Source organism: Hoplias malabaricus, chromosome 8 (genome assembly GCF_029633855.1).
Source record: "Hoplias malabaricus isolate fHopMal1 chromosome 8, fHopMal1.hap1, whole genome shotgun sequence".
In the NCBI taxonomy this organism is placed as follows: domain Eukaryota; kingdom Metazoa; phylum Chordata; class Actinopteri; order Characiformes; family Erythrinidae; genus Hoplias; species Hoplias malabaricus.
The window spans coordinates 15067326-15136724 of NC_089807.1; the positions used below are offsets into that span (position 1 = coordinate 15067326).

The 69399-nt window shown below is 38.5% G+C and overlaps 7 protein-coding genes across 11 annotated transcripts in view; 4 read left to right on the forward strand and 3 right to left on the reverse strand.

Moving 5' to 3' along the window:
* The window catches only part of hpse2 (heparanase 2), a 64426-nt gene extending 54414 nt beyond the window's left edge, over window positions 1-10012 (forward strand). The window contains exons 11-12 of the mRNA XM_066679818.1: window positions 1465-1611; window positions 8560-10012. Of these exons, the coding sequence (XP_066535915.1) occupies window positions 1465-1611; window positions 8560-8722 (310 nt within the window). The 3' untranslated portion in view covers window positions 8723-10012. The remainder of the gene's footprint in view (window positions 1-1464; window positions 1612-8559) is intronic.
* Window positions 10013-14549: 4537 nt separating this feature from the next.
* hps1 (HPS1 biogenesis of lysosomal organelles complex 3 subunit 1) lies at window positions 14550-24111 on the forward strand. 2 transcript variants are annotated; one of them, XM_066679243.1, is made up of 19 exons: window positions 14550-14579; window positions 14742-14837; window positions 15967-16083; window positions 16408-16542; window positions 17075-17217; window positions 17696-17804; window positions 18357-18517; window positions 18935-19037; window positions 19129-19198; window positions 19325-19380; window positions 19533-19700; window positions 20376-20555; window positions 20925-21001; window positions 21211-21342; window positions 21431-21495; window positions 21716-21861; window positions 22581-22694; window positions 22842-22924; window positions 23671-24111. In XM_066679243.1, the coding sequence occupies exons 3-19, from the start codon at window positions 15967-15969 to the stop codon at window positions 23831-23833; spliced, it is 2022 nt and encodes a 673-aa protein (XP_066535340.1). In that variant the 5' UTR covers window positions 14550-14579; window positions 14742-14837; the 3' UTR covers window positions 23834-24111. The 2 variants fall into 2 exon arrangements, with proteins under 2 accessions (XP_066535340.1, XP_066535341.1); XM_066679244.1 differs by lacking the exon at window positions 14550-14579 and having other exon boundaries at window positions 14644-14837.
* Window positions 24112-25326: 1215 nt separating this feature from the next.
* LOC136705593 (lactosylceramide alpha-2,3-sialyltransferase-like) lies at window positions 25327-27337 on the reverse strand. The gene is made up of 3 exons (XM_066679237.1): window positions 27305-27337; window positions 26592-26732; window positions 25327-26061 (listed from the first exon to the last, which is right to left on the reverse strand). Exons 1-3 carry the CDS (start codon window positions 27335-27337, stop codon window positions 25822-25824), a joined length of 414 nt encoding a protein of 137 aa, XP_066535334.1. The 3' UTR covers window positions 25327-25821.
* Window positions 27338-28048: 711 nt separating this feature from the next.
* Window positions 28049-37610, forward strand: LOC136705165 (BLOC-3 complex member HPS1-like). Of its 2 annotated transcripts, XM_066678458.1 has the most exons (19): window positions 28049-28078; window positions 28241-28336; window positions 29466-29582; window positions 29907-30041; window positions 30574-30716; window positions 31195-31303; window positions 31856-32016; window positions 32434-32536; window positions 32628-32697; window positions 32824-32879; window positions 33032-33199; window positions 33875-34054; window positions 34424-34500; window positions 34710-34841; window positions 34930-34994; window positions 35215-35360; window positions 36080-36193; window positions 36341-36423; window positions 37170-37610. In XM_066678458.1, the coding sequence occupies exons 3-19, from the start codon at window positions 29466-29468 to the stop codon at window positions 37330-37332; spliced, it is 2022 nt and encodes a 673-aa protein (XP_066534555.1). In that variant the 5' UTR covers window positions 28049-28078; window positions 28241-28336; the 3' UTR covers window positions 37333-37610. The 2 variants fall into 2 exon arrangements, with proteins under 2 accessions (XP_066534555.1, XP_066534556.1); XM_066678459.1 differs by lacking the exon at window positions 28049-28078 and having other exon boundaries at window positions 28133-28336.
* A 1215-nt stretch (window positions 37611-38825) lies between these two features.
* LOC136705166 (lactosylceramide alpha-2,3-sialyltransferase-like) lies at window positions 38826-45023 on the reverse strand. Its single transcript, XM_066678460.1, has 7 exons — window positions 44049-45023; window positions 43695-43876; window positions 43485-43605; window positions 40747-41078; window positions 40374-40560; window positions 40091-40231; window positions 38826-39560 (listed from the first exon to the last, which is right to left on the reverse strand). The coding sequence occupies exons 2-7, from the start codon at window positions 43826-43828 to the stop codon at window positions 39321-39323; spliced, it is 1155 nt and encodes a 384-aa protein (XP_066534557.1). The 5' UTR covers window positions 43829-43876; window positions 44049-45023; the 3' UTR covers window positions 38826-39320.
* Window positions 40821-50439, forward strand: ankrd2 (ankyrin repeat domain 2 (stretch responsive muscle)). Of its 2 annotated transcripts, none has more exons than XR_010804022.1 (11): window positions 40821-41094; window positions 43090-43386; window positions 45992-46085; window positions 46733-46840; window positions 47577-47723; window positions 48577-48681; window positions 48812-48910; window positions 49015-49113; window positions 49389-49504; window positions 49606-49704; window positions 49808-50439. XR_010804022.1 is itself a non-coding variant. In XM_066678461.1 (11 exons), the coding sequence occupies exons 3-11, from the start codon at window positions 46017-46019 to the stop codon at window positions 49904-49906; spliced, it is 924 nt and encodes a 307-aa protein (XP_066534558.1). In that variant the 5' UTR covers window positions 40821-41094; window positions 43090-43386; window positions 45992-46016; the 3' UTR covers window positions 49907-50439. The 2 variants fall into 2 exon arrangements, 1 of the variants encoding a protein (XP_066534558.1); XM_066678461.1 differs by having other exon boundaries at window positions 49389-49487.
* A 1650-nt stretch (window positions 50440-52089) lies between these two features.
* morn4 (MORN repeat containing 4) lies at window positions 52090-55912 on the reverse strand. 2 transcript variants are annotated; one of them, XM_066679915.1, is made up of 6 exons: window positions 55714-55912; window positions 55028-55106; window positions 53855-53969; window positions 53579-53688; window positions 53170-53331; window positions 52090-52932 (listed from the first exon to the last, which is right to left on the reverse strand). In XM_066679915.1, exons 2-5 carry the CDS (start codon window positions 55092-55094, stop codon window positions 53183-53185), a joined length of 441 nt encoding a protein of 146 aa, XP_066536012.1. In that variant the 5' UTR covers window positions 55095-55106; window positions 55714-55912; the 3' UTR covers window positions 52090-52932; window positions 53170-53182. The 2 variants fall into 2 exon arrangements, with proteins under 2 accessions (XP_066536012.1, XP_066536011.1); XM_066679914.1 differs by having other exon boundaries at window positions 52090-53331.
* Window positions 55913-69399: the final 13487 nt, after the last annotated feature.

The window sequence follows — 69399 nt, forward strand, 5'->3', positions numbered from 1 at the left end:
AATCTCTGTCTAAGTTACTAAACTCTGTTAAAACTGAGACACCACATACATATCACATGAGGATTGTTTTCATTTTGTTTCTTGGTCTTTTTCAAATTTGCTTTAGTTCCACAAGCTCTGTTCACTGTATGCCAAAGTGTAAAGACTCACATGGATGAGATGCCAGGATGGTTGTGCTCAGAGAGATTACTAACAGACCTGTCTGACAAAAGCCAAGCTCTGACCTGCTCACTTGCTCCTCTGCAACATGTGGTATTCACTACAGCTGTGTTGTTCTTGCTTTTACGTCCTTCTACTTATTGAATTTTTATGGAGTCAAATTGGGGTCGTTAATAGTTGTAAAAATAGTAAGATATTGTGAACAAAAATGCTTCTCTTTTATTACATTCCTTTTTCTAATTTACCCTCAGATTTTCTGTCTTTATTCACCTTTTTTTTTTGCTTTATGCTCCTGTATTTGTACTTGTTTTTCCCCCCTTTTTATATATAGGCAGGGCAAGAGTTTTAAGGCATGCCCTGAGAATAAGGCCTGTTATGAATTTGGTTGTGTATGTTTCATCAGTGGTTCATTTTAAATACCCTACATGGCCAAAAGTGTGTAGAGATTGGTTCATTCAACATTTCTTCTGTTAGAAAGTTTGCTTTTTTAACATTGTATTTCTCCACTTTCCCACAGTAAAATATCACATCATGATTGGCTATGAAAATGTTTTTATTATAGTGGATTTCACGTAAAATAAACACAAAATTTATTTCAAGTCTGCTTTTTTCATGCATTAGTTTGCAGCAAGTTATCTTTAGTTATTCAACACCTGCACTTACTACGCTAGTAGCTTCCCTCCTAAACAGGCTCCTGTAATAAAGCATGTAGACAGGCACATATTTTTTTATATAAACAACAGAGTGTTTTCAAAGTGTATATGTCATGATTGGGCTTTTACCCAGTGTGCACCCTGCAGATGAGAAGGTGTTCACAAATATTTGGTAATATAGTTTGTTTGAGATGAACTGCTGATGACATTAAGCATGCATGACATGCCTTCTTCCCAGGGCATTTTACTCCTGTTAACCTGCCCCCTGTCAAAACAAGGTCCAAAAATGCACAGGTCAATACAAAAGACACATAAGCACAGATGAATGGCTCATCAAGAGTATAAAAGAAGTATAAATGCAGGATGAATTTTATTATTTTAACAACTATTAAAAGCCCCAGTTTTGTCATGTTTGTCTTAGAACTGTGCCATAATTAATCTTTGTCTAATATTGTATCCCCAACATCTGATCTTAAGCATTATTTTTATAAGTGCTGCTCCAGCTCCCAATCACGTTTACTGTTCTATTTTGTGTCTATTGTTTTAGAAGTTTTAGTAGATGAATACTTGTTTGAATGAATACTTATTTAAAGATTCAGCATGCTTTTGGACCATTTCTCACCAATTTCTTTTTCCTTGCCATTTCCTATAGTCACAATTATGTCAGAGGATCTGTAACAATCTACATCATTAATCTGCATCGTTCAAGAAAGAAAATAAAGCTGGCTGGGACGTTACGTAATAAAACTGTCCACCAATACCTGTTACAACCTTTTGGAGCAGAAGGCCTTCACTCAAAGTAAGTGAATATTCTATATAAGAATATGGATTGTCTATATGTAAATGTTAAATATAAAAGTGCTATTTAGGAAGTAAATAGAGAACATGTGAAATTTGAAATGTATTGTGCTGTTCATCTTGTTGAGAAACTGAGTAATAATGCATGAAAATTACTTTTACCCACACCCAAGATCTTGTGTTGAATTAGCGTGTCATGAAACCATTATCAGCTATCTTCAATCTCTGCAGTTCAGCTCATTCACACATTATTGCCTGAGACTGTGACCAAAAGTTGGTTTCTCAGTTTACTGAAAAAATCTTTGAAGATCAGGATATTGCTGTTTTTTCCACAAAAAAGATTAACTTAGAGAGAGTTGAAATAATGTATGTCTCACGCTCTGTGGTCATTGAGAAGATCCCAGACATACAGAGCTCAGCTAATTGTTTTCTAACAAAATATCTAGCTTCTACACCAATGATGGTTCCCCTTTCACCAACACTGATCTAACAGACTAAATAGCATGAGGAAAATACTGGGAGAAAGACCTGGGTTACAACAACACAGTTAATCCCCTCAAATCAGTTAAATGGGCTATGAGGATTTTTCCATTTTGCACTCATATCATGATTTTATTAGAGATAACTTATCCAAGGAAGTCAAAGTAGAGCTGAGACAAACAAGCCTACGTACATGGTGTTCAGAATGAATAAACCTTTTTCTTTGAAATTCATCTCTGCAGTCTTGGATTTACGTTTGAAGCGGAAAAAAGTAAATCAGATACTGACAAAATAGTGTGATGGCAATGTTAAGGCATGGCCAAGTGTTTCTTTTTATTATGAATGCTGAGTAAATGGCTCAGTATTTGCCTATTCCTAAAACAATATGAATGGCTTGCTCTTAAAACATATTCTAGGAGATTGAGTGGTGCAAATGTTCAGGCAACACTGGAGCTCATTGCTGGTACTATCAGAAAACCAAGCATTGAAACATTGCCATCAAAATGGACCATAAAATGGGATTAGCATAATAACTGTCTCAGCTTATTGAAACTGAAAACAAACTGACTGTGCAGTGATAAGTAACTTCCCTTAGAAGCTGCTGGCAGCAGTTTGGCCAGTATTTAAATGTTGTTGATATTTTCTGTTTCATGTGGAATTCTGTGATCCTTTAGGTCATCCCTGCGTAAACCTAAGGCCTATTATCGAGATTTAAGTGCAAGCGTATGGTGTTATGGCACTGATTGGTTTAGAGTTAAAAGAAAAAAAAACACATTTTGCAGTGGTAACTGTGGCGAAATTATTTTTTCAACGGAGTCCAAATAATATTGTTTTCTGTTTATAAAAATATCTGGCAAAAAAAGCACTGAAACTGAACAACATATTTAAACCATATGCTGATGAAATCAAATAAACAAGTCACCATGTTGAGCCATATTTTGGCATATACATTTTATAGTGAAAGAGGGAGAAAATAGAAGATAGTATAGATTGTCCTGAAGACAGTTGTAGAAACCAATTGCCAATTATATTGAAGAATGCAATCATTCATATAGGGTTTCATGAAAACATTATCATTGCTGCTTTTGAAACATGTATTAGTATGTCAAATAATTATAATCAGTTTACCATAATACAGTGCCCTGTGTTCACCCCCTTGGCTTTTTACCTATTTTGTAACATTAGAACTGGTATTTAAATGTTTTTATTATTATTTTTTTATCTAAACTGTATGTGATGCATCTGCACAAAATGATCTTATTGGTGAAGTGAAATGAGGAAAATTGGTATGTGTATATGTATTCACCCCCTTTGCTCTGAAGCCCCTAAAAAGTTCTGGTGCAACCAATTGCCTTCAGAAGTCACATGCCTAGTAAAAATGTCCACCTGTGTGCAATCTAAGTGTCACATGATCTGTCAGTATATACACCTTTTCTGAAAGGCCCCAGAGGCTGCAACACCATTTAAGCAAGAGGCATCACTAACCAAACAACACCATTAAGACCATGGAGAAAGTTGTTGAGAATTACAATCCAGGGTTGGGTTATATAAAAAATTTCCAAATCTCCGATGATCCCCCAGAGCACCATCAAATTCATTATCATCAAATGGAAAGAACATGGTACTGCAACAAATCTGTCCGCCCACCAAAAAACTCAGACCGGGCAAGGAGGGCATTAATCAGAGAGGCAGCACAGGGACCAAAGGTAACCCTGAAGGATCTGCAGAGTTCTCACACAAAGACTGGAGTATCTGTTCATACGGCCACAATAAGCCATACACTCCATAGAGCTGAGCTTTATGGAAGAGTGGCCAGAAGAAAAGCCTTTATTTACAGACAAAAGTAGGAAGGCTCATTTTGAGTTTGCCAAAAGGCATGTGGGAGACTCCTCAAATGTATGGAGGAAGGTGCTCTGGTCAGATGAGACCAAAATGGAACTTTTTGGCCACTAAGGAAAACGCTGTGTCTGCCCCAAAACCAACACATCATATCACCTCAAGAACACCATCCCCACAGTGAAACATGGTGGTGGCAGCATCGGGCTGTGGGGATGTTTTTCAGCAGCAGGGACTGGGAAACTGGTCAGAGTCGAGGGGAAGGACGATGGTGCTATATACAGAGATATCCTTGAGCAAAATGGTCTGTCAGTGATTTGAGACTGGGATGGAGGTTCACCTTCCAACAGTATCAATAATATCGGGAAAGTACAGTACTTTATTAATTGCTTCACACTGCTCAGAATTTTCCATATAACATTTTAGAATGCTGTATAGAATTTTTATGGATTTCTTTTGGTATAAACATTGATATCTGCTCTTAATCTGGCTGTTTTAAACTGGCCCCTGTAGTCATTAGATTAATTAACCCAGTTCTCCCGCAACACATTTTTCTGTGCTGTAAGTAATGGCAAAATATCCAGGGTATTTCTCTTTTGAAATGCCCAGAGCTCCATATGGGCTGAATCAGTGCCTTCCAGACCAAATTGAGTGAGTAACATATACACGCAGCCTATAAAGTTACTCATGACACATTCCGGTGCTAAAATCCTCTGCAAAGCCTATGCTGGCAAATTAAATGTTCATTTTCCGGGGCTACACTTGAACACTCTCAGACTCCGCATACTGCTCTTACGGGTTTTCCTAGGTTAAAAGTTTCCCACAGTGTGATGAGGATCTTTTTCATTGTTGTAGTTTGTCCTTTTCCTCCAGTTAAAAATGTTACTTTTTTAATGTTCTTTGAGGTGTAGTTTGAGGAGGAAGCAGTATATTAAATGTTGGGAAAGCGCCTTTCTTTTGTCTAGAATCTGGAATGATGCTGTAGTCTCGTCCAAGTCAGCTGTCAAAACAAAACCATGTAGTAAACCAGGTGACTGTTCCAGAAACATGTAAGCAGAGAGGATTAAATTATAAGCATCACTTGGTGGAGTTTTTATGAGCAAAGCACTGTAGTTTAGCAGTAAATGTCTTACATGCTGGGAAAATCCTGGTCTCTATAATTTAGTTTTGTTTACATGCACACAATATGACTGTGTGTACATGTTTGTACATATTTGTTGTTGCTGTAAGCCACTCTTGCTTAATACATACGATCGGCCAGTTCACTACAGTGTTTAACCTGATGGCTTTCCTTGTTACCTGCTTGAAGTTTTATGAGACCTGTGGAGTGAGACCTGTTCTGTTTCTAATCAACGGGACTCCACTGCTCCTGGACATGCCATGCAATGGCTAATAGAGAGTAGGGTGCAGACTAAACCTCTGAAGAGTTATGAAACAAACAATTATGAGTTGGTTGCAGTGGTGCTGAGTTTATTACAGTCTTTTTGGAGGGTGTAGCCTCCTGTTGTTCATCCAACCTCTGCTGCCTAATGGCTTTATTGGAAAGAGTTATGTGGAACATGAGATGCCTATTTAGGAGTTCTGTTTTACTGAGCGACTTAAGGGAATCAAATGTCAACATCCCGCCATCCTCTCCTGAAAGAACTTGGCTAGAAATCTAGATTTAATGCTCGCTCATATATTGAAAGTACATCACATTTTGTCAGATTTATTGAATGTATGTGTTAACTAGTAAGGCTTTAGTGGCAGCATCTGGTCAGGCGGGAGAACACACATGACAAACGTGAAAGTTGAGCCAGGAAGTTAGATTTAAACATTTCCTTAAAAGGTCTGCCGTTGTGTCACACTTTCCTTTACACTCTGTTTTTGGATGTTTTGGTTGTCAGTGATAGCTGATGATTTCCGTACTTGTAGCTCTGTTTAATCTTTGTAGCACATTTGATTAGATAACACTATGGTACTTTAGGTAGGTGTGAGGGTGCGCAAAACATTTTTTACATTTTTTTTTAAATGTAAACAAATCAAGCTGCAAAAAAGAAATAAGTAAATCTTCGTTTTCACAACTGCTTATAAAAATCATACCACAATGGTGTGTGGAGTGGATTGTAACTAGCTAAAGGACTAATTGTTTCTGTTGCTTTGCTCTCAACTCACCTCCAGCCATGAATGTTGAAGGAGGAGAAATTATCGTTTCTTCACTCACCTCACTCAACTGTTTATTTTATTTTATTTTGTTTATTGACTTTTCTGTCCCAAGCTCACTTCTCTAACCTTTAAACCGAGTGCACCTTGCATGAAGTCAGCCTCTATTGCAATATTTCCTCACAAAGCAGCACAATACAGTACGAATAAGGTTAGCAAAAGTACACGAGCAGAAACCTAATGCGTATTGCCAGCACATTCTCTGATCAGATGACACTAAGATTAACCTGTTTGGATTAGATGAGATTTAGCTTGTTTGATGTGGACCTGGCCAAGGCTACTACAGTGGCTGCATAGTGCCAGCTGTGAAACATAGGTAAGGTTGCATAATTACAGGGTTGTATAATTTCCCCAGGTGTAGGGGAGATAATTCCAACTGTAAAGACACTTGCCATGAAAGAAATGTTCAGGAAAGAATGTCACCTGATCTGAAAAGTAGAGGAACCTAACTCCTCCAGCAAAGAGAGCTGAAAAGAACCATTTAGGAAGAATAGTAAAATCTCTCTTTAAATGTAGGTGCTGCACTAGTATCATCCATACAACAAGGCTTGTAGCTGTCTCAGAACAACAAGAAGGGGCATGTCAAATATAAGTTAACTGACTTTTGTCACCACATTATAGTTTAGAATTCAGAACAGTTCTGTTATTTAAAATTTGTATAATTATTTAATCATGTTTTTCTTTATATAATTCATTATCTGTAAGCACTTATCCAGTTCAGGGTCACGGTGAGTCCAGAGCCTACCTGGAATTATTGAGTGCAAGGCAGGAATACACCCTGGAGGGGGCGCCAGTCCTTCACAGGGCAACACACACACTTTTTGAGTCGCCAATCCACTTACCAACATGTGTTTTTTTGGACTGTGTGAGGAGCACCCGGAGGAAACCCACGCAGACACGGGGAGAACACACCAAACTCCTCACAGACAGTCACCCGGAGCAGGAATCGAACCCACAACCTCCAGGTCCCTGGAGCTGTGTGACTGTGACACTACCTGCTGCGCCACTGTGCTTTATATAAATGCTTATTTATTTTTGAAAGTTATTCATGATTTAACGATACTGAACAGTGTGCTGACTTTTGTTGTATACTGCGCACATGGCACTTGCAAATTCTTCCATTTTGAAGTTTTCTTTGAGGCTGGTTACAATAATCTGTCCAGTCCTGAGTTCAGAGAATGTAGAAATGTTCATCCACATACGTGTCTTCTTGTGCTTATGGTATGTGATCATAAATGTACACAGAACAGAGTACTGGTTTCATTTGCGGTCTAGGTGCCCTGTGGGCATTTGTCTTGTCAGGTATGTCTCCCTCACACACATGCCTACATCTGTAACCAGGAGCTGCTCCAACTCCAGCATATGGAACCATTAGGAGACTTTAATTTAATATACATCTTATCTTAAGGACATACAGACACAACCTTCTGTCGAGGCCTTTAGTGAAGTGCCATGTATTGCATGCTTCCATAGCTCTCATTCTCCATTTAACTCACATGTATAAATCCCTCTTATGGAAAGAGGTGATTTTGAAGACGATTGCTCCTTGGCGTGGCTTCTGAAGCTTGCTGTGTCACACTGCATCACCGCGTAGCCTGCAGCAGGATTCCAGGTGGAAATTCCAGGCCCATGGGCAACAGGCAGGCTCAGAAAGAATCTTGGTTTCCAGATCATTTCAATCTGTGTTATCACAGTGTGGAACGAGATGATCAAATCAGTCTCCTATTTGGCAACAGCACCTAGGAGATGGATTATGTCAAGGTTGTGGAAAATGAAGGTTTTGGTTCATACTGAACCATGCATGAAAAAGGAATGAATGCTTGAGGAGCTGGGTTTTGTCCTTGATTGTGTTACTAAGATATTGGTTAGCTCCATCTGGGCATAATTTTAATGAATTAAGATTGAAATAAATGCTGTTCTTTGTGCTGTTCAGTGGGAGTGATTGTGTATTCGATCTCTATTTAACAAAACTAACAAATTACAGAAACGTAACTATAGTCCGTCTCAAATCATTCATTTATTTGGGTTTATTATAGTTTTGTTTCTTTTCAGGCTGCAACATGCCACTTTGGCGCCACCCAGTGGATCAAAAAGCAACTTAGTTAGTTCAAAATATATTTATGACAGCAGCTCTTCATGCTGTACAGCCCTGTGGGACGCCAGATTGAAGTCCCTGATATGTCTGCTGTTTCTTTGAGAGATTCTAACACTATTATGATGTTATTTCATTGGAATTTTTACCATTTCATTTTTTTATTTAGCTGAAAGCTTTTCAACCCCCCCCCCCCCCCCGCTTTGTTTTCTAAAGCGGTAGAAATAATACAATAATACAAAAAATATTACGGTTAAAAGGCTATTTTATATATTACAACAATGTGTATTAGATCAGTGTGATGTGGTATTGACACATGCTTTTTATTGTGCTCTACAGGTTTGTGCAGTTGAATGGAGAGCCCTTGTCCATGGTAGACAGTGACATGTTCCCTGAACTGAAGCCACGAACGCTCAGAGCAGGGCGAACAATAGCTATGCCGCCTGTTTCCATTGGCTTCTATGTCATCAAGAACATAAATGCCTATGCCTGTCGAAGATAATACACACACTCTTACCTCAGACAATCAAACGCAATGCACCAGCCCACTGTGGCACTCCTAGTCACTCCCTGTGGTCTTGCATCCCTATGCAGAGATTCTGAAAGGATTGCCCTTCATGCAAGCAAGGGTTGCACTGAATGTACCTTTCAGCAGCTTTTTTTCTTTTCTTTTTTTTATTGCAAGACTAACTGTACAAGCAAAGCCTTGTTTTTTTCTCCAGGCTGTTTTTGCCTTGAAGTAATGCAAAGTTGCTATTTGTTGCTTTTATGTTGTTTTGGTGAATGTCAGGAGGCACCTTCTTTGATAAGTCCAGTGTTTTTGTGTAAATTGCATCGCAGTATCCAAACTCTGGCTTTCCTAAAGAACTCAAGATAAAATCCCTACTTCTGTGGCAATGCTAGCTAACACCAGGTGCGTTTTTAAACATTTTAAATTGTTAAATGTAGTCAACAGCAGAGTGTCCTTACACTTCATTCTCTAAGTTCCTTGTCTCCTCCTCCTCCTCCTCCTCCTCCTCAGTGATCTTGTAAGTAAAACTAAGCCAGTAGGAAAAAAGGAAGGCTTAGCTGTGGGCAAAAAGCCAGGTTCTCGATCCATTATCTCTGTACAGTAAATCAAAGCTCAACATCTAAATCCTTGTCATCATAACTTATAGACTTATATAAGCTAAAAAAATCTTCAACTTTTAACCCCTTGAAAGACAACAAAGGGAAGGAAAAAAGAACTTGTTAAAATGTTAAATTTCTGCTTCTACTTCATGGAACATCCCGACCTGCAGTGCAGTGATGTCACATTTTCCACTAGCCCACGAGCCAACATAGCTATGTATCATAGTGCGTGAAAACCTGCGGTGTACATATGAATGACTCAGAAATGAATCCCGAAAATGCCAGTGTGCACCACTATTGTCCAGTGTAATGTAATCAGTTGTTTTACCAATAACTTATTCTTTAAGCTCCAGGCTCGTTAAACTGACTCAGACAGAGCTATCAGTAACTAAACTCATGACAATGGAATATATTCTTTCCGTTTGTGTATCATTTAGTAATTTTGTAGCTTCCTGTCATGGCTCTATATTGCACGTGTTATTACACACACATGGTGCATTGCTTTTTGCCACAGCACTGTAAGCCTGTGTCCCTAATCTCAGGCTTATGAAAAGAACCTTTTATTAGAACTGTACCCAGCACTACCTTATAAAGTTTGTGTAGACAAATGTCCAGACAATCATTTGTGCTGCTAGACCTATGGTAAATATTAAGCTTGATTATAACAAATTATTTTGAACAGATTTGAGCATAATTGTTTATTATAGTTTTTTAGAAGTGTGCTTGTTTTCTTGTGCATATATTATTTATAAATATATATAAGTATATTTGTACATTTTTCTGTTCAAAGAAAACATTTGATGTTTTTGGTCAGTTAACTGTTTATCAGTGGATTATATGTTTCTTTTGTAGCATATGAGAGTGCCTTTAACCATGAATTGTAGAGACTCATTTTGCCAATGCAAATTATTAAAAAAAATAATAATAAAGTGCTTGTCTACATGTATAATACAAAATAATATACATTGTATGGTTTGGTTTACAATACCTACATGTTTTGTGGAAGATAAACACCTATGAAATGTGTCATAACTGAAGATGTCAAATGTTAGTCATGTGCTTTTTATTTGGTGACCTCCATTCTTTTCTATGGTGTGTACTCAGAGGATGCCACGTATGGCAAGATCAGCCAGAGCACAACCTGGTTCACTTTTTTTCTTTTCTGAGTGAGTTTGTTCAGGGTGAACATCTTTCCCATATGAATGTGTTTATTGATTATTGGAGTTGTTCATATTTTCTGATTTACTGGAGCATTATTTTATTACAAGATTTGATCTAATATTATTTTTGCCTAAAATACATATTTGCAATAAAATGAAGTTACAAAACTGTCTTTTGTTTCTGCTGGAATGTGCAGCACTGTTGCTTGTGGACTGTTTTTGTTCACCAGGTGTTGCTGAATCTCTGAGCTCACGTGTTTTTACTTATTTCTACAGAACCAAATGCACTCATCGGTCAAAGGGAAAAAAAAACGAACATTACTGTTGGTATTATCATTTATTACCCTATGAAATCATGTATACATCTGACCAGTTATGGCCTCAGAAGACCTAGCTTAACAGAAGCTAGTTTTGGATGTGCTGTGGTTCAGAGAGGCTAAATCAGAGCTGCACATGTTGAGGAGTGTAAGGTGAGAGGATGAAAGAACTGGGGGAGCCTAGTGATTTATATCTGGGCCTAAACACAAAAGAATGTCAGAAATAAACTGACAGAAAGAGGCAATGGAAAACCAGGACATGGAGCTTTATGTCCCATCAGGTTGGGGAAGAAGATCAACTGACGAGTCTTCAAAGGGCACCAGGCCGGGGCTTCGGCCTAGCACTGGAGAGATCACAAAGGGAACGAGGCAACTCGGCCAGAGTGAGGTTGCACAGCACACATCAGCAGATGTTCCTCTTCGCAGCAGCTGGAACCAGGCTTTGTTGTGGGATGGGAGAGCATTGTGTTGTCAGGACAGTGTTGTGAAGCAGCTAGTGATGGAAACCATTTGCAACCAAGCATAGCACAATTCCAAAGATGTCGGGAGTAATGGGAAATAGGAGAGAAGCCATGCCAAGCTCGATGTCTGTCTTCGCTAAATGGCACACAGAAAAGTTGAAGACGGCCTAGTTAAAGTTGTTTGATGGCAATGTCAGTCATAAGACCGTGGGGCCTTCTGCTGTCATTCCTCGTGGGTGAAGTCATCTCAACTCTTTTAGGTAGAGTTTTATTGTGAAAAGTAGTTCCAGTCCGACTCGCCATATTTCCCCTCCTTTTTTGCCCTGTCTCTGCTCCGTTTGAACACAGTCTTTAACATCATACACTATATTCCAAGCCCTGTACATAATGCAGATGGCTGAATTATTTACATAAATATCAGCATTCGCCTCTACTGTTAACCTCAAGAAACATGTCTCCATTACACATGTGGTTCATCTTAAATGAGTCAATGTGGTCCATTTATAAACACAGTCCTGGCTTGTTCACACTTGGGTTTGTTTGGTAAAGAGCCACAAGAACTGACATGACCCAGAAGCCCTTTGCGAGCATTTTTTACCGTTCAAAGATATTTATCTATTTAAACCATGCAGCCTACTTCAAGGAACAGACTTTTGAAAAGCTGAGTAAACACCAAGTTGAAAATGCAGCAGCATGAAAACATGCATTGTTTACTTTACAAAGTTCAAAATGAAAGGGGTAAGGGAAGGATGCGGCGCCGGAGTCAGAAGGCGTTTCTCACATAGAGTCATAGGAGGAAAAAATTAATTTCATTCCTCCATATGTGAACGAAAGCTAATGGATCACTCGTTTCTGAGGTATGGCTGTTGGTTGTATGTTATTTACAAGCTGACGGAACATTTCTTTGCAATCCATACAGTGGAGAGGCCACAGCAGAGTCTGCATACCTTTGCGTGACTATCCCCTGTTAGCCATGCCCACTGTAACCAAATCCAGCATGAAACTGTTTATATTTTTTGACCCATTTGGACTGTGCAGACCCACACAGCTCAAAGTAAAGATGGTGGTTTCTGTGTTGTTTATACTATGTATGCAGTAGTAAGCTTAAAAAAAGGACTTATGTGAAGGTTAGGAAAGTAGGGTAGGCCATGTTTGAACAGTGTTAAATTCTTACAGGTGTGAGGTGTTTTTTGTTTTTACGAAAAGGCATTAATATTTCTGCTGAAAATGTAACATTATGACAATTGCATTTACTTTTGGCTCACATATGAACATTTTCTGTGGTACAGAGTTTGGATCTAGTTAAGAGACAGTATCAAAAACCACATTAAGAGATGCATTTTTAATAAGATTATGTAGGCTACTATTTATTCATAATCAATTATTTATACGTTTGCATAAAATTGGTTGGGCAGCACAGAGGCGCAGCAGGTAGTGTCACACAGCTCCAGGGACCTGGAGGTTGTGAGTTCGAGTACCGCTCCGGGTGACTGTCTGTAAGGAGTGTGGTGTGTTCTCCCTGTGTCTGTGAGGGTTTCCTCCGGGTGACTGTCTGTGAGGAGTTGGTGTGTTCTCCCCGTGACCGCGTGGGTTTCCTCCGGGTGACTGTCTGTGAGGAGTTGGTGTGTTCTCCCTGTGTCCGCGTGGGTTTCCTCCGGGTGACTGTCTGTGAGGAGTTGGTGTGTTCTCCCTCTGTCCGCGTGGGTTTCCTCCGGGTGCTCCGGTTTCCTCCCAAGGTCCAAAAACACACGTTGGCAGGTGGATTGGCGACTCAAAAGTGCCCGTAGGTGTGAGTGAATGTGTGAATATGTGTTTGTGTGTGTCATCCTGTGAAGGTGTGTTCCTGCCTTTCACCCAGAGATTCTGGGTAGGCTCCAGACCCTGAATGAATGAATGAATGAATGAATGAATGAATGAATAAAATTGGTTGATCACGAATTCCAAAATGGATTATGATAAATGGGGCTATGGTAAATGCAATTTCAGTGACCCACATTCCAAATCCACAATTAAACCTTATGTACCTAAAGTTTTAATTTAGGCCATTTATCCCCTTTGGGTGGGGGTCCTGAGTCAGTTCCACTGCCACCAAACACACCACACCTCCCATCCCCAAGACTCCTCAGTGACTGAACAATATTTTTGGAAAAAAAACTACAGGCTTCAAATGTACAAAGCATGCCAGCTCCAAATGGCAAATTTCCAGTACCACATCTGGAAAAGAATTTGTGTGTGTGTGTGTGCGTGTGTGTGTGTGTGTGTGTGTGTGCGTGTGAGTGTGCATGTACACTGGATGGTAATACTGTATTTGCAAGGACAAAATTCATATCCTCTCCATAAAATTGGTCTTTATCCTAATCAGGATCATAGTGCGTTCGCAGCCTACTCAGAATCACTGGCAGGAACACAACCTGGGCAGGGTACCAGGACACTCCATAAAGTTCATTTCTTAGTTAGTTTATTTGTTTATATATTGTTTAGTTGTTCGGTCAATCATCTTTAAATATGATTTGCCAGGTCAAGTGTTCTCCACTGACATTCTTCACAATAATGAGGCTATTCAGGCCCATGAGGCAACACAAAATATCAGCACATTACATTAAACACAGATACACACTTTGGGTAGGGATTCTGAAATCCCTTCTAAGGTCAAAGTAAGGTCAAAGTATTGCAGAGCTGTATAAGTGGAATAAATGCAGTGGACAGTGTGTGTGTAGCGGAACTTGTGAGCGGGGGAGAAAGCAGTGTGTGCACCACTGCCCTCTGTATTATATTATTTTGTTTGTTTTTGTTTGTTTGATTTTTCAACATCAATCCGCCATCATTCTGTTTGCTGTCCCCGACTCTCCAGTATGTGACTAGGAATGAAGGCTCAACTACTGGAATCTGAAGTGTTTACTAATGACCACTAAAACGATTCTCAAGTGATTCTCGGTTTGTTTGGCTTTTTTTGTTTGTTGGTCGTTTATAAGTTATTATTTATTCATTTTAATACCTTCACTCTATAATAACACTATATCCGAACAGTTCATCCGGTTAAACTACAACATAAAACAAATGAATGAATACATACTACAATTAACTGTTATGTCTGTGATTTATCTGCGTGCTTCTTGATTTAATCAATGAAACAATGAATTCAGACAATGTATTATGGTTTGTACAGTATATAATAAATGTGTGTGTGTGTGTGTGTGTGTGTTATCAGGTCAGTGTAGAGTTGTGGATTCGTGTCATGCGCTCCTGATCTGTGGCGCATGATTTTCTCTCCTGACTTACATTCCGCCCATGACTCAGTCCGTGAGACCGAGGTGAAGAAGGTCTCTCTCTCTCTCTCTCTCTCACACACACACACACACACCCACAGTAACACGCACACGTGATTTCACCGCCGTACATTACGGAAGTGTGAGTGAACGTTCAAGAGTTTGTGTGTGTGAATGTATGTGTATGTGTATGTGTGTGAGAGAGAGAGAGAGAGAGAGAGAGTTAGAGAGAGAGAGAGAGAGTTTAGCTCTCGGCGAAGTGTTTTAAATTGCTATGAAGCTCGACGGGAGACAGCAGTAGGCGTAAGTAATTGTGTTTGTTGTTGTGTTTTTGTTTTTATTGTCACTGAGGTAAAGCTAGCTTCCCGCGGGCTCTCGTTTACCTCTTTGTGAAAACATTAAAACAATTCTACATTATATCTTACTCCCTTCATGTCCTCATTTTTACGAGTGTTCGCTGTTGCCATTCTGAGCAACGTTTCCGTAGACTCCATCTCAGGCGGGAACGGCTGCAGAAAACATCACCCGCGTTTCTGACCGGTCACTAAGACGGTAACACTACAACACTGTAGAGAAGTGTGTCGACACTTTATTGCGAAACGAACTGTACAAAGAGAGTGAGCCTCTCATTTTGCTGCAGTAGTAGCATGTACTCTTCTATGAAAGCTTTACACTAGACCAGTGGTTCCCCTTTTATTTATTTGTTTGTTTGTTTGCACTGACCCCCTTATGTAGATGAGCATACCCCAAACTCTGACACACATGTTCATGTCTTTCGCTTCCAGACTCTACTGGAATTTCTTTTAAACTTTGTAATAATATAATTTAGCAACTTCTTACTTTACAGTGGAATTACTACAAGCACCATTCCTTATGTATTTCGTGCCATGACACTTTGGGAATCACTGAACTTGACATTGGAACATTGCTGTGAGGATTTAATGCGCTCAGCCTCTAGACACATTAGTAAGATCAGGTAGTGATGTTGAATAATCAGTGGATGGTACTTCATTAGACATTACCCCTCTAGTTGACAGTTGGCACTGAACATGGTGACATGGGATTCCTGGAAGCCCTTGTCAGTTTCTTAATGGTCGACAAACCAAAGTTGCCAAAAGGCAACCAGAAGACAAGGATCTGACCTGCAGTCTGTACATGTGACCAGGACAGTGCCCCAGGGCTGTATATAGGGCTTTCTGTGGGGGTTATAAGTTATTTTCTGTGAGACAGTCACTGTAGCTTCTATCACATGCATTTATTCATTCATTCTGTAACCAGTCAGCAGCCTTTACCTTGAACTCTAAAGTGCTGTTACTTTGAGCTGACTAAGTACATCTTAAGCAGGAGTGATGAGGGCTTTCCTAATGACAGAGTGAGAACAAGCTTTTCAAGCTATTTTGCTGTTCTGTGTTTAATAAATTGTTGTTTTCAGATGAAGTGTCTTCTGGTGGCCACAGAAAGTGCTGAGGTCCTTTTCTACTGGACTGACCCTGAATTTGAGCACAATGTTCAAGAGCAGTATGGAGCATCTCAAGAGGATAGTGGAAGGGTGAGTGTCTTCAATTTTAATTTGTAAAAAATACATACTTAACATTTATGAAAGAGGAATGTTGTCACTGTCTTTACAAAACCATGTATTTTAATTTTCGTCCTCCCCCCTTTGAGCACATTCTGTTTGATTTCTCAGAATCTCAGTATAGATGGACCAATAGAAATGCTCCAAAATGAAGGAAGTTTCTTTACATTAACTTGCAATTAAAGTCTTTTTTGTTTTTGTCTTCTTTTGTAAAATTAACATTTTGGAGTTCCATGTTGTTTCTGTAGTTACAGATTTTAGGGCAGGAGTTTTATGATGGATTTAATTTTTTTTCAGCTGCCAGCATTCGAAGACAGCATTAATACACTGTTTGCACCAATCATCATCTCCTGTAGCACCATGGTGGACAGACTTGGGGACAGCTACACCTCTTTCAGCACAGAGAACAATCACACCTATGTGCTCCAGCAGGTAGGTCAGCCTTGTCCTGCAGTAATCTACTCCTGAATACAGTCATTTGACCATGACATGAATAATTACCTGAATTCCATTGTTATTTTGGCACTGGAGCAAATAGTTTAGCATTTATTCAGATCAGGGAAATAAGGTTCTGAGGAGAAGCGTCTGGGCGTCTGAACCCAAATGTGTGTCAGCCAAGTTGTGTGACCTTTGCACCCAATCAGTGCCAGAATGGGTACAATATGATTCTGTTTTTACAAAATGAATGGGATAGAGATATATACAGTGCAAACTTAACTATGAGTACAGATAATTAATTTCATTCATTCATTCACTGACTGTAGCCGCATACTGTAACCCCAGGTCAGGGTTGCAGTGGGTCCAGAGCATACCTGGAATCACTGGGTGCAAGGTGGGAACGCACCCTGGTTGGGCCACTAGTATATATATAAACACATTGTACAGACCATAGATATAAATGAATGCAGTTTAAAGGGGATTTAGTAAAGTGATGAACATGAAACATGTTATCTGTGTGCCGCAGTTTGAGGAGTGTCTGTACATTGCTGTGAACGGAGATGGAGATGAGAGTGAGGAGGATCTTAAGAGGAAGATCTACGTGATGAAGAAACTTACAGAGATTCTCTTTGGGATGGTGACTCTAAGCAGCTCCCTCTTAAGGAAAGAGTAAGCAGTACACCTTGGATTGCAATTTTTTACCAATGTTATAATGTTATAACCATATGGAAATTATTTTCAAGTCCAGTTGTTTTAGTCTGTGTAGTGCTACATGCTTATTTTCAAATTGGATATGCATAATATTATCTTACACAATGTGCTTTAAAACACAGTTAGGGGGCCCTATATGCCACTCAAAAACACCTGTAATTGTACAGTGAGAGATTCCAGTTATATACCGTCTCACTATGAATATTTGATGTTTTCCACATATTGTAGCTGTTGACATTTAAGTTTTTTCATTCAGATGAAACACACATGGACTACATGTGAACATTTGGTGAAACTTTCCTTTGATAAAAAGATGGTTTATGTGATAGATTTATGTGATGGTTTATGTGATAGACTTCCCTAGTACATGGAAAGTAATTATCAAATTCAGTTTACAATTTTTCTTTTTTTTTTTTCACATTTTTCTGTTTACCAGATTGCGCCCTCAAGACACAGAGCAGAGGAACCGGGTCTGGAAGAAACTACAGCGGCTCCTTGAAACATACAGTCGTTTACAAGAACAGGACCAAAGTTTTCTAGTGGAGGTAGACTATGAGGTGGACACTCGTATGCAAAAAAAAAAAAAAAATTCAAAGCTTAAAACATTTAGCATTTAATTAGTAAACAAATAACAATAATTAAGCAAATAGATAAAATAATCATTACGAGATTTTTTTTATTTTTTAAGGCAGTAATGATCCACACAGCATTAATTTCTATAAAAAATTTGCCATTGATTTTTTTTATTTGCCTGTTATATTTAATCAAAGGCCAGGTGTTGTTGTTGTTGTTAATCTGGACTCATATCAAGACAAAACATGAAGACTTGGCTTTACTATCAAGCCACTTAGTAGATTTGCAAACTGAGGATTGTCTTGTTGAAAAACAATGTCGTCTTTAAAAACACTTTTCAGTTGTATGCAGCAAGTCTTTCTGCAATGTTCTGTTCAAAATATTGCCTTTTCACATTTTGTGTAGGAGGGTGTTTTTAATGTTTGTGTTTACCAATTGCAGACATGTAATAACATTTAGTTTCGATAAAAAAAGTACAGTGGCACTTTTGATTGTAACTCTGCAGTGTGTTTGTGTTTCATTAGGCGGTGGAGAGGCTGATTCACCCCACTCTGTGTGAGCAGTGTATAGAGTTTCTGGAGCGGAAGCTGGTGCAGCAGATCAACAGCAGCGTGGAGAGAGCAGGGGAGGAGGTGCTGCATGCCTTTATACTTGTCCACACCAAATTACTGGCCTTCTACTCCAGGTACTGAATGGGCTTTGCTCTGTTGGTCAATCGGTATGTCAGTTGTAGGGATTTTTGTTGCTGTTATTGGGTTTATTATTATTACTATTATTATACTGTATATTTTAAATGTTTTTATTAATTTATTTATTTGACAGTGATGGAAAACAAATCTATTAAATGATAACTGGTCGGCATGGTTTGAGGCAACCATGGAAACTGGAAATCAGTGCTGACAATCCTTTGAGCTTCCATTTTTAAAAAGTCATGGGCCCACTGCAAACCTTAATAGCCATTATTGACTAAATATGCCGTAGTGAGAAAAGCACTATCAGTTATTTTTGATCGAGACACTACATTAAAGAAGGCCTGTCTTTTGAACACATGAGCATCAATGAGTGTTGAGTTTATTTTTTGTGGTGCACTGGTCCTTTGCAGCCGTAATGCCAGCACTTTGACCTCATCTGACCTGCTGGCCCTGATTATCTTGGTGCAGGACCTCTATCCCAGCAGCTTCGACCTTGATGATACTACCCCTGAGGTGGGTATCTGCCATTCATATCCAGCCTTGTTCAGATTTTGTGTCAAAATCCAACCTCCTAATCTGTGTTTGTGTGCGTTGGTGCATTTAGGAGTTGGAAAATACTTCAGCTCCTGATATTTTTTACACTCCTGAGCACTCACCTAGTGACCAAGATTCAGGTAAGTCACAAAATGCAACATTTTTTACTTTTTGTGTTTTTAAATGTAGTCTGGAAGTATATGTGCTGAATTTAAATAAATAAATAAATAAATTATAGAAAGTTCATAAAATGTCTGTGCTCCCAGGGCGCCTTAGCAACGACAGTCCTCCAGTTTTCCAGTTTGTGGATCCCGACATTCAGGTGAGGCAGCTCTTCACTCATATCCTTGAACAGTATTATTTCTACTGGCTTAATAAGCTATTTAGGTAACTGTTTGGACAGTAGTCAACTATTTACATGAATAATGAACATGATTCTCATCGTTCAAAGATCTTATCCTTGGTTTATTTTAGATGGCAGAGGACAGTCTGCAGACCCTTGAAATGCCTGCCCCTGACCCTCTAACCCCATCCAGAGTATTCCTGGAAGCCACACTTAAGGAGGGGTTTTATCCCATGATGCCTCATTCCATGTACTGTTTACCTCTGTGGCCTAGTATTACTCTGGTGCTGCTGACCAAGGTAATATGTCCTACCTACATCCAGACTTCAGAGAACAGTCACTGCTTTTTCAGCTCGTTTGCTTATCAAAGCATGGGCATGCTTTCAAGACAATGAGGCAGGCTCATTATTTAGGTCTGATGTTTAGTTGTATTTACAGTTTCTGTACTTATTTATTTTTTTATTAAAAATTTTTTTATATACGTCATAATCATTTCCATAGTGCGGTGAATGTGAAGCATTATTCTGTTGGATGTATTTATTTATGTGTTTAAATTAAATGTGTAGAAGCTATGTAGTTTTCAAAGCTTGCTGCAATTGTTGATATAAGGGAAACGTTTATTTCTGTGAATTGTTTTGGTTTGGATCAATGGCTGGTGGAAGTTTAAATAAAACGTTGGGCCACAAGATGGCACCACTTTACAGACATGTTATTTTTACATTTACACTAATGTTATTTATATTCTGGTCTTGTCTAAAGTATCGCATGACAGCTGTATACATTATAAAATGTGATTCCAATTTAACAATTGCATTTCATTTTGCAATTGAAAACATTTTGTAAAGGATTTATGGATGTGTTTGATATCTGTCAGCAGTCAGGTTTTGTTGGTTTACATGTTGGGTTTGTTTTCAGCGTTTAATTTTTGAAGATTTGGTCACATGCAGCACAGTGTTTATTATTTGTCTCTTCAGATCCCTCACAGCAATGTGGCCATGTCTGTGTATGCGTTTCTGGAGAACTTTACTAAACTGGAAAAAAGGCTGAGTGAAGGTTTGGAAGGAACAGCAGCCTCCAGGGGCCAACTGCAAATCCAGGACCTCAGGAACAAACTGGACAAGTTCATTAGAATGCTGCCCAGCATGGACATTCAGGTCAGGATGAAACGTGATCGTCTTCCAGTTGGTTCCAAGAGTCTGTCTTTATGTTTTTATTTAGTTATGTGTTTATTTTAATTGCAAGTAACTAGTGTATTTTAACTTATCTTTGTTTTACATGTTTTTAATTGGAAAGCAACATTCTGCAAAAAAAAAACAATAAAAAATTCACAAGTGGCCTCAGACTTCTGAATTACATTCTATTTTTATGTTTAATCTTGAGCATTTAGAGAGACGTTAGGTTTTTTAGACCTACATAGTGCACTTCTAAAATGTCTTGGGTAGGCTCACGGTAAGTGAAAAATGATAGTACTTTGTTCATAATGTTATGTTCTACTCTAATGGGTTCATTATTCTCATCTTCAGGCCTCTCATATTCACAATGTCTGGTCAGAGTTCAAGAACAAGGCGTTTACAAGATCAGGACCTGGAATCACTAGAGCGTGAGTGCTTTTTGTTATGGCGATCTAAATGCTGCAGGGAGATTTGAAGAAAAATAAATCAGAAGATCTCTGCTTATTACTGGATTTCAACACCCTGACATCCCTGACACTTTGCTCCTTATGGAAGAGAATATAACTGTAGTAAAACATGAACTTTGTGTGTGATCACTAAAGCAAGCTCTCAGCATGCTTTGTGGCTTTTGTTGCAGGTTGGTGCCCTTATGTCGAAGCATGAGAACTCAGTTGTGTGCTGTGTACCGGCAGTGTTTTGCAGCAGAGTGTATGGGCATTAACCAGCGACTAGCCCCTACTGTTCAAGAACGAGCGCTGAGCATGGTCCAGTAAGTCAGGGTTTATTTATTTATAAAAAATAAAATAAAATAGATAAATAGAGATAGAACTCATCTTGTGCATTTCCTTCTCTTCTAGAGAAAAGCTGATGGACTGGAAGGACTTTTTGTTGGTGAAGAGCAAGAGAAACATCACCATGGTGTCATATCCCTGATTCCAGCTTTCTTTTTTGTCTGTTAAAATTGTTTAAATATTTTCAAAACTTCTCTTTTTCATTACATTCTTCCATGTCATCTCTGTCTTTACTAGTTTCTCTTTACCTGACTTCTCACTGTGTTTCAGTTTTTAAACTATAGATTATAGTTCATTTCATTCATTTCATTTAAATTGGTTTTACTGGGTTATACTTTAACCATGCCCTCACTTACCTGGAGGAGTTCCCTGGTCTTGTGCATTTTCTTTATGTGGACCGTACGTCAGGACAAATGATTGCCCCATCTCTGAATGTGACTGACCGCACTGCTTCTGAACTTGGCAAAGGCCCTCTACCACACTTCATTAAAAACAAGGTTTGTCTTGAAATGTCCCATAAAATATACACACGTCATATATGTCTATGTAGTAACAGCCATAAATTTGGACACATCTGCTCATAGACACTTTTTGCTTAACACTCTCTGTGATGTATATCCTACAAGGTTCCACTTTAAAATAACACTACACATGTAAATGTTTATAAATTGTTTAAAATTGGTTTATTTCATGATTATTAATTAGGTTGTAAACACCTTAAACCTCATTAATATTCATTTGTGACACAGAGAGAAAAGAGACAACAGTTTTTTTTTTTTGTCTGAAACTGAAAGTGTCATATCTTACTGAAAATGTTAAGATAACCAATTCGCTAAGCTAGTCATTTCATATGTTAAGGTACACCACATTATCATCAATGTCTAAAAAGACATTCTATCAGTAGTAATTCATTCAACTTGGTGTTTAAATGGTTAATCTTATTAACAGACATTTGATTAAGCTGACAGCCTTAATGTTGACTTATGTCCAGATGGATGTGGGTTAATTTTTGGCGAAAACATGCTACTGTTAACCTTTATATCTGAGTTTTGTGATTATTCATGATTTTCAGTGTGTTTACAACCTATTGAATAACCATTAACAAACAGAGTGAAAGCCATTCATTAACCTTTATAAGTGTAGTGTAATTCTCTCTTTATCTATTGCTTTTAGTCCTAACGATGAACCGTTATCAACAGAGTTTTTGTTCTAACAGGTATGGAGTTTTGTTGCAACAACAAGACGGTACTTGCAGAAAGGTTACACCACTGTGACTCTTCGAGATGGAGACTACTATTTCTGCTACTTTCTGTGGTTTGAGAATGAGACGGTATGTGTGGTCTTCATCATATTCATCATGTTTCAGGGGCTGCAGCGCAACCATAATTTCCAGAAGCATGTGAATATTTCTCTACTGATTACTACCATTCATCATCCCACAGTGCAGATGTATGCAATGTCTTCTTTACTTTGGCAGGGTTACAAGCTGGAAGTGGTTGATATACCATGCCTTCCTGATGACTTGGGTCCTCTAGGAATGCTCTCTTGGGATTATTACAGGTAGCTGGTTATATGAAAGAATGTAGACCTAATTATGTTTTCTTAAATATGTTTCATTTTCTATTATTGTAATTTAGCGCCTTCTCTAACGGGAACATACATTTTGTCAGCAGTTTGAACTGTACAATTTCTTTAATAACGTGGTGTATAATATTGGCAGAAAACAAAATGTATAATATGAAAAGTGCCATAACTAGTTTTTAAAAATGATTTGATTTATTCACATTTCATTCACCTTTTTTTAACTCAGGGTACACCGTGGGTGTCTGAAATGGCTCCCTATATATGTTTTAGGGCACCTATTTAATGTGTTGCCATTTTTCTGTGTCCAAATCCTAAAATCAAAATCTAGTGTAAATTTGGGGGCACTGCGCTCTCTCACAATGCACTCATAATTTATAGTCAACATCGTAGTTCCCTACATCAACTGAATGTAAACCAGGATGCATTTTGAGCTTCTTTGTTAGTAAGCAGTGTAGAGTGGAAGTGTCTAAGGTCACTTGTGTTTCTAGTGAACTAAATAACATCTCACTCTATAGCATAATGCTAATGAGGGAGTTGGGAGCTGTTTCTGTCACCGTCACATGCTTGTTGCTTTTTTAGAGGTGATGGAGTTTTAAAGCTGTTATAATTTACGCAGATTATGATTTTGTTTGGAGAGCTGAGATTTTTCTGCTTATTTAACTGGACCGGCCCTCCCATCAAGTTTAATCGAAGCCTAGCATCTATTCTCTTTTGTCCCATAGGAAGTTGCTACGCTTCTACAGTAAGAATCATCAGAATGAGGTGGTGAAGTGCTATGAACTACTGACCGTGCACCTGGGAGTGATCCCCACCGAGTACATCCTGCAACACTGCAGCCAGCTGGCCCGGAAGCTGTGGGAGCCATCCCGCATTCCGCTCTTATGAGCCCCTTTGTGTGCTTCCTCTGCACCAGACCCTGTGCCTTCCCCTTAGCAGCTTCCCTCATCAGCACTGGGAGCATGTTGAGGCCATCTTTACACCACAGCTGCTGGAAAGCTATGCACTGAAAGACTCTTAGCACTCTCCTGAGTCATTCCTAACTGTTATCTCACCTGTGCTGAGTAGGGCATACATTTATCAAATGATGGCCTTTAGTTTTACACTGACACAAAAGGCAAATTATAACCCCTGGCAAAAATGATGGAATCGCCACTCTCAAAGAATTAATACTGAGCATTTTTCTACCTCCTAGCAAATATAGCATTCTCAAATGATTGAATCACACTGTTTGAAATAATGGCCTGTTTTTTCCAATTTAGGTCGAGGAAAAAAAGTTGGAGATGCTCAAAAAAAAGAGAGACCCAAAAGAAAACAAAAACACTAAGTATTTTGTTGCTTCTCTTCAGGCTTGTGTTCTTTGAGGCAAGTTTCATATTACAGCTATATCCTACATCAAACCAGCTCCAACTTTCTCAAATAGCATTTGACTTCTCAATATGAAGCCTTTTCTTGTACCAATTTCCAACCTAAATTTAAATTAGACCCATTGAACATATCAACTTACTGATATGATTTTCCTAAAGAACAATTTCAATTCTTTTTGCCCTGTTCCAGGACATCATGCTGAGAAACAAGATTCAGGATTCATCACTGAATATCACTTTCATCCAATCATCGCCTCTCAGTTATTATCATTGCACAGTAACCTTGTTTTCTTCTGGTTGTGTTACTGCTAGTGTTTGTTTGACTTGTCTACCTGTAAATCCTGTTTCATTTGGATGATTTCTTACAACTTTCACAACTATTGACTCTTGATTGAAAAATTGACTGTTACCTTTTTTGCTTTAAATTTTTGTTTTTTACTGAGACTTTGTGGTCTTCCTTTTTCTACCTATAGGCGATCCTTTTATAATCCTCCCATTTTGTTTACACTTGCACTAAATTTCTTGAATGACTTTAAAAATGATGTCCTCTCTTAATGGGGCCATGGTTTCCTTGAATTAACCAAGTGCAACAATTGTCAATTTTTGTTACAACTGTAGTTTGATATCATTTTCTAAAAGCAAATTACAAGGCGATTTCGTAATTCTTCCTCTTCTAAATCTGGAGAACAATGTGCCATTTACAACTTGTTTAAGGTCTGTTTCATGAGGGAAGAATGTTCAGCTATTAATCCAAACTTTTGCCCCATTTTGTGTTGTCCAGTAAAAAAACTGGATCTACATGCAGCTACTCCATTGTTTTTGCCAGAGGTAATACAAGGGACTCAAAGGTCCCACCTCCCATGTCAGTAATCTTTCGGAATACACTGAAGCCGCCTTTACTCTGTTACTGAACAGAAATAGCTGTATATTTAAAGAAAGTCTCACCATGTTACTGTGTTGTTCCTCAGTGTTTTATTAAAAACACACTCATAAGAACATTTTATAAATCTCACTGAATACACCTATAAATAATAGTCTCATCTCTAACGTTACAGCATTGTTACTGTAGTGTAACTAGGTACACATTTTTACTTTTGACCTCATATTCAGACTGGAATTAAACCCACAAAATCCCTTCATTATGCGGTCTCAGCTGCTTTTCTCCTTCTGCTCAAAGAAGAATCAGGAAACTGTTGTAACTTCTGAATCTGATCATGTCACAAAAATGTGTACATCTCTTGTAACAGACGAGGTTCTAATTTTGATGCTTATGAAATTTTAACAACAACAAAATGCTCTTCAAAATACAGCAGTTTTTGTATTAGTTTAAGAGTCAGTACTTATTTAAATAAATACACAGTGTGGTGTCTGCAGTTAACTGTCGATACGTTTTTATCCCTGTATTGTTGTTGTTGTTGTAATTTTTTTCACTGAAACAGTATTCACTTGTTCTCTAGATTTGAAATAATAGTTTAATCTACAGAGGGGACCGGCTAAGACAGGGTGAGTTCACCGTAGCGCACCTGTGAGGTCATGCACCACTCCAGCTGCAACCAACTCGTGCAGTAAACGTCTCTCTGTGCTGATGTCATGTATTATTTGTGTCGTCATGGCATCCATGCGCAGGGTCTCATAGTAGTGCAGCAGGGCTCCAGGCTGCTGCAGATCATAACCAAACCCTGCCAGGCTCACTTCATCGCACAGCTGCAACGCCAGCACCACTGCACTAATCCCCAGAGTAGGAACAGTCTATAACACATTATAGAGCATGCTTTAGGGTTAAATTTTCACTCCTGTGAATACAAGTATATGCTACAAATAAAAAACTGTTCCGCTGTGAGTCTTAAATGGAATGTCCACATTTTTATAAATATATGTACATAATTAATTGCAGAAAAAATATAAATATAAAAAATGTTTCAACCACTTTTTCTCCACAATTTGGCTGTTTTTTTTTCTGTCCTAATAGTGTTTTTGGTTTGGTTTGGTTTGGTTTGGTTTTGTTAAATCAGTGAAAGTGAGAAGTACTTGTAGGGCATAAAAATAAAAATGTTCTTACCACCATTTTGAACACACAGCGTGTGTGAGATATTTGGGCTTTATAAATTATTTAGATAAACTATAAACCACAATGTAAAGATATATATTGATATGTTGCAAGACAAATGTAAATACACCAAACATCATGTTAAGAAAATACCAGATTTTCTTGTAAGATTTTTAGAAGCAATAATTATTTAGGAACACGTTTTTAAAAGTGTACATGTAATTTACTTTACCTTTTTTTCTTGCTTTGTGTAAGATAGCAGCACATGCCATGTCCTCTTGAGTATTTCAGGGTTCAGGATGCGAAAGTTTTTGGGCTCAAGTGGAATCTCAGTTACCACATCCCTCCAAAACCACAGTTTAGACCACCAGCCCTAAAGAGAGAGGGAGGGGGGGGGTACACATTCCAAATCCACAATTAAACCTTATGTACCTAAAGTTTTAATTTAGGCCATTTATCCCCTTTGGGTGGGGGTCCTGAGTCAGTTCCACTGCCACCAAACACACCACACCTCCCATCCCCAAGACTCCTCAGTGACTGAACAATATTTTTGGAAAAAAAACTACAGGCTTCAAATGTACAAAGCATGCCAGCTCCAAATGGCAAATTTCCAGTACCACATCTGGAAAAGAATTTGTGTGTGTGTGTGTGCGTGTGTGTGTGTGTGTGTGTGTGTGCGTGTGAGTGTGCATGTACACTGGATGGTAATACTGTATTTGCAAGGACAAAATTCATATCCTCTCCATAAAATTGGTCTTTATCCTAATCAGGATCATAGTGCGTTCGCAGCCTACTCAGAATCACTGGCAGGAACACAACCTGGGCAGGGTACCAGGACACTCCATAAAGTTCATTTCTTAGTTAGTTTATTTGTTTATATATTGTTTAGTTGTTCGGTCAATCATCTTTAAATATGATTTGCCAGGTCAAGTGTTCTCCACTGACATTCTTCACAATAATGAGGCTATTCAGGCCCATGAGGCAACACAAAATATCAGCACATTACATTAAACACAGATACACACTTTGGGTAGGGATTCTGAAATCCCTTCTAAGGTCAAAGTAAGGTCAAAGTATTGCAGAGCTGTATAAGTGGAATAAATGCAGTGGACAGTGTGTGTGTAGCGGAACTTGTGAGCGGGGGAGAAAGCAGTGTGTGCACCACTGCCCTCTGTATTATATTATTTTGTTTGTTTTTGTTTGTTTGATTTTTCAACATCAATCCGCCATCATTCTGTTTGCTGTCCCCGACTCTCCAGTATGTGACTAGGAATGAAGGCTCAACTACTGGAATCTGAAGTGTTTACTAATGACCACTAAAACGATTCTCAAGTGATTCTCGGTTTGTTTGGCTTTTTTTGTTTGTTGGTCGTTTATAAGTTATTATTTATTCATTTTAATACCTTCACTCTATAATAACACTATATCCGAACAGTTCATCCGGTTAAACTACAACATAAAACAAATGAATGAATACATACTACAATTAACTGTTATGTCTGTGATTTATCTGCGTGCTTCTTGATTTAATCAATGAAACAATGAATTCAGACAATGTATTATGGTTTGTACAGTATATAATAAATGTGTGTGTGTGTGTGTGTGTGTGTTATCAGGTCAGTGTAGAGTTGTGGATTCGTGTCATGCGCTCCTGATCTGTGGCGCATGATTTTCTCTCCTGACTTACATTCCGCCCATGACTCAGTCCGTGAGACCGAGGTGAAGAAGGTCTCTCTCTCTCTCTCTCTCTCACACACACACACACACACCCACAGTAACACGCACACGTGATTTCACCGCCGTACATTACGGAAGTGTGAGTGAACGTTCAAGAGTTTGTGTGTGTGAATGTATGTGTATGTGTATGTGTGTGAGAGAGAGAGAGAGAGAGAGAGAGTTAGAGAGAGAGAGAGAGAGTTTAGCTCTCGGCGAAGTGTTTTAAATTGCTATGAAGCTCGACGGGAGACAGCAGTAGGCGTAAGTAATTGTGTTTGTTGTTGTGTTTTTGTTTTTATTGTCACTGAGGTAAAGCTAGCTTCCCGCGGGCTCTCGTTTACCTCTTTGTGAAAACATTAAAACAATTCTACATTATATCTTACTCCCTTCATGTCCTCATTTTTACGAGTGTTCGCTGTTGCCATTCTGAGCAACGTTTCCGTAGACTCCATCTCAGGCGGGAACGGCTGCAGAAAACATCACCCGCGTTTCTGACCGGTCACTAAGACGGTAACACTACAACACTGTAGAGAAGTGTGTCGACACTTTATTGCGAAACGAACTGTACAAAGAGAGTGAGCCTCTCATTTTGCTGCAGTAGTAGCATGTACTCTTCTATGAAAGCTTTACACTAGACCAGTGGTTCCCCTTTTATTTATTTGTTTGTTTGTTTGCACTGACCCCCTTATGTAGATGAGCATACCCCAAACTCTGACACACATGTTCATGTCTTTCGCTTCCAGACTCTACTGGAATTTCTTTTAAACTTTGTAATAATATAATTTAGCAACTTCTTACTTTACAGTGGAATTACTACAAGCACCATTCCTTATGTATTTCGTGCCATGACACTTTGGGAATCACTGAACTTGACATTGGAACATTGCTGTGAGGATTTAATGCGCTCAGCCTCTAGACACATTAGTAAGATCAGGTAGTGATGTTGAATAATCAGTGGATGGTACTTCATTAGACATTACCCCTCTAGTTGACAGTTGGCACTGAACATGGTGACATGGGATTCCTGGAAGCCCTTGTCAGTTTCTTAATGGTCGACAAACCAAAGTTGCCAAAAGGCAACCAGAAGACAAGGATCTGACCTGCAGTCTGTACATGTGACCAGGACAGTGCCCCAGGGCTGTATATAGGGCTTTCTGTGGGGGTTATAAGTTATTTTCTGTGAGACAGTCACTGTAGCTTCTATCACATGCATTTATTCATTCATTCTGTAACCAGTCAGCAGCCTTTACCTTGAACTCTAAAGTGCTGTTACTTTGAGCTGACTAAGTACATCTTAAGCAGGAGTGATGAGGGCTTTCCTAATGACAGAGTGAGAACAAGCTTTTCAAGCTATTTTGCTGTTCTGTGTTTAATAAATTGTTGTTTTCAGATGAAGTGTCTTCTGGTGGCCACAGAAAGTGCTGAGGTCCTTTTCTACTGGACTGACCCTGAATTTGAGCACAATGTTCAAGAGCAGTATGGAGCATCTCAAGAGGATAGTGGAAGGGTGAGTGTCTTCAATTTTAATTTGTAAAAAATACATACTTAACATTTATGAAAGAGGAATGTTGTCACTGTCTTTACAAAACCATGTATTTTAATTTTCGTCCTCCCCCCTTTGAGCACATTCTGTTTGATTTCTCAGAATCTCAGTATAGATGGACCAATAGAAATGCTCCAAAATGAAGGAAGTTTCTTTACATTAACTTGCAATTAAAGTCTTTTTTGTTTTTGTCTTCTTTTGTAAAATTAACATTTTGGAGTTCCATGTTGTTTCTGTAGTTACAGATTTTAGGGCAGGAGTTTTATGATGGATTTAATTTTTTTTCAGCTGCCAGCATTCGAAGACAGCATTAATACACTGTTTGCACCAATCATCATCTCCTGTAGCACCATGGTGGACAGACTTGGGGACAGCTACACCTCTTTCAGCACAGAGAACAATCACACCTATGTGCTCCAGCAGGTAGGTCAGCCTTGTCCTGCAGTAATCTACTCCTGAATACAGTCATTTGACCATGACATGAATAATTACCTGAATTCCATTGTTATTTTGGCACTGGAGCAAATAGTTTAGCATTTATTCAGATCAGGGAAATAAGGTTCTGAGGAGAAGCGTCTGGGCGTCTGAACCCAAATGTGTGTCAGCCAAGTTGTGTGACCTTTGCACCCAATCAGTGCCAGAATGGGTACAATATGATTCTGTTTTTACAAAATGAATGGGATAGAGATATATACAGTGCAAACTTAACTATGAGTACAGATAATTAATTTCATTCATTCATTCACTGACTGTAGCCGCATACTGTAACCCCAGGTCAGGGTTGCAGTGGGTCCAGAGCATACCTGGAATCACTGGGTGCAAGGTGGGAACGCACCCTGGTTGGGCCACTAGTATATATATAAACACATTGTACAGACCATAGATATAAATGAATGCAGTTTAAAGGGGATTTAGTAAAGTGATGAACATGAAACATGTTATCTGTGTGCCGCAGTTTGAGGAGTGTCTGTACATTGCTGTGAACGGAGATGGAGATGAGAGTGAGGAGGATCTTAAGAGGAAGATCTACGTGATGAAGAAACTTACAGAGATTCTCTTTGGGATGGTGACTCTAAGCAGCTCCCTCTTAAGGAAAGAGTAAGCAGTACACCTTGGATTGCAATTTTTTACCAATGTTATAATGTTATAACCATATGGAAATTATTTTCAAGTCCAGTTGTTTTAGTCTGTGTAGTGCTACATGCTTATTTTCAAATTGGATATGCATAATATTATCTTACACAATGTGCTTTAAAACACAGTTAGGGGGCCCTATATGCCACTCAAAAACACCTGTAATTGTACAGTGAGAGATTCCAGTTATATACCGTCTCACTATGAATATTTGATGTTTTCCACATATTGTAGCTGTTGACATTTAAGTTTTTTCATTCAGATGAAACACACATGGACTACATGTGAACATTTGGTGAAACTTTCCTTTGATAAAAAGATGGTTTATGTGATAGATTTATGTGATGGTTTATGTGATAGACTTCCCTAGTACATGGAAAGTAATTATCAAATTCAGTTTACAATTTTTCTTTTTTTTTTTTCACATTTTTCTGTTTACCAGATTGCGCCCTCAAGACACAGAGCAGAGGAACCGGGTCTGGAAGAAACTACAGCGGCTCCTTGAAACATACAGTCGTTTACAAGAACAGGACCAAAGTTTTCTAGTGGAGGTAGACTATGAGGTGGACACTCGTATGCAAAAAAAAAAAAAAAATTCAAAGCTTAAAACATTTAGCATTTAATTAGTAAACAAATAACAATAATTAAGCAAATAGATAAAATAATCATTACGAGATTTTTTTTATTTTTTAAGGCAGTAATGATCCACACAGCATTAATTTCTATAAAAAATTTGCCATTGATTTTTTTTATTTGCCTGTTATATTTAATCAAAGGCCAGGTGTTGTTGTTGTTGTTAATCTGGACTCATATCAAGACAAAACATGAAGACTTGGCTTTACTATCAAGCCACTTAGTAGATTTGCAAACTGAGGATTGTCTTGTTGAAAAACAATGTCGTCTTTAAAAACACTTTTCAGTTGTATGCAGCAAGTCTTTCTGCAATGTTCTGTTCAAAATATTGCCTTTTCACATTTTGTGTAGGAGGGTGTTTTTAATGTTTGTGTTTACCAATTGCAGACATGTAATAACATTTAGTTTCGATAAAAAAAGTACAGTGGCACTTTTGATTGTAACTCTGCAGTGTGTTTGTGTTTCATTAGGCGGTGGAGAGGCTGATTCACCCCACTCTGTGTGAGCAGTGTATAGAGTTTCTGGAGCGGAAGCTGGTGCAGCAGATCAACAGCAGCGTGGAGAGAGCAGGGGAGGAGGTGCTGCATGCCTTTATACTTGTCCACACCAAATTACTGGCCTTCTACTCCAGGTACTGAATGGGCTTTGCTCTGTTGGTCAATCGGTATGTCAGTTGTAGGGATTTTTGTTGCTGTTATTGGGTTTATTATTATTACTATTATTATACTGTATATTTTAAATGTTTTTATTAATTTATTTATTTGACAGTGATGGAAAACAAATCTATTAAATGATAACTGGTCGGCATGGTTTGAGGCAACCATGGAAACTGGAAATCAGTGCTGACAATCCTTTGAGCTTCCATTTTTAAAAAGTCATGGGCCCACTGCAAACCTTAATAGCCATTATTGACTAAATATGCCGTAGTGAGAAAAGCACTATCAGTTATTTTTGATCGAGACACTACATTAAAGAAGGCCTGTCTTTTGAACACATGAGCATCAATGAGTGTTGAGTTTATTTTTTGTGGTGCACTGGTCCTTTGCAGCCGTAATGCCAGCACTTTGACCTCATCTGACCTGCTGGCCCTGATTATCTTGGTGCAGGACCTCTATCCCAGCAGCTTCGACCTTGATGATACTACCCCTGAGGTGGGTATCTGCCATTCATATCCAGCCTTGTTCAGATTTTGTGTCAAAATCCAACCTCCTAATCTGTGTTTGTGTGCGTTGGTGCATTTAGGAGTTGGAAAATACTTCAGCTCCTGATATTTTTTACACTCCTGAGCACTCACCTAGTGACCAAGATTCAGGTAAGTCACAAAATGCAACATTTTTTACTTTTTGTGTTTTTAAATGTAGTCTGGAAGTATATGTGCTGAATTTAAATAAATAAATAAATAAATTATAGAAAGTTCATAAAATGTCTGTGCTCCCAGGGCGCCTTAGCAACGACAGTCCTCCAGTTTTCCAGTTTGTGGATCCCGACATTCAGGTGAGGCAGCTCTTCACTCATATCCTTGAACAGTATTATTTCTACTGGCTTAATAAGCTATTTAGGTAACTGTTTGGACAGTAGTCAACTATTTACATGAATAATGAACATGATTCTCATCGTTCAAAGATCTTATCCTTGGTTTATTTTAGATGGCAGAGGACAGTCTGCAGACCCTTGAAATGCCTGCCCCTGACCCTCTAACCCCATCCAGAGTATTCCTGGAAGCCACACTTAAGGAGGGGTTTTATCCCATGATGCCTCATTCCATGTACTGTTTACCTCTGTGGCCTAGTATTACTCTGGTGCTGCTGACCAAGGTAATATGTCCTACCTACATCCAGACTTCAGAGAACAGTCACTGCTTTTTCAGCTCGTTTGCTTATCAAAGCATGGGCATGCTTTCAAGACAATGAGGCAGGCTCATTATTTAGGTCTGATGTTTAGTTGTATTTACAGTTTCTGTACTTATTTATTTTTTTATTAAAAATTTTTTTATATACGTCATAATCATTTCCATAGTGCGGTGAATGTGAAGCATTATTCTGTTGGATGTATTTATTTATGTGTTTAAATTAAATGTGTAGAAGCTATGTAGTTTTCAAAGCTTGCTGCAATTGTTGATATAAGGGAAACGTTTATTTCTGTGAATTGTTTTGGTTTGGATCAATGGCTGGTGGAAGTTTAAATAAAACGTTGGGCCACAAGATGGCACCACTTTACAGACATGTTATTTTTACATTTACACTAATGTTATTTATATTCTGGTCTTGTCTAAAGTATCGCATGACAGCTGTATACATTATAAAATGTGATTCCAATTTAACAATTGCATTTCATTTTGCAATTGAAAACATTTTGTAAAGGATTTATGGATGTGTTTGATATCTGTCAGCAGTCAGGTTTTGTTGGTTTACATGTTGGGTTTGTTTTCAGCGTTTAATTTTTGAAGATTTGGTCACATGCAGCACAGTGTTTATTATTTGTCTCTTCAGATCCCTCACAGCAATGTGGCCATGTCTGTGTATGCGTTTCTGGAGAACTTTACTAAACTGGAAAAAAGGCTGAGTGAAGGTTTGGAAGGAACAGCAGCCTCCAGGGGCCAACTGCAAATCCAGGACCTCAGGAACAAACTGGACAAGTTCATTAGAATGCTGCCCAGCATGGACATTCAGGTCAGGATGAAACGTGATCGTCTTCCAGTTGGTTCCAAGAGTCTGTCTTTATGTTTTTATTTAGTTATGTGTTTATTTTAATTGCAAGTAACTAGTGTATTTTAACTTATCTTTGTTTTACATGTTTTTAATTGGAAAGCAACATTCTGCAAAAAAAAAACAATAAAAAATTCACAAGTGGCCTCAGACTTCTGAATTACATTCTATTTTTATGTTTAATCTTGAGCATTTAGAGAGACGTTAGGTTTTTTAGACCTACATAGTGCACTTCTAAAATGTCTTGGGTAGGCTCACGGTAAGTGAAAAATGATAGTACTTTGTTCATAATGTTATGTTCTACTCTAATGGGTTCATTATTCTCATCTTCAGGCCTCTCATATTCACAATGTCTGGTCAGAGTTCAAGAACAAGGCGTTTACAAGATCAGGACCTGGAATCACTAGAGCGTGAGTGCTTTTTGTTATGGCGATCTAAATGCTGCAGGGAGATTTGAAGAAAAATAAATCAGAAGATCTCTGCTTATTACTGGATTTCAACACCCTGACATCCCTGACACTTTGCTCCTTATGGAAGAGAATATAACTGTAGTAAAACATGAACTTTGTGTGTGATCACTAAAGCAAGCTCTCAGCATGCTTTGTGGCTTTTGTTGCAGGTTGGTGCCCTTATGTCGAAGCATGAGAACTCAGTTGTGTGCTGTGTACCGGCAGTGTTTTGCAGCAGAGTGTATGGGCATTAACCAGCGACTAGCCCCTACTGTTCAAGAACGAGCGCTGAGCATGGTCCAGTAAGTCAGGGTTTATTTATTTATAAAAAATAAAATAAAATAGATAAATAGAGATAGAACTCATCTTGTGCATTTCCTTCTCTTCTAGAGAAAAGCTGATGGACTGGAAGGACTTTTTGTTGGTGAAGAGCAAGAGAAACATCACCATGGTGTCATATCCCTGATTCCAGCTTTCTTTTTTGTCTGTTAAAATTGTTTAAATATTTTCAAAACTTCTCTTTTTCATTACATTCTTCCATGTCATCTCTGTCTTTACTAGTTTCTCTTTACCTGACTTCTCACTGTGTTTCAGTTTTTAAACTATAGATTATAGTTCATTTCATTCATTTCATTTAAATTGGTTTTACTGGGTTATACTTTAACCATGCCCTCACTTACCTGGAGGAGTTCCCTGGTCTTGTGCATTTTCTTTATGTGGACCGTACGTCAGGACAAATGATTGCCCCATCTCTGAATGTGACTGACCGCACTGCTTCTGAACTTGGCAAAGGCCCTCTACCACACTTCATTAAAAACAAGGTTTGTCTTGAAATGTCCCATAAAATATACACACGTCATATATGTCTATGTAGTAACAGCCATAAATTTGGACACATCTGCTCATAGACACTTTTTGCTTAACACTCTCTGTGATGTATATCCTACAAGGTTCCACTTTAAAATAACACTACACATGTAAATGTTTATAAATTGTTTAAAATTGGTTTATTTCATGATTATTAATTAGGTTGTAAACACCTTAAACCTCATTAATATTCATTTGTGACACAGAGAGAAAAGAGACAACAGTTTTTTTTTTTTGTCTGAAACTGAAAGTGTCATATCTTACTGAAAATGTTAAGATAACCAATTCGCTAAGCTAGTCATTTCATATGTTAAGGTACACCACATTATCATCAATGTCTAAAAAGACATTCTATCAGTAGTAATTCATTCAACTTGGTGTTTAAATGGTTAATCTTATTAACAGACATTTGATTAAGCTGACAGCCTTAATGTTGACTTATGTCCAGATGGATGTGGGTTAATTTTTGGCGAAAACATGCTACTGTTAACCTTTATATCTGAGTTTTGTGATTATTCATGATTTTCAGTGTGTTTACAACCTATTGAATAACCATTAACAAACAGAGTGAAAGCCATTCATTAACCTTTATAAGTGTAGTGTAATTCTCTCTTTATCTATTGCTTTTAGTCCTAACGATGAACCGTTATCAACAGAGTTTTTGTTCTAACAGGTATGGAGTTTTGTTGCAACAACAAGACGGTACTTGCAGAAAGGTTACACCACTGTGACTCTTCGAGATGGAGACTACTATTTCTGCTACTTTCTGTGGTTTGAGAATGAGACGGTATGTGTGGTCTTCATCATATTCATCATGTTTCAGGGGCTGCAGCGCAACCATAATTTCCAGAAGCATGTGAATATTTCTCTACTGATTACTACCATTCATCATCCCACAGTGCAGATGTATGCAATGTCTTCTTTACTTTGGCAGGGTTACAAGCTGGAAGTGGTTGATATACCATGCCTTCCTGATGACTTGGGTCCTCTAGGAATGCTCTCTTGGGATTATTACAGGTAGCTGGTTATATGAAAGAATGTAGACCTAATTATGTTTTCTTAAATATGTTTCATTTTCTATTATTGTAATTTAGCGCCTTCTCTAACGGGAACATACATTTTGTCAGCAGTTTGAACTGTACAATTTCTTTAATAACGTGGTGTATAATATTGGCAGAAAACAAAATGTATAATATGAAAAGTGCCATAACTAGTTTTTAAAAATGATTTGATTTATTCACATTTCATTCACCTTTTTTTAACTCAGGGTACACCGTGGGTGTCTGAAATGGCTCCCTATATATGTTTTAGGGCACCTATTTAATGTGTTGCCATTTTTCTGTGTCCAAATCCTAAAATCAAAATCTAGTGTAAATTTGGGGGCACTGCGCTCTCTCACAATGCACTCATAATTTATAGTCAACATCGTAGTTCCCTACATCAACTGAATGTAAACCAGGATGCATTTTGAGCTTCTTTGTTAGTAAGCAGTGTAGAGTGGAAGTGTCTAAGGTCACTTGTGTTTCTAGTGAACTAAATAACATCTCACTCTATAGCATAATGCTAATGAGGGAGTTGGGAGCTGTTTCTGTCACCGTCACATGCTTGTTGCTTTTTTAGAGGTGATGGAGTTTTAAAGCTGTTATAATTTACGCAGATTATGATTTTGTTTGGAGAGCTGAGATTTTTCTGCTTATTTAACTGGACCGGCCCTCCCATCAAGTTTAATCGAAGCCTAGCATCTATTCTCTTTTGTCCCATAGGAAGTTGCTACGCTTCTACAGTAAGAATCATCAGAATGAGGTGGTGAAGTGCTATGAACTACTGACCGTGCACCTGGGAGTGATCCCCACCGAGTACATCCTGCAACACTGCAGCCAGCTGGCCCGGAAGCTGTGGGAGCCATCCCGCATTCCGCTCTTATGAGCCCCTTTGTGTGCTTCCTCTGCACCAGACCCTGTGCCTTCCCCTTAGCAGCTTCCCTCATCAGCACTGGGAGCATGTTGAGGCCATCTTTACACCACAGCTGCTGGAAAGCTATGCACTGAAAGACTCTTAGCACTCTCCTGAGTCATTCCTAACTGTTATCTCACCTGTGCTGAGTAGGGCATACATTTATCAAATGATGGCCTTTAGTTTTACACTGACACAAAAGGCAAATTATAACCCCTGGCAAAAATGATGGAATCGCCACTCTCAAAGAATTAATACTGAGCATTTTTCTACCTCCTAGCAAATATAGCATTCTCAAATGATTGAATCACACTGTTTGAAATAATGGCCTGTTTTTTCCAATTTAGGTCGAGGAAAAAAAGTTGGAGATGCTCAAAAAAAAGAGAGACCCAAAAGAAAACAAAAACACTAAGTATTTTGTTGCTTCTCTTCAGGCTTGTGTTCTTTGAGGCAAGTTTCATATTACAGCTATATCCTACATCAAACCAGCTCCAACTTTCTCAAATAGCATTTGACTTCTCAATATGAAGCCTTTTCTTGTACCAATTTCCAACCTAAATTTAAATTAGACCCATTGAACATATCAACTTACTGATATGATTTTCCTAAAGAACAATTTCAATTCTTTTTGCCCTGTTCCAGGACATCATGCTGAGAAACAAGATTCAGGATTCATCACTGAATATCACTTTCATCCAATCATCGCCTCTCAGTTATTATCATTGCACAGTAACCTTGTTTTCTTCTGGTTGTGTTACTGCTAGTGTTTGTTTGACTTGTCTACCTGTAAATCCTGTTTCATTTGGATGATTTCTTACAACTTTCACAACTATTGACTCTTGATTGAAAAATTGACTGTTACCTTTTTTGCTTTAAATTTTTGTTTTTTACTGAGACTTTGTGGTCTTCCTTTTTCTACCTATAGGCGATCCTTTTATAATCCTCCCATTTTGTTTACACTTGCACTAAATTTCTTGAATGACTTTAAAAATGATGTCCTCTCTTAATGGGGCCATGGTTTCCTTGAATTAACCAAGTGCAACAATTGTCAATTTTTGTTACAACTGTAGTTTGATATCATTTTCTAAAAGCAAATTACAAGGCGATTTCGTAATTCTTCCTCTTCTAAATCTGGAGAACAATGTGCCATTTACAACTTGTTTAAGGTCTGTTTCATGAGGGAAGAATGTTCAGCTATTAATCCAAACTTTTGCCCCATTTTGTGTTGTCCAGTAAAAAAACTGGATCTACATGCAGCTACTCCATTGTTTTTGCCAGAGGTAATACAAGGGACTCAAAGGTCCCACCTCCCATGTCAGTAATCTTTCGGAATACACTGAAGCCGCCTTTACTCTGTTACTGAACAGAAATAGCTGTATATTTAAAGAAAGTCTCACCATGTTACTGTGTTGTTCCTCAGTGTTTTATTAAAAACACACTCATAAGAACATTTTATAAATCTCACTGAATACACCTATAAATAATAGTCTCATCTCTAACGTTACAGCATTGTTACTGTAGTGTAACTAGGTACACATTTTTACTTTTGACCTCATATTCAGACTGGAATTAAACCCACAAAATCCCTTCATTATGCGGTCTCAGCTGCTTTTCTCCTTCTGCTCAAAGAAGAATCAGGAAACTGTTGTAACTTCTGAATCTGATCATGTCACAAAAATGTGTACATCTCTTGTAACAGACGAGGTTCTAATTTTGATGCTTATGAAATTTTAACAACAACAAAATGCTCTTCAAAATACAGCAGTTTTTGTATTAGTTTAAGAGTCAGTACTTATTTAAATAAATACACAGTGTGGTGTCTGCAGTTAACTGTCGATACGTTTTTATCCCTGTATTGTTGTTGTTGTTGTAATTTTTTTCACTGAAACAGTATTCACTTGTTCTCTAGATTTGAAATAATAGTTTAATCTACAGAGGGGACCGGCTAAGACAGGGTGAGTTCACCGTAGCGCACCTGTGAGGTCATGCACCACTCCAGCTGCAACCAACTCGTGCAGTAAACGTCTCTCTGTGCTGATGTCATGTATTATTTGTGTCGTCATGGCATCCATGCGCAGGGTCTCATAGTAGTGCAGCAGGGCTCCAGGCTGCTGCAGATCATAACCAAACCCTGCCAGGCTCACTTCATCGCACAGCTGCAACGCCAGCACCACTGCACTAATCCCCAGAGTAGGAACAGTCTATAACACATTATAGAGCATGCTTTAGGGTTAAATTTTCACTCCTGTGAATACAAGTATATGCTACAAATAAAAAACTGTTCCGCTGTGAGTCTTAAATGGAATGTCCACATTTTTATAAATATATGTACATAATTAATTGCAGAAAAAATATAAATATAAAAAATGTTTCAACCACTTTTTCTCCACAATTTGGCTGTTTTTTTTTCTGTCCTAATAGTGTTTTTGGTTTGGTTTGGTTTGGTTTGGTTTTGTTAAATCAGTGAAAGTGAGAAGTACTTGTAGGGCATAAAAATAAAAATGTTCTTACCACCATTTTGAACACACAGCGTGTGTGAGATATTTGGGCTTTATAAATTATTTAGATAAACTATAAACCACAATGTAAAGATATATATTGATATGTTGCAAGACAAATGTAAATACACCAAACATCATGTTAAGAAAATACCAGATTTTCTTGTAAGATTTTTAGAAGCAATAATTATTTAGGAACACGTTTTTAAAAGTGTACATGTAATTTACTTTACCTTTTTTTCTTGCTTTGTGTAAGATAGCAGCACATGCCATGTCCTCTTGAGTATTTCAGGGTTCAGGATGCGAAAGTTTTTGGGCTCAAGTGGAATCTCAGTTACCACATCCCTCCAAAACCACAGTTTAGACCACCAGCCCTAAAGAGAGAGGGAGGGGGGGGGTACATTTAAATTTTTGTATTTATCATTATTTTTTTTATAAAATACAAAATAATATACATAATAATATACAAAATGTGGTGTACATTAAGGCATTTAAGTACAGCAGAGATTCACTCACCAAAGTCTTCTTTGTCACAACAGATGTGAGCCACTCGAGGTCCAGTCTCTTGAACACGACTAGAGCAATAATATCAGTCCTCTGGTATTCCTGTTTTACAAATGGAGCTCCTTCAGGATACAGCAGGCGAATTGTGGTTCTTGAGCCAGTATCTTTCTCAAATCCAAAAACGGGTGCATTGTTCATCCTAAATGGGATTCAGTAGAAAAAAAAAACACCTCATATGGATTATTAACTCAGTGTCAAGAAATTAAATTACCTTTTAAGTCTGAGTGAATAAGATAATGAATGTGTAATTTAAGTCCTGAGTATGAAGGGAGGTGTTCAGTTTTAAAAAGCTCAGATTTTTAAGGCGTTGTGTGGGTACACTTACCTGATGATGACGTCATACCGGTCGATGTGGTCACCGAGCTGCTTTCCCTGTAAGACCCCGCTGCTGCCGACCACCACACACCTGCTGCAGCGAGTGGCAGGGGCGGGAGGCAAGGAGGTGTGGGGCAGAGCCCTGAGGGCCTGGTTCAAAGCGTCGTCACTTCCTTGGAAACCTAGCGGTGGCGGCAGCTCCCAGCGGGCCGAGCTGTTCAACACAAACACGGGGACAGAGTCCAGCAGCCCCTGGAGCTGAGGAACCGCCTTTAGCCGCTCAGAACTCCTGCTAGGGCGGCACGACCGAGACAGCAGAGCCGCGGACACATTCAGCAGAACCTACACATGGACAAGGGTGGGTTTCACCAATACCACATTTATTACCTTCCGTCTGATTAGTCCCTGTAGCTCCATTGGTTGTTTTTAGTAATTATTTAGTTTTAAATGTTTTAATTCTGGTTTCTAACGGACCACTGTGCTGACGTAAAAAAAGTGTAATTAATTTTTAAAAAGTTAAAACAATATGTAGAATGGGAACTAATTTCCTAATATAGCTTTATATACATTAATAACTAATAAATTGCCGTGTATGAAAGAAATGTGTATTTTAATAGTATACTTAATACGTTATAATTCTTTTTTATTATAATAATTATACTTTTTGGTTTCTAAATAAGACTTAAAAATGTAACCATTATTAGCCTCTGTGTCAGATAAAATAGAAATTCGGGTAAATCAGAAATCAGAAATAATAAGGTAATTGTTCATGTCTTGAGTCTTTCAAAGCAACAGTTTTCACTTTGGATAGATTTTCTGTTCAAATTTATGAGGAATTAATTTTAGTTTTAAAAACAGTATCCTTTAAAAATACTTTTCTTTAAAATACTGTGTTACAGATATAACCTTTACATCTGAATTGACAGCATCTAAATAAGCAACATGCTAATATTACTGCTTCTACACATTAAAATAACTCCCTAAATGACCTTCATGAGACTGTTAATACAATTTTCATTAGATATTTATGAAAAGATATTAGATAATATTCTTTCATAATGAAGAGAACAACCAAGGAAAAATGGTTAGATTTCACTAAATGATTTAAATATAAGAGCATTATAGTTCATCAAAATTACCACCATCAGATATAATGTACCTAAAGATTTCCTCTTTGAGGAATGGAAGAAAAATAAGCCACATATTCGTTTCAGATATGGGAAAAACAAAACAAACAAACAAACAAAAAAAGCATAAAAAAGCAATATATATATGCTCCAGACAGGGGGCAAGAACCTCTCATAATTGAAGGAGTATCTCACTTTCTTGTACACAAATGATGAGAAGAGTGAATCTGAGCTTGATCACAGGTCACTGCAGATGCAGCGGCTGCAGTGATGCAGTTCCTGAACTGGACAGCAGTGGTCAAGAGGGATCTGAGTCATAAAAAGCCAAACACTAAATTCACCTACAACCCCACATTCACCCATGGCCATTAGTGTTTAATAACTTCTAACAGAATAAGACTGGATGCCAACAGATAAAATTAGCGTTCTCAGTCAGGTTGCCTGGGTTTACGTTCTGTGATCAACTGAGGGGCTTTGCAATCTTTGAGGAGCTTAGAGTGGAGTCTCTGCTCCTTCAAACTTCAGAGAAGACAGCTGAGTTGGCTCTGGGTGCCACCTGCTGGAGGTATACGAGACAAGGCCAACTAGGGCTTTCTGGAGGGTTAATATCTTCCAGCAGGTCTGGGAACGCCTGGTGAACCCTAGGGGGAGGATGTTCCAAAGACAGTTACCTGGGTTTCTCTACTTGCTCGGTTGCCACAATAACGGCAAAAATGTATAAGCAGATAAGAAGAAGAAGAAAATTATGATGTTGATGATGATTACAAAATAATGAACAATGGACTTGCATCAGAACCAAAACCTCAGCATCACTGAAGGTGTGTGGAATTACGTGGATCACTTGAGAAGCAGAAAATGCAGCTTCTTATCTTGAATTTTAGAGCTGTACAAATATGTCTCTGTCAATTTTTTTTCAGAAACAAGCATTGTTATAAAGAAAAAGGTGAACAATATATGTTTAATACGGACATTTTCATTTTGAAAAATAAATATATTGTGGCTTTTACCATATTGCCACACTGCCAAGAATGCACATTGGCTCACAGCATGCCCTGATAGTCCCGCAATTGTTTATTTGGTTAAAACATTAATTTAAGAGTCGATATATGATTTATCTTAAGGGTATGATATACAAAGTCACCTTTAAATGAATAATACATTGTTTTTATGTCTTAAATTATACACTAATGTTTCATTCATTCATTGTCTGTAACTATCTTATCCAGTTCAGGGTCGTGTTGGGTCCTGAGCTTACCCGGAACCATTGGGCACAAGGCAGGAACACACCACAGACCTACGGACACTTTCGAGTCGCCAATCCACCTACCAACATGTGTTTTCGGACTGTGGAAGAAAACTGGAGCACCCGGAGGAAACCCACGCAGACACCAGGAGAACACACCAAACTCCTCACAGACAGTCCCAGAGTGGGACTTGAACCACAACCTCCAGGTCCCTGGAGCTGTGTGACTGCAACACTACCTGCTGCACCACCGTGCCGCCCACTACTGTTTTAAATGAGAGTAAGTCTTACAGGGCAAATGGTTGCTACAAATGATACATTACTGTTTTGACAATGGTCTACATCAGTATAATATGTTAATTCAAGGATATACTGTACCCCTGTGTCTTCAGTTGACCTCTCACTCCAGATGGGCTGCTGAGTTGGCAGATAAGCAGGAACAAGTAGTGCTGAGTAACATCCCAGGAGTAGGACAAGGCTCAGAGCAAAGTTTTTCTGTCTGAGGAGATGGAGATTAGTGCACCTTCACGTCTGTAATGTGGCAATGACTGAAATGTGACATTCGTGATGTGTCACACGTTAACTCACTGGTTGAGGAAGAACTCTCTGGACTCTGCCCTCCTGTGAGTGGTCCCAGCGGTCTTGAAACCTCCTGTTTCTGCAACGTCCAGAGCACGTCCCTTGTCACGGTCCTTTACACTCAGGTGCTCTAGAGTGACCATCTAGCCACAGGGTTAGATTCTTCTGCAAACGGAGCCTGAGCATTCCTCCTGGAGTCAGCATTCAAAAACAAAAACAAACAAACAAAAAAAAAACAGCGAGACTAGGGACATGCCAATGTAATTTCAGCAACCCATTCCTTAAGGAGGACCGCCACATTCTTGTCATGTGGGAAATATATAGAGGAGAAGATTGTATAAACATTGACAGATGTTCACCTACCTCTTTTTTCAGATGTTACCTCTTGGCCTAAACCCTGAAGTCATGGTTGTGTCGTGTACAGCGCATCGGTGGCGTTTAACTCAATGACTCTGCTCTGCAGTTATATGAGAGTGTTGTTTGTCTCTGACTGATACTTGAGAGTCAGGGTTAATGATTAACATGTCTGTCAGGGACCTCATATACAACACTGACCATTCACATGTAGGTATCTTATAAAATTTGGAATTTGGTCGCTTTTTTTTCAAAGGAAGGATGTCGATATTCATAGTGTGTTAAAGTTTAAACAGAAGAACTACATTTTTGGTTTTTCAAAGAGTGTGTGTATGAGTTTGCCCCTTTTTAAAGGGGATTTTTCAAATGTTCTGTTTAATTACATTTTTAATGTGTACATTAAAATTCAAAGTGTAGTGAATTGGTTTGAAGTAAACATTTGTATGAGAAACTTACAGAGACAGAATGATTCACATGTAAGGAATCAGACGTCTGAGGCCTTTAAATTAATATTCCACCCATTTATAACAATTTGAATATTTCAATAGTCTTTCAGAGAGCTTTTGTGCAAAATGGTTCATTCAAGAGGATCTAGAGAATTATATTGTTGCACTAATGTATTTACACTGATGGTGCTAGCACAGAGAAATTAGAGTTCTAATATTGCAATTTAGTTTAATATCAGAATGACAAGTGAATATATGCACTCTGTGAGTTTGTACTTGTAATGCTGATAAATGTAAAAAAGAGGTCAGTCTTTCTTTGGGTACTACTTTGCCTAACAACACCCTGTGTGTATCACTCCACAATGAACAGGTTGAAAAGTGTTTCAGGAAATGTGTTCAAAACTTATCAAACAATGTCACTGAGTTCAAGATATTTTACTAGATCATTCTGTGAGGAGAATTTAGAGCCAGTAAAACTCTACTGATCTCTAGTTCCTTTAACTCTCCACTGAAATGTTTGATTAAAAACTTTTACTTTACAGTAAGTTACTTTGCTGCATTAAACTTGTAATAATAAATGAACAGACCTGTAATATTTATCATTCAACTTTTACTTAGTATCAGAATTTCAGTAAAGGGCTCCTGAGAGGCGCAGCAGTCTAAGCTTTGGCCAAATCATCTGAAGATCAGCTCGATCCTTGATGATGCTTCTGCAGTTCAAGCTTGAGTATGCACAGTGTGAACCAGTGCATGCATCTGTCAGCCGATGTGACAGATCTGAACAGTTGTTTAACTTTCCAGTGGTGTTACATTATTAGAAGTTTGAATAAGAAGTACTGACTTGCCTCACATATCTCTCTGAGGAAGCAGATACTCACCTTCACACTCCCAGGTTGATGGCAGTGTGTGATTGGGGAGGCATATATATTAGTGTTGAATTTGTATTGATTAATGATTAGGAAGAAAATTTGTTAAAAACATGGCTGTAAATATTAATTTAATAATAGAATGGAAGGATGGTCCTGCGTTCTCTGTGATGATTGGGCAATATTGACAGTAGCAGGTATTTACAAAGTATCACTTGAGGCTAATGAAAGAGATATAAATAACATAATCCCCAAAAGGAGTGTGTTTATTAGGCTGAGGCCTGTGTAAACCTGGGGCTCCACGACCTGGCACTGGACAGGTCAGTATAAGTAGGTGTCCCTGGCCCCGAGTGTAGGTTCAATGGACAGGAGTGGGTCAAATGTGGCAATGCCATTCAGCTCCTGACCACACCTGTTACACAATGCTTACTGTGGGCTTTACATTCCTGCTGGGTGGTATAAGAGTACCCTCATCATGTCTCATTCTTTATAGTGCTGTCCCTCTCAGAACTGCTTATTTAGAGGTTACTGTTTATGCTGTATTGTACTGTTAGAAGCCTAACGTTGTCAAAATAGACCCATTTGCTTCAACAAAGCTTGTAGTTTACAGTTGCTCATTGTTGAATTGTTCTGCCCTCAGATTGTGATTATTTTTCTTCCACAATATGGACGAGGATATTCTGTGGGCCACTACTGTAGTGAAGTGCCGAGCTGAGCTGGACAAGTGCGAGCAGGTATGGCATATTTGCATATTTTCAAATCATGCTGATTTAACAGCTGGTAGTAAAAATGCATAAAGAATAGAACACATTGTGCTCACAATTTGGAGGCATTATAAATTAAAAAGCAATGGCCTATAATATTTAGATACTGAGGTAATCGTCAATATATTTCAATGTTATAAAATATATAATGATTAGTAAATGTGTCCTCTGCATTTAACCCAACCACGGCATTGAACACACACACACAGAGCAGCGGGCAGCCATCCTCTGCACCCGGGAAGTATTTTGGGGTTAGGTGCCTTGCTCAAGGACACTTCAGCCGTGGATGATCCTGCTGGTCCTGGGGAAATAAAATGGCCACCTAATGATGCCAAGCACATTTGTGTCCTTATTAAGTATAATTAATCATGTCATACATGTTTTAAAAGAAAAAATCATGGCTCCCCTGGCCTACTTCATTACTGATCAAAAATACTCAGCTACAGTGTGTCATGAACCAGAAGGACATTTTATGATTTATGTTGACCTTTATCTCAGATGTATTTATTATTGTTTATTGCATATTTTTTGCTGAAGTAGTGCTGATGTAATATGATGTTATTGTGAGCATGAAGTAAGTTTTATTTTCCACCTTTCTGGCCGCTGTGCTGTTTCAGAGACGTCGAGCTCGTGCACGGAAACTGGGAATTTTAATAGTGGACAGCCCTGGAGACAGCACAGAGAGAAGCAGCGAATTACTCAATCAGAGTATTTCAAATATTCAGGTAAGAGTATGACAGAGCTTTAATGCACATATATGAGAGGAGAATATATTAAAATATTTATATACACATATATATATTTCATCGCTGTCCAAAGCAAAACATGTATCTCCAATAACTTTACATTCTTAATTTACAATGGAAGTCTATGTAAAAAGGTTTTATTCAAAGTAAACATAGAAAAACCATTTAAATTGGCAAAAAATGTATATACATGTTTTTTGTTGGACAGCTGCGATTTGTATCATAATCTGGATATGAGCCAAATTCCATAAAATCATATTGTGGCCATAAAAATAAATAAAAATATTTCACCATCTATTAACTATTTTTATGGTTTCTTCTCACCATCTCTGGCTTGTTGCAGAGTTCCCACACTGTGATGTGCCTAGAGAATTCTCAAAACATCTTTGGTTTATTGAGTGTTACTCTGCGTAACGCCTGCTATCGTCCAAACTCAGCACCCTGGCATCCAGTGGTTTACAAGCCCAGAGGTGTCGATGTGGGTCGCCAGCTACATTAATGATCAGAATGCAAAATGCAGAACAAGTTTCTCTGCCAGAACTGAAACTCTGTCTGTAAAGAGGAGACATGCTGCTTTTACTATCCAGTAAATAGCTGAATGGCCTCGGCTGGAAACAACAAGAGTGTTTTTCACTTTACTTTAAACTACACAAACACATGACTGATACCTTCAAAAGATACCTCTGTATTATCAGTATTCTTGTTACACTGCCAGGCTGAAGAGCAGAGGAGAAAGATTTCATCTGAACTCAGGAGTGAGATTGTGAATCTAGGAGGAGCAGACAACATTGCTGAGCTTCGTTTGAAGAAAAAGCTCAAGAACAAGGCAGTTAACACCAATGGCCTCGCTGATGTTCCCGTGGTGAGGAACCTCAAGCACATCCACCAATCAGCCACAACATTAAAACTACTTACCTGTCAAGTGGATAATTTGATTCTCTCATTAGAATGGCACCTGTTAATGGATGTGATATGTTAAGCAGCCTTTAAACAGGAAAAATGGGCAAGAGTGAAGATCTGAGAGTGACGTTGACCAGAGCCAGATTATGTTGTTAGACAACATTGTCACAGTGTCTCCAAAACCACAGGTCTTGTGGGGTGTTCCTGATAATACAGTAGTCAGTACCCACCAAAATGACAGATGGACAACTGGTGAACTAGGGGGAACCTATACAATATATTTCATTCATTCATTCATTCATTCATTATATATAACCGCTTATCCAGTTAGTCATATGATTTTAATGTTATGACTGACTGGTGTGCATTATATTTAATAGTATCAAGACCTTCCAACGTGGCTAGGACATCTTGGCCCTAATTTGTTTCTTACTCACTTACTCACCCTTGTTCAGCAAAGTGAAGATTCTCCACAAGGGGGCATTGTTAGTGCTGAGAGTGATCTACATTAATGACACTGTACATACCTTTATTCATTTTAACTGTTGAATTGTAATTTTGGCAATATGATTTAGGGGTGATGAGAGGAGAGGGGATTACCCATAATTACACATCTTTTAGTTATTTTTTAGATAATACAAAACGTAATAAAACAAACTAAAATGAAAAGAAAAATGCCATAAAACCTTGAAAGAAGATTCAGAACAATTTCTTTAGTATTCACCCCAAAATTGTGTCCTTGAGGCTAGCCATAGGATTATATCCTTTCTACTGTCACCAGCTATCTACTAATTCATACACTGTGAATCTTTTAGGGACCTGTGGCTCATGAAGACTTCTTAAATGCAGCTGCAAATGGGAAGCTCAATGTTATAGATATGTTTTTAGAATGTGGAGGTGATCCAAACACATGTGATGAGGTATTTATGTACAGTAAGCTTACTTTATGCTTATATATCATTCCAGATAAAATGATAGATTGGTCGTTTATTCATTCATTCGTTTGTTTGTTCATTCATGCGTTCGTTTGGTCGTTCATTTTTCCTGCAGTTCAGAAAATCAGCCCTACACAGAGCTGCCTTCGAGGGTCATGTTCTGGTTGTGGAGAAGCTACTGGATAAAGGAGCAGACATCAACTTTAAAGACCGTGTAAGAACATTAGGAGATCTTTGTAAATCCCAGTTTATGCAGATTTCAACTAAGCTTTTGTTACTTCTGCTGTTTTGAAGAGTTACGTTTACTGTTGTTATCAGCTGGACTGCACAGCCGTGCACTGGGCTTGTAGGGGTGGGCGTCTTGGTGCCCTCAAAGTCCTTCAGCGCAGGGGAGCTAACTTAAACATCAGAGACAAGGTAATGAATTTAGACCTGAATCATTTTCCAAGTATGTATTACATTATTTTACAGTGGTGTGGTGTCTAATTGTTGTTGCTCTCTTTTTTTTACATAATTTATAACCCCAGTTTACAATTATGTCAACATTTTGTGCTAAGTGAAATAATACAAATGCTCCACAATTACGTGAAATACATCATGTCCATTCAGTTCCTCTCGAAGTGTTTTCTTGTAAAAGCTAACATTTTGAGATATGAGGTTTTGTTAAACAGTGATGTTCTTTATTCCTACAGCTCATGAGCACACCCTTACATGTGGCTACCAGGACTGGTCACTGGGATGTTGTGGAGCATCTTTTGGCCAGTGGCATCAGAATTAATGCCCAGGATAGGGTAGGAACTATGGAGATGTCAGTTTGGTCCTGAGATCTTTTTGCAGTTGTCATCATTGTGACATATGTTCAGTTTAAATCACAATCAGAAAGCATAACCCATTCTGATTGTTCATAAGGAGGGGGATACTGCTTTGCATGATGCTGTGAGACTCAACAGATACAAAATTGTCAAGCTGCTCATATTGGCTGGAGCAGACATGAATATCAAGAATACTGTAAGTGTTAATAGTGAACAAACGTGGCATTTATTTTTCCAGACTGGCTTCGTCCCAGATTAGAGTCTTCTTTTTATGCGTACAATTCCGATTTCCATTTCAGGGAGGAACTACAGCCACAGAGCAGGTGAAGATGTGGCAGTTTGACACTAAGGAGACACTGGAGAAGCTGGAGCAGATGAAGGAAGTGGGACTGGCCTGAATAACACGCTTCGTTAGCTCTGAGTGGGCCTGAGGACACTACAGCTGAGGATACTGGTGTCCATACATTGGAGGTGTAATGCTGGATCACTGTTGCTGATGGAGTTTTGGTCTTTGCTAGCTTAATTATGTTTAAGCAACCATTATAAATGACTGCTGCTAATTATGCATGAGGCAATATAGAAAGCTGTGCCTTGTGTTTAAGCTACAGCTCTTAAATTATTTTATAGCTTGATTTATTTGTTGAAATGATCTGGGGTTTTTTTTATTACATAAATAATTTCAGAAGTTATCTCATTGATTTCTTTATAGATGTAAATAATTAGCTTTACATTTTGCATGGACCTATATGGAAATCTAAAAAAAATGTAGTCTTTTGTTTACACTACATCTGACAGAATAGTTTGTAATGTGTTTAACTGTACATCTATTAAAAATGTTTGTTTTGTTTGAATTTGCGTTACCAAAAGCCTAAGCAAGTACAATTAATAACTGATAACATCACAGATTCCTGCAGAATATTGAATACTTCCATTACAGCATCACTTTCTGAATGCGCTTCCTCAGGAATTCCTGCTTTACACATGATATCTATAGCATTAAAAATCCAAATACAGTATGCTAAATATTCAACAGACATCTGTCTGTTTTTCAGAATTTGCTCAGTTAACAGAAAATGGCAATGAGGATCACTGAATATTTAACTGATAATGCTGGTCAGACTTTTAAATTGTGAATTAAAATGTTTTATATGTTAAAAATTGGCCTGTACTGTAGTGCATTAATATTGGATTGTCAGAGGCTTTGTTTTGTGAACCAAGACATTGCTGCCAGAACACAGAGGGAACATGGTTGGGATTTCTGCTTTGTCCCTGACTTACCAGAGGATTTAGTGAAGAGGCCTCTGTGCATAGTTTCCTGATACTATCACAGGGCACCATTTTACAAACAAGGAAAAGATGCCAAACTCATGAGTCAGCTGTATCTTGCTTTACACATTTCGCAGTCCTCTGCTTCATCTTCCTCAAACAGTTAATAAGTCAAGAATGTCCCTTGACCTGTAGAGAAGAGTGCAAATCAATAAGTGGGCTGGATTTGCTGGTATTGTGTTAGCACACACACACATACAGACACACAAACACACACAAACACATATAAACACACACACTGAGCGACACTGAGAAGGGTAATCCCAGCATGTGTTCAGCTTACATGTTGACCTCTGTGTTTCTGGCAGTGTGTCATTAGTGCATAGTGAGGGATTTCTTGACACTGGCTGTGTGTTTTAAGCTTGTTAGAGTAGTGAATAACAACATGCTCTGCACTGAAAGCTTGAACATGGATCTTCTTTTGCATTGTAAATACATTACAAACTATATTTACATATAACTATAGTGTAAAAATCTAGTTGAGGGATAAGAGCCTGACAGTTTTCCTGGACTAGACAACACTAGAGTTCATTATTGTTGTCTCTAGAATGCAGAACAGTATTATTATCAATGTTACATCTTTGATCACTGTACTATAACAAGCTAAACATAGTTCTGTTCTGTTGAAAACATATCTTTGTCTCTCAGCTTCTTCATCAGCAGCTTGAGCTGAAATAAAGTATTTAACTTTAGATTACCGTGAGGACAGCAGGTCTCAGGTTTTCAGGTTACATGCAGTGTGGTAGTATAACCATAGGAGGGCATGGTTTAGTCAAATCTGGTAACGAAATGCAAATCAATAAAGGGGAATTCCACTGACTGTTCACTTTCTGCACATTAATCAGGTAGAAATGTCTTTAAAAGCCCACATGACAAAAAGTCATTACATTAAATGCATACAAATATGTGATATCACTACTTTGCCATTATCTGCATATACTTCTCATGTTGTTTTGAGTAGTAAATAAATCAAATCAAATGTATTTCTATAGCACTTTTCACAACTGATGTTGTCACAAAGCAGCTTCACAGAATTCCAGTAAATAAAGGTTGTAGCATAAAGTTTTGATGGGTGTATGTTGGCTATAATTATTATGTTATTAAGCAGAATGCACTTTTCATTTAAATTTAAATAGAGATTGTGTAAAATAAAAGCAATCACACATGCTGAGGACTTCATCAAAGGATTTTTATTCTTCACAGAAGTTTTTCTTAAAAGGGAAAAAAGATTTTTTTCTATTTTACTTTTTCCATTCTGTTCAAGTAAATACCAAAGTTAATACACATTTTGGTGTCAGAGTTTTTGATGAAGTGATGAGTAAAGCTCCCTGTATGGATACTGTGCATGGTAGATAACTGAGAAAATACAGATAATTAACCAAACAAAATTTCTAAGAATGAATATTGTTAGTAGTGGTTGTTTTGACATATATTATAACTGGTTAGATTGTTTTTTTCTATTTATATTCATTCCGAATTTTAGGTGTCCTTAATGTATTTACACAATACACTAACATTTCTAAGTACATGCATTTATAATCCAAATTAATTTATTATAAACCTGCCCTTATATGTACCATGAAAATACTGCACAAAGTGCATACATACAGAAGATTCTGATACCATACTGGTGATTATCATGTGAATACACAGTCAGAAGGAACACCTCTGTGAACTCCTAGTTGTAATTAACAGCATACTGTGTACAGTCTCTAAATAAGTAAACTAATATGTTTTGATTATCTCTATCATCAATATTGGGTTAATAATATACTTCTCATGAGGTATATATATAGATTTTTTTAAATGAATCACACAAAGCAAACAGTGCTTAAAACAATGATTAAATACGTTACGTGATGATAAATGAATAAAATAAATAAGTGATAACAAAAGTGCACAATCACTGTCTCACAAAGGCAAATAAATCCCTTTTACACGCACACCTTCTTTTCCACTACTCTGTAGCCCCATGTTGTTGATGGTGACTTTGGTTTGTCCATATTTAAGATACAATGGTTCTTAATTATGCAGCAATAAAAAAACTTTGCCCATTTTGTGATGTTTTTAAACCATAGGCAACCAAGGCAGAGCAGCACTGAGAAACAGAGAGAGAGAAAGAGAGAGAGAGAGAGAGAGAGAGAAAAAAACAGAGGAGTTAAGGGAAACCCTGTTATCCATTCCTGAGGGTATTCTGGAATGTACACATTAAGGGAAACCCTCTATATACAGATCCAGAAGCAGTTCTGCTCTTTAAATTTTACAACTGCATTAGAAGAAGCGTTGGGGAAGGGGGTTGATCTGAGAGCAGCAGTGTGTGTGGGGGTTTTCTCACTGAGGGCTGCTGGTCATACAGAGAGGCTGCGGGCAGTAGAGGCTGAGCTCCTGGCCCTTTGCACCACTGCCTGGCTCTTTTCCCGTTTCAGCAGCTTGTTGTTGGAAAAGACCCCCTCATTCCGTGGAATACCATGGGAACCATCCGGAAATGTCAGTAAACCTGCAAAAAGAGCCAATACTGAAAATGAGCTCTCAATTGTTCCATTCATGCTCAGTGCAAAGTTCATTCAATTTCTCAAGCAATATCAGCTCATTTCTGTAAACAAACACCTCTATCACAGACGACACTGAAATATATTTTTAAAAAAACATATTGCGATATAATTTACCAAGACCCAATACGTTATAAATATAACTGATCATAAATAATAAACATTGCCATATCAAAGTTTTAAATAAATATATACCATATCCCTCCACACGGCCATTTTTGAATTCCCCTTCAAACTTCATTCCATCAAATCTACTAAAGACTCCAACACCTTGGAATTTCCCCTGGGCAAAATCACCCTCGTACCTTACAATCAGAAACAGAGAGGAACTCATCTTTAGTAAATGTTCATATACTTTAAACAGTCCAAATAAATTCTTAAACATGACATTACAACATCCTTATCCATGAGATTAATATTAACAGTCACCACACTGTCTGGGGACAGTAAATGCATCCCACAGTGTCTCACCTAGATCCATCAGGGAACATGAGCACCCCACAGCCATGGAACAGGCCATTCTCAAAGTGGCCTTTATAGCAGGTACCATCAGAGAACTTCAGCTGCCCTACACCATGCCTCTTCCCTGTGGAGCACACATGAAACATATTACAGTTCCATTAACTGATGTGGATAGCTGAGTTAAACATGGTGTGTTCAATTGTCGTAGACATATGACGGTAGTGTTTGCACTAGATCTAAGAAGATTATAAAGCCATGTCTTGTGTAATTTTAGATTACATTATTATTTTTCTTTAATTAAAGCACTGCATTCATCACAATCCTTACTGTAACTCTGAACTATAATCCACTTTAAATCACTTAAAAGCTATTTGAGGGCAATCTAGTTTAATCATTGCGTGCCAACTAATTAGGATTAAGTCATGTTAGCAACAAGTTGTTTTTGGCATTTAATGGTTCTACTGCACAAGGTTGTATGTTGCAGAAATATCAAGAACTACAGTAGCACTTCCAGTGGCAAGGACTCTGACTTGTCATTATGAATATTTTCCATAATTTCACTAAAGCTACAAAAGTGCAGTAGTGTACAGTTAGACAGGAGATTATTGCTGCGATGTGTTGTTGCAATTCCTCTACATTGATAACTTGAAGCAGATACATGCACTTACTCCGCATGCTTAATTTATGCTACACATATATCAAAATATTGTAGCATATACATGCTTGACTCCTGCTGACTATGACGTTTAATGTTGTATATTAATGTTGTATATATATATATATATATATATATATATATATATATATATATATATATATATATATAAACTACTGATAATGTAATAGTGCATTTTATGTGTATTTGTTTTAGAAAGCTGATTACAGATGGCTACAAATGCCATGGCTGTAAAGACATGTGCACCTGCCATTAAAGTTCAGGATGATGAACCACTATTATGCAGTGAAGTTTTACTACAAATACTACTACTACTGTAAAGTTAATGCTAATAATAATAATAATAATGCTAAGACACAGAAGAGTATTACTCCGAGGCTGATAAAATGGCACTGTTGGATCAGACACTGCAGTGTCAATGCCAAAACTTGACAGACCAAAGGAACAGACTTGTGTGATATATATGATCTTGGAGTGATATGGAATCCAGTCTATCTAGAACTTGCCTTCCTTCCATTCCCCACTGTACTCTTCTCCAGTTGAATAAGTAAAAGAGCCCCTCGTCAGTGTCATTCCTCCACCAACCTGCAAGCAAAGATATTCAACATCGCACACACATATAGTGTATATATTAAGCTATAGTACACTATACACAATGCTGTTTTTCACTCAGTGTGCAGTGGAAGTTACAGACAGTCAAGTAGTACTCATTTTACATCAACGGTTTAAATATTAGTAGCTTATTTTCTCACACACACACACATACATGTGTGTGTGTGTGTGTAAAAATAAGCTACTAATATTTATATAGCTATATATATATATATATATATATATATATATATATAACACGAAAGGGTTTGTTGTTGCCCATTGGAGACGCAAAGCTGTCAATGTAAAGAAGGTTTGGTGAGGCTTGTTGATGGATTAGCGCCCACATCTTTCTCATCTCCACGTTATGTGAAGGACAGCGAAACGCTAAGGAAACAGAAGCGCTCCATTTGTCGTGACTCGAAGAGAAGAGAACTAGTCTTACAAAACGGCATGAATGAAGTGCCATCGGCAGGGATTTTTTTTAATTCCAGTCTTACTACCACAACGTAATAGGCTACAACAGTGAAAAGGCAGCGGTGCTGTCGGGTCTAACGTTACCTTTAGCTCTCGCGTTCAAACGAAACCATGTGGAGTTTACCTGTAAAATGGCCTCGTTTTCTCAAAACCATGAAAACCCTTTGAAGATGTTTATAGGGCGATTCACATAGAAGAAGACGACGACAGCCTTCAGTAGGTTTATCTCGCTCTCTCTCTCTCTCTCTCTCTCTCAGTGTGTGTGTATGTGTGTGTATGTGTGCGTTTGTGTGTGTGTGTGTATGTGTGTGTGTGTGTGTGTGTGTCTTCTCTTCTCCTGGCAACGCAGCGAGCGGCTCTCTGAAGGTCGACTCGCTTTATTGAACGCTTTTCTTAGCGACATATTCAAACAGCGAGCTGATTGGCTGGGTGTCCACTACTGTAACTGCCTCGTTCTCTACATTGGTGTGTGTTCAGGAATGTGGTCGCCTTAATACACCCAGAGTAATTTTATTTATACTGTGAATTGATTAAACAATGATACTGTGGATGTGCTCTATGGCTTATTTCAAGAATTTTATTTACCCTACAAATCTGCTCTTTGTAAAAAAAAAAAAAAAAAAAATATATATATATATATATCCAAGCGATGGGCGGATTGCCTGGCTTTCGCTACAGTTATTCTCACTCTAGGGCCTACAAACCGGTGTCTGTTCAGGAATGAGCTTATTGCAGAGCTGTCTCAAGCAAAACAAGATTGAAAAATAGAATGAAACCCCGTTTTTAATCCCGTTACAAGGGATTTTATTGATCAGAACCAACTGAATTAACTGACATTCAGAATAGCTAACAACAAACTTAGTGTAGGGTCCCATATAAGAGTCCATATCACACATTTTCATACCCCCCCCCCCCCGGGGGGGTCCACATATACCATTTGAATCGGTTTATGTACCAAAACAGTCATAATTCGTTGTTACATAACCACTTCCAGACTCTTTTTACACACATTTTAGGGGTTCTGTGGCTTTAACGCTAATATATGAAAATGAACTCCCCATAGAACTCCTAGTTCTGTTTATGTTTTTGTGCTGGAAAAATGATGTATGGTATATGTATGGAGTGAGATAACTGTCTTTTATTCGAGAACGCAAAAAACACTAAATCGAGCAAGTCAGACTCAACGAGCGCACAGAATCATGAAATCATGAAAGATTCAAGAGTGCCATCACTAGGAATCGATCACCAGGTTATGAATCTGTGACGTATTTCCTGTTAAAATTGAGAAGCGAGAGCGAGCTAAAATTTTTGAAGCGAGCAGATTTTTGAGGAGAGAGCGAGCTCAAATTTTTTTATCAGTGGCGGATGCTGGTCTTTCAAGAGGGGGAAGCTCAGAACAGAATGAAAATGTAATGCTCCCACGGATCTTTACACCAAAGGATCGCTGACTCGCTCATTTCGCTGTCAATCAAAAAGGGATTCAGCCTCAGACAGATCATCCAATCATCATGCAGAAGCTGAGCGTCCGGGCCAGCCGAGGCCAGCCCACTGCCACATAGACCCCCAGAGACGCTGAGCATCCGGTGGGCGGGACAAAGCTCAGCATTTATCCAATGACTCGTCTTGTTTCACTGCACTTTGGTGCTTCGCTATTGAACTCTGTGGACGCTGACTGTTTAAAGTACTGTGAAGCTGCAGGAATGATTGAGAGGAAAGCCGCGTCTTTACCAGTGATAAGAAGCTGATTCTGAACAAAAGTTGAGCACGTTGTAGTGCATATTTATTCAATGACATGTACACACAACAGTATATATTTGATCACTTATTTTTTGACATTTTAGGGGAAGCTGAGCTTCCCTTGCCGTCTTAGAGCAATCGCCTCTGATATGTATGTAACCCAGGTTTAGACAATGGGAAATTAACTTCCACTCTAGGGCCAAACGATTATGAGCAAAAATGTTAACCGTTCAGGTGGCTTTTCCAAACACGGTTCGACACAGAAAATTTACAAACAATATTGAGCTCTATTTTCTCTGGACAGTAAGCTAACACTACTCAGGGCCACAGAACCTTCAGTGGGAGGGCTTAAATGACAGGGGGATCTGCTGATTGGATCTTTAAACCTATAGCTGCTCAAACATGTAACACAAGTTATTCTGCAATACAACATTTTTACAGTTGAGTAAAACGTCCAAACATTTCCTTTATTTTTAAATGTGTATTATATGATGTGTTAGTAGCTATAGCTATGGTTTTATATATAACATACCTTGACCACACAAGTACTCCTTAATAATAATAATAATAATTAATAATTACTTTATTGGCCAGTGTGTTTGTAAACAGATGTATTTGTTCTCCACATTTAACCCAGTGAGCACACATGCCCAGAGTGGTGGGCAGCCCTAGCCAGTCATGACCTGCCAGATCTGGGGGATTGAATGGGCAATCTTCTGTTTACAAGCCCAGTTCCCTAACCACCAGGTCACAGAGATCCCCTCCTATTGGCCACATTCCCTGCAAGGGTTTGAAGGTAAGCCCCTTCTTTTTGCCTCCTTTGTTTGGTATTCACTGTGTAGCATTAGCCTGTGCTGCTTTGCACATACAAAAAACCCTCATATTTCTCTATTTAGTCATTTATTTAGCATACTGACTCGATTAATTATTATGAGATGGCATGCACTTCCTGCTACTAATTTAGAAATGGAAAATAAACCATAACAAGGACAATTGTAGAATTGCAGAATTGCATGGAATAAGCCTTAAGAAACGTTCAGCCCTGCAGTTGAGAAGAGGCCTAAGTGTCTTGGTCTGAACTGGCTCAAGAATTCAGGCACAGCAAAGAAATGGCATCTGGATGCGTCTGGACATTGGAGAGATCTCCATACTTTAAAAATAATGAAAGAGATGAGGATGTTACTCTATTCTTGTTCCGTAGGTGTGTAACATTGACTTATTATTGCTGTTACAGTTACACTGCTTCATGAAATTAAACACAAAGCTATAGTGCTACAAACCTAAATAGCTCAAATTATAAACTCTATTTTCTGGTAATTCAAAAAGTGAATAAAAAGTTACAAGAAAGTTAAACTTTAGCCACAAACAAACTCTAGTCTGGTTCTTACTTAAACATATCATTCCACTGTAAAAGATGTGGAGCTTCTGAATGAACACAAAACATTGTTTTTCTTTGAGAACAGTAGCTCTACAGAATTTTCTTATAAGTGAGCTAAATAGGTGTATTTGTGACATAAGTGACATCACAAAAAATGCGATTTATAGGTTTTACAGCATAATTAAATGAAGAGTAAACAGCAAATTTTGAATTTGAACAAACATTATATACTTCAAACATTTAAAAATGTTTTTACTTGTTTAACTTATTACCATGTTGGTATCCTCATGTCTTTAAACAATAAATTGTCTTTTTGATAGCCCATTAACTACCTCATCTTCAGATGCATTTCCTCCACCATCAGCTGTGACTAAGTTCCATGTTTTATTCTTTTGTACATGAGTGAAAAAAATGGCAGTTCACTATTTGTTAAGCATTTTAGCACAAAACAGCCAATACAAAAATAAATAAATAAATAAATAACCTGATATTTTCACCCTTGAACACATCCTCTCTGACTTAATGGAAGCCACCTTCAGGATGTCTCCTTCAGAAACTTAGTGGACCAGTTTTTCAGTGCATCTGACCCTGCATTCTCTGTGATACTAACTCAACACATCTGACAATTGATCTCTTCATACCACAGAGAACCATCAACATTTTGAACAGGACTAGGTATTTATGGCCTCCTCTATAAACGTGAAGAGCCAGTAATGGGAAATGTCGATAAAAATCACACCCTTGAGATGTATTGGTTTTAATACTGAAGATGAGTTGTTCTTGCTGTAGAACAACCATGAATTATATGGGGCTGTAAGTCAAGCATGAGAGCAAATGACCACCCGTCACATGGTCTCTTTTCCCAACAAAGAATGTTATACAATTTGTAGTGTATTGGGCTATTAAATAAGGTAAAGTGGTAATACAGCCTAGTATATAAATGGATAGTTTATACTAAGATTTGGTTTTAAACCTTACTATCTTCTTTCCAGAGACACACAAGCAGACTTTTCTTCCCTTGACCTTCAGTTCATAGTCTCCAAGCTCATAACACATACACAAACAACACACACACACACACACACACATGGGAAATTGGGGACTAATTTGGCCTCCTTTAGTGATTATTGCCCTTCACTGGTAGTAAATCAGCATGGTGTTAATTCCCGAGGGAAATGGGCAGTCGGCTCCATATGCCCCAGAGTGACAGGATGGGTCATGCAAGCATCACTACACACGAGCGGCCATTTAGCAGTCCATAATATGCACACCAAGTACACACTCAAGTACACAAAATTACACAATCACACACACACACACACACACACACACACACACTCCTACCTACACAACGAGTCTGTTCTCCTTGCAAGAAAAATCACAAAGGTCAAATTCTCATAGGTTTAGAGGGTGGAACAAAGGTTGTTGATGGTCATCTCTCTCTCCAAAGCTTAATTGACCCATAATTCTCTCTATGGCAGAACATACCATCTGAGCTTTTGTGTGTGAACCATGCGTTCAAACCAAGGTGAGCAGGGTTATGCTGTCATACTGACCGATGCTAAATCTCGCAGTCCACTGCTTTGTAAACTTGTTTGAACTGTGATTGGGATGTATAGCTATTTGTGAGCAGTTCGTATCTACATGCATTAGGGGCCAATTTTAAAATGTTCTAAGCAGTGCTATGAAACTGTTTAACTTCATGTATACAGACCAAAGTATTTTAGCACTGCTTTGCCTTTTTAAATATAAAAACATTTAATGTATCATTGGATTTAATAATATTTAAGTAGTAATCAAAATAAGTGATTCAGTTGTTTGAATTGTATTGTATTGTACAATTCTCTTCAATAGCATGAGGAAACTTACTTTTGAACATTTTGGAAACACATTCTTAATATAAATAAATGATCTAATCTGCGGAGAGATCTCCTAAATAAATAATTAACTTGTATTTAAGTCCCCTCCAGTCATTGAAGAAACTCCACAAAACACATCTGTGTTCATATGAATATCTTAAATATTTCCATAAATAATCCCCTAAAGCCCTAATTTCTTGCACGTGGATTATCTGTAACGCTACACCTTTTTTCAATATGTGCAGATCTATTAATATAATCCCTGCCTCAGTCCCTGCCACACTGTCTCTGATTACTCCTCAACCACTCACCTGAAAGCCCTGCTTCTGCAAGCTATCACTTATTCCTTAGATTTGTGACATAAGAAATCTTAGATGTCTGATTCGCCATTTTAGGACTGTCACTGGAGCACTGCAATTTCAAAACAGAAATTCTCATCCATGGCGTTTACTGCTTATTACATCTTCTAGCATATGAAGGATTCCACACAGACATGTTAACAACTTGATTTTCATTGGCGGATGTCTTTATTTAGTTGTCAAGAAAGCTTGATTATAAAGACTTGATCCATTGTTTTCATCTATTTTTATTTTTTATTCTTTTGGGTGAGTAGTATAACCTTAGGTGGACTTGGTTCAACTTGAAAACAAAGAGTAAGCGATTCTGATGTTGTATGTAATTGAACATTTTTTCTCATTAATATGTTAGTACAGTATTTAGCAATTTTGTACTCATGAGTCCAAAGAGGGATATAGAGTTTAAATGAAACATGTCACATTGGGAAAGACCCCCTACCCCAACCCCCACACCACAAACATTCCTCTACACACACTCCTTTTGCTTCAAGCACAGAACCTTGTTGGATGAAAAAGAGCAATTAGGGTAGAAATGAGGGGGAATCACAGGGGGAAATGGCTGATGAAGACTTTATTGATTAGCGACGTTTCACTGATCCAGCTTTCACTTTAGCAATTACACTGCAGTCATTAGAGACCAGTGCTACAGGAGCCCTTCACAACAACTACTGTCTAAACACAGGGCACGATCATGCCCTCGGCAGCGATCGTCTTTTGCAGAAAAACTACCAGTGAGCATCTTTCAAAAGCACTGGCTCTGAATTTAATGCTTTAAATCTCTGTACATGTCCAAATTGGCAGAACAGGAGGCTTCAGTTTGGACTGCATTTCCAGGACCCTGTGTTTTTGTGACACTGCCTCTAGCAAAATGGATATGAAAAAGATGTATGGCAGTCAGAATGTGAGTATGGGAAGGGAATTAAGCTTATAACTACTATTATATTAATTAGTAAAGTTTGGGTCGAATAAGCCTTTAAAACAATAAGAACTATAATGTAGTAATAACATTCTGTTACATGGCACATGTAAATGTGTTATTTTGAAGGGATCCGTCTTGAATTAGCCTATTGATGACTGAAAGCATATACCGTAAACGTTGAAGAGGTTTCATCCAGATTTAAACACACTCACTGGTGTGGTGCTCATCAAATGAGGCTACTTATACAAAAATACACAAAGAGTGGAACTAAATAACTTAAAATATACTTGATGTATTACAACCTTATACAGTCCCAGCAGAGGGCGATGTATTAAACTTCATGCACATGCTCTGCATGGGGTGAGGAGTGGGCTATTAGCTAAATGCTACGTGTTCTCTGAATAAACTACAGCTAATTCAAATGGACATCTAGTTGGAACAATGTGGGAAAACTGGGAACAGAGAATGATTTTGGCCCAATCTCACTTCATATTTTTACCCCTAACCCTGATATCAGCAGAGAGGTACAGTGCAGCAGCCTCCCTTCTGGGTTTTGGTTCAGTTTAGGGCGTCGTTAGATATGTTACAGCCCCCCTAATTGTTCTTTAGCCCCCAAATTCTTTCATTTTCAACATTGGTTTTCTCTCTCTCCATATAAACTTGGGCGCACTAAGACCTGGGGGAGTTTGTCCATTTGCTACTCTTGGCTAGCGGTCTGTATTGCTTTCTTCACAGAATACGTATGCGGTGTAATGGGGGGGAAGTTTCCTGACGGCGATTGTCATTTCAAGACAAAAATAAAGAAAAACCTTAAGTGAATGCTGTGACAATCTTTAATCAACCAAACTGAATAGCTACTGATGCACCAGTTTAAATAGCATTATGCTATCAGAGGAAACCAAAAAGCCAGTTAAAATGTTCATGCATTAAACACTGCAGTATTTAGGGCAGATTTAATTAATATTTATATTCTTTCCTGATGTTATGACCATATATTTTACAGATGTCTGTATATAATGAGGTGATAGTTGGATATTCGAAAATGATTTTTTTTGTAAATCCAGCAACTCCTCCAAAGACCAGGTGAGAGGATTATTTTACAGTTTAAAGAAAATATTCTAATTATTTTTAATTGACTCTTGATAAAAAATGATTTGTAATATATCTTTATATGGAAATAAATAAAATTTTCTGCTGTGAAATGTCACATTCTGACATCCAGATTAGGTCAACTTTTAATTTGGCAACTTTTTGATCAAACATTCCACTTCCACATTAAATATTTTAGTAAGTGCCATAACTGGGCACTCACAAGCTAACTACCAAGACAACAGCATAGTAGTGATGTTGTTTGTTTGTCAGGTCATAATACATTGAAAGTACACTAAACGAATATAATACACAGGTCTTCGTAGTTTTTAGGAGAAAATACATAGGTTTTTGGATTTCTTTGGCTGCTTACATTGCTTTCTTGCTTGTGATTCCGAAGACTTGCGAGTGTGCCTTTGAAAAATCTGTTTGAACATTTTGCCCTATCCCTCTATCCCAACAAGAACTGGTATGGTAGGGGTATGGGTAGATCTAATTGCTCCCCGTTTGTGAGTGTGTGAGTGACTGAATGTGTTCCTCCGGCTCCAGACCCGCTATGACCCTGATTATGTGGAAGCAGGTTATATAAGATGAATTAATTAATGACTTTAAGAAAAATACTAGACTCCATTAGCTATATATTTTTTAAAGCTTGCAGATGTTTTAGACAGAGGACTTCTGACATCTGGTGGCACTGTGGCGCAGCAGGTAGTGTCGCAGTCACACAGCTCCAGGGACCTGGAAGTTGTGGGTTCGAGTCCCGCTCCGGGTGACTGCCTGTGAGGAGTTGGTGTGTTCTCCCAGTGTCCACGTGGGTTTCCTCCGGGTGCTCCGGTTTCCTCCCACGGTCCAAAAACACACGTTGGTAGGTGGATTGGTGTGTGTAAGTGTGTGTGTTGCCCTGTGAATGACTGGCACCCCCTCCAGGATGTATTCCCGCCTTGTGCCCAATGATTCCAGGTAAGCTCTGGACCCACCGCGACCCTGAATTGGATAAGCGCTTACAGATAATGAATGAAGGAATGACTTTCATCTGTGTGCTCTTTACATTCATTCATTCATTATCTGTTATTCTATCCAAATACTTTTTCCGTCAGTTCTCATAATGTTTGGATCCTGCGAATGAAAAATGTACTTTTACTAGGAGGCAAGCCTGTTTATTTTTAGCTGTTTAAATGTCATGACTGTCACATCAAAAGCTTTATTTACTGCATTTTCTAAATGCTCATTGCTAATGTGGATGCTAGACAAAACATGGCCTTTAATTGCTGTGAGAACAATTGAAATGCTGTTAAAAGCCTTGATGGAAGTTACAAAAATGGAATTTTACTTAAGCACACAAACCAGTTCACACACGAAGCAGCTGAAAAGGTAGAAATACATAGCACTAAAGAGCAGCAAGGACAGCAGGATGCACAGGCAGAGTAGCAGAGGGTGAAGCGCTGTGTGTTAAAGGGACAAACACAATCTGTTTCCTCCCAAATAGAGATGAATCCAGCTCTGCCTCCTTTCCCTCAATCAGCCATGCTCGGCCAGTTCTGCTCATGCCTCGCTTCCTCTAAACACCCATAACCATTAATCCCAGACAACACTATTTATATTTTCTAATTGTGAAGAGGATGAATTATCAATTATGGTTACTGCTTAATTGCCCTTCATAAAGTTAGCCTCCCCCTGGCTTTAAAGTGGGCTATTTAAATAATGTAACTAATAGCCCTCTCCTTTACGTGGAGAATGCATCTTCATTGTTGGGTGTGAGGGGCGTGAGAGTGGCTCGTAATTTAACGGGCAATCGAGGCGAGGCGTGCAGGTGGCACCGGGGGGACTCGTTAAGCGCTAATGAATTATGACACGACCTTCTGAGAACAATGAGCAATTAATGCCAGCATTGACTGACAGAAACTCACATCTGTTATGGCCTGCATCCCAAGACCCCACATAGGTGCAAATATGCGTTGGTTTGTGTGAGTGTGTGTGTTTTGGTACATTTTCCAGACAAAAATATCCTGACATCAAAACCAGCAGTTTTGTAAATGTACATATTTTTCATATATTTATACATATTTATATAATAACGTTGTATACATACAGCTGCATTGTTTTATACTTATTTGTATAGATGGAAATACAACAACAACTTGCTTCTGCACAATGGTAACATTTCCAGAGAATGAAAAAAGAAATTATTGTAGTACATGTTAAAATGAAAATTTTAAAACAACATGTACTGACATGTTGACTAACAAACTCTCTCCCTCTGTGTGTGTGTGTGTGTGTGTGTGAAGAGAGAGAGAGAGAGAGAGAGAGAGAGAGAGAGAGAGAGAGAGAGAGAAAAGGAGTGTGTGTGTCAGAGGGTGAGGTTCATGTTCATGCAAACAGAACACACCTGATTCTCTGGGGATGTGGCCATTTGATTATACTCTAATCTGGAATCCTAAGTATGCGCTCTCACTCTATATTACTTCTGTTGTCAGGCTCAGTTACAGCCAATGAATTTTAACACCTACAAATACATTTAGTGCTGTGTGTCTGCAAACACCTGACACAAGCCATGAGCGCAGATGTGTCTGTGCTGTGACAGAAGCCAATAAGAATTTAAAGTGTCCTCAAAGCACTGCCACTTTCAGTGACACAGTGAGGATATAGGAGATATGTGATGGACAGAATTGTGGGGCTTACTCCTCTTTAAATGCACCACATATAGTCTCTGTCAGAAGAAAATCTTGTATCGCTGTTTTATGTTGTTTGAACGTTATGTGACAAATAAACCTGAATATCTTTTTAACACATAATTAACAGAAAATATTCTATTTAAAAAATTTCCTTTAGAAAAAAAGTTTGGATAAAAATCCCATTTTTATAGTTTGGAATCTGAAAAGTTTCACCTTTAAAAACATTTTTCTAATCTGTGAAACAAACCACAAGAGTGTTACAGGGACATCATGTGGCTATTTTCATGTCAGTTCTATTAACTCATTAATATCTCATTTTCACATGGAGCTCCACTAGAGGGCATACAGCTGTCCCTAATCTCTTCACGTAATACTAGAACAGGTGAGTGTATTCGAACTGACCTTTACCTCAGTGTGTTTGTGTGGGTGTGTGTGTGGGTGGGTGTGGATGTACGGGTGCAGGCCGGAGCAATGTTTGTAATAGAGTGAGTCCCTTAGCATAATTACCCTCTCCTGCAATGATGTGGCCACTTAACAAATCGCCCTGCAACTTTCCACATCTGCTCCATGTCAGCATCTGGCAGACGCGCTCACCCGTCCCGGACGCAGTGGAGAGCCCTCATTAGGGCTGTGCTGAAGCAGGTAGAGCTGCGAGGACAATTACAGAGCAATGCAGCCGACCTTGCACTCGTCTCTATGCCCTAAAACGTCACCCTCCCATCCAGCTTTTGCAAAAGTACAGAATACACAGATGACCGCAAAATATCGGATTATTAACTAATTGATATGTGCACCTCAGAAGTTGCCAAAAACTGAAAAGGAATAGTACTAATAAGGGTTCTTTGGAACAATGTCATTAAAACAGAGCTTTATTCATTCATTCATTCATTCATTCATTCATTGTCAGTAACCGCTTATACAGTTCAGAGTCGAGGTGAGTCCAGAGCCTACCTGCAATCACTGGGCGCGTGGCAGGAACACAAACTGGAGGGGGCGCAAGGCCTTCACAGGGCATAAAACAGAACTTTATTCAACGTTAATTTAGTGTAAATTCATTGTAAGTGTGAAGAACCTTTTTAGGCTACAAAGAACCAACACACAGTCTGTAGGAGTTGTCTCTAAGCCAGATGTCATTTAGGGACCTATATAAGTGCTACATTAGTCGTTCAAGACTGGGAGTCCTAGAGAGTACAGTTGACCTCACTCTTTGGGAGAACAGGCCACCTTCCCTTTCACCTGTGACGTGCAAAGTTCATCAGGTGACGGTTAGATGACAGCTGCTGCAGTATTCTCCTCCACATTTTCAGCAAACCAGTGAAGCTCTGTTAGTGGCAGTTCAGTGAAATGACTCCAATAAAACACAGCTGAACTTGTTTGGAGAAGACTAACTGCCATTTGAGTTATGTCATTATACAGACACTTGCGTTGGCTCGTCTCCTGCAAATGAGAAAGGAAATCTCAGTCAGTTAATGGTGGCTGTGACATTGCTGGATGTTGAAGGGTTGTGTCACTTAGTATATATTAGTTATAGCATTATATTACATTATTGACTTTAGCAGGTCTCTGGTGTTTTCTACCTTTAGAGCATGCTCCTCTTTATCCAGTTATATTTACGCACATGGATAACACTGGTTAATGGATTTAAATATTGCATAGTCTTTATTGGGTTTGTTTGTCACTTGTTGAAAACTTCACATGGAAAACCTTCGATCCTGAACTTTTCTTAAATTGAGTGTGTATATCTAATAGGACATTATAACTTATGTCTAGATGATTTAACTGTTTTTCAGTAATCTTTTCTAGTCAAAGTGTCTTTTTTTTGGCAGCTAATGTAGTAACATTTGTAGTAACGGTTCTTGTCTGCAGTGTGACATGCTAAACTGCTGTTCATGTGAGTGTTTTAATAATTTGGTAACTGCTGAAAAATAGATCATAAAATAGAGTTATTTTATTAGTGTGCTTGTAAACCTGCAAGCGTGTGACATTAACACTTTCTTAAGTCTTTTCTGACAAATGTGGAATGTACATTTATTTGTAGATCCCTGTAACCCCGCTGGACATTTTATGGATTGACTTTGTTTCTTCATTCACAATCCAGTTCACCTCACCCACACTCGCTGACCGTCTGCTTCCAGAGTCCTGAGTGTGTATTCGGCCTGGAGGGCATGTGCCTTGTCTTTTCTTTAAACTTACGAAAGCGAGTGAGTCAAAAGGCATCAGACGGATCTTTTGTTCGGAGGTACTTTGGACAGAGACAGAGGGGATGGACCCTGACAAGGGAAGAGTTCAGTCTGTGAATGGGACTCCACCCAGTGACATGACTCTTGCCATTATATAGATTATCCAATGTTTAGCTGGCTGCCCTTAGTCTTCCTGGACCTCTGATGATTTTATGGGTTGTGGAGGTGGTAATGTAGTTAACAGCAGGGGAGTTTGTCCGAAAGTGTGCCCCCTCCCCAGGCGACCCGCTCCCTGGCTGTGAGCTGCCTCTGATCTCTCTGGCCTGGAGTGGCTGTGTGCAGACATTAGTGCCCCCCCCCAGGCAGTTGGAAACTCTTCTTGTGAGCCTTCCCTGCCCCTAGTGACTTTTGTGCTGGTGGTACCTGTGCCTGCATTGTGACTGAGACCCACTTTTGTGCTCCGGCCCTGGGTAAACACATGTGCGTGCGGTGAGGGCCAAAGAGAGGAAGTTGTAAACCACCAGTAAGAGCTCATTCATATGGAAGTGGCTCAGTTACTGGGCTTACACATGCTAATGAGGACAAACAGCCACCTCAGTGGGGACAGACACTGGCTGATGTTTGACCAGTGTAACAAGCAAGAAACATATGCTTACCTCCTACTGGAATGCAGAGCAAGACAGGACAAAAAGACAGTGGAACGGAGGTGGAATTGGCCTGAGCCATAAAGCAAGAGCAAGGGAGCCAGGGGAGGAAATGACATGCTCAGTGAAGTGGGGAGGAATAAGGACGGCCGTTTAACAGCCTGCAAACTGGATTTTTGTCCTCACCATCATCACACTGCATCATGATATCAGTCAAGTGTGTCTTGTCTGTCATATCACAGCTTTAGATGACTACCTAATAGGTGGAATTAGAGAGAATTGGGTAAATGGAAACATAAAAGGCCAAGGCATCTATATTCAGTGGCCTCTAATACAACACAGCTGTATATAATACAGCTCAATTTGCTTGGAGGAGACCATTAACACCCATTTCTGTTTTGTCTCTTTACCTACACCTGCACTGACACACATCACGTTGAGGAAGAAAGAGAAAGAGTGTATATCATTTATCATGTCCTAACCATTCATTCTATGTTTATGTGTTAATAAATATTTTAAATAATTAAACAAATACCTAAATGTATTGTCTTTCTTTCTTTCTTTCTTTCTCTTTCTTTCTTTCTTTCTTTCTTCTTTTTATACTCCTGTTCTTCTTGTCTCTGCTTCCTAACCCCTTATAGAAAATTTATTAAACATGTTAGAAATATTAGAAATACTTCCCCCTTGGGGCTTGTATTTTCTAAAATTTAGTAGTGGTTTAAAATCAGATCAATACTGAATCAATGATTAATGGAACCTGTCTGGGGTAATTTCTAGAACACCATCCACTCTGGTTATCTGTGGCATCAGTGTGAAACTATTCTACGTTTGTATCATTACAATTTCTGACCTCCAGACTGGAAAAAGTGGTATAAGGTGAGAATAGTGAGCAGTAAGTGAGCCTCCTAATCAGACGCTCACACTAATGGTTTAATGGTAGAGCTCTCTTTAGTGAGGCCATGCTTTGTGGGACACT

Coding starts and splice junctions, on each gene's coding strand:
- LOC136705165 (XM_066678459.1), top strand. CDS start 28,208: ATGTATGTGTATGTGTATGTGTGTGAGAGAGAGAGAGAGAGAGAGAGA. Junction 28,337..29,465: donor GACGGGAGACAGCAGTAGGC/GTAAGTAATTGT, acceptor TGTTGTTTTCAG/ATGAAGTGTCTTCTGGTGGC. Junction 34,501..34,709: donor GGACCTGGAATCACTAGAGC/GTGAGTGCTTTT, acceptor CTTTTGTTGCAG/GTTGGTGCCCTTATGTCGAA.
- LOC136705593 (XM_066679237.1), bottom strand. CDS start 27,337: ATGGGCCTGAATAGCCTCATTATTGTGAAGAAT. Junction 26,733..27,304: donor GCCTCATTATTGTGAAGAAT/GTCAGTGGAGAA, acceptor CTCTCTCTTTAG/GGCTGGTGGTCTAAACTGTG. Junction 26,062..26,591: donor ACACAAAGCAAGAAAAAAAG/GTAAAGTAAATT, acceptor AATGTGTTATAG/ACTGTTCCTACTCTGGGGAT.
- morn4 (XM_066679915.1), bottom strand. CDS start 55,094: ATGACACTGACGAGGGGCTCTTTTACTTATTCAACTGGAGAAGAGTAC. Junction 53,689..53,854: donor ATGTTCCCTGATGGATCTAG/GTGAGACACTGT, acceptor TCTGATTGTAAG/GTACGAGGGTGATTTTGCCC. Junction 53,332..53,578: donor TGGCCGTGTGGAGGGATATG/GTATATATTTAT, acceptor CTCTTTTTGCAG/GTTTACTGACATTTCCGGAT.
- hps1 (XM_066679244.1), top strand. CDS start 14,709: ATGTATGTGTATGTGTATGTGTGTGAGAGAGAGAGAGAGAGAGAGAGA. Junction 19,199..19,324: donor ACCTAGTGACCAAGATTCAG/GTAAGTCACAAA, acceptor CTGTGCTCCCAG/GGCGCCTTAGCAACGACAGT. Junction 20,556..20,924: donor TGCCCAGCATGGACATTCAG/GTCAGGATGAAA, acceptor TCTCATCTTCAG/GCCTCTCATATTCACAATGT.
- ankrd2 (XM_066678461.1), top strand. CDS start 46,017: ATGGACGAGGATATTCTGTGGGCCACTACTGTAGTGAAGTGCCGAGCT. Junction 46,086..46,732: donor AGCTGGACAAGTGCGAGCAG/GTATGGCATATT, acceptor GTGCTGTTTCAG/AGACGTCGAGCTCGTGCACG. Junction 49,488..49,605: donor GAATTAATGCCCAGGATAGG/GTAGGAACTATG, acceptor ATTGTTCATAAG/GAGGGGGATACTGCTTTGCA.
- LOC136705166 (XM_066678460.1), bottom strand. CDS start 43,828: ATGGTCACTCTAGAGCACCTGAGTGTAAAGGACCGTGACAAGGGACGT. Junction 43,606..43,694: donor AGAGAGTTCTTCCTCAACCA/GTGAGTTAACGT, acceptor CCATCTCCTCAG/ACAGAAAAACTTTGCTCTGA. Junction 39,561..40,090: donor ACACAAAGCAAGAAAAAAAG/GTAAAGTAAATT, acceptor AATGTGTTATAG/ACTGTTCCTACTCTGGGGAT.